The sequence below is a fragment of the Gossypium hirsutum genome, chromosome A06 (genome assembly GCF_007990345.1).
Source record: "Gossypium hirsutum isolate 1008001.06 chromosome A06, Gossypium_hirsutum_v2.1, whole genome shotgun sequence".
Taxonomy (NCBI): Eukaryota; Viridiplantae; Streptophyta; class Magnoliopsida; order Malvales; family Malvaceae; genus Gossypium; species Gossypium hirsutum.
The window spans coordinates 6781734-6842381 of NC_053429.1; the positions used below are offsets into that span (position 1 = coordinate 6781734).

General features: G+C 31.7%; 3 protein-coding genes across 3 annotated transcripts; 2 read left to right on the forward strand and 1 right to left on the reverse strand.

Moving 5' to 3' along the window:
* Positions 1 to 36261: 36261 nt before the first annotated feature.
* LOC107962489 (uncharacterized) lies at positions 36262 to 38189 on the forward strand. Its single transcript, XM_016898897.2, has 2 exons — positions 36262 to 37112; positions 37246 to 38189. Exons 1-2 carry the CDS (start codon positions 36515 to 36517, stop codon positions 37896 to 37898), a joined length of 1251 nt encoding a protein of 416 aa, XP_016754386.1. The 5' UTR covers positions 36262 to 36514; the 3' UTR covers positions 37899 to 38189.
* Positions 38190 to 43551: 5362 nt separating this feature from the next.
* On the reverse strand, positions 43552 to 45791 carry LOC107962490 (ubiquitin-fold modifier 1). The gene is made up of 4 exons (XM_016898898.2): positions 45608 to 45791; positions 45396 to 45493; positions 44269 to 44301; positions 43552 to 43817 (listed from the first exon to the last, which is right to left on the reverse strand). The coding sequence occupies exons 1-4, from the start codon at positions 45673 to 45675 to the stop codon at positions 43750 to 43752; spliced, it is 267 nt and encodes an 88-aa protein (XP_016754387.1). The 5' UTR covers positions 45676 to 45791; the 3' UTR covers positions 43552 to 43749.
* Positions 45792 to 55304: 9513 nt separating this feature from the next.
* On the forward strand, positions 55305 to 57671 carry LOC107962491 (auxin transporter-like protein 3). Its single transcript, XM_016898899.2, has 8 exons — positions 55305 to 55597; positions 55699 to 55884; positions 55997 to 56109; positions 56198 to 56381; positions 56473 to 56570; positions 56663 to 56870; positions 56950 to 57207; positions 57296 to 57671. The coding sequence occupies exons 1-8, from the start codon at positions 55442 to 55444 to the stop codon at positions 57485 to 57487; spliced, it is 1395 nt and encodes a 464-aa protein (XP_016754388.1). The 5' UTR covers positions 55305 to 55441; the 3' UTR covers positions 57488 to 57671.
* Positions 57672 to 60648: the final 2977 nt, after the last annotated feature.

Genomic DNA, 60648 nt, shown 5'->3' on the forward strand with positions numbered 1-60648 from the left:
TTGCGACAATAAGATTTCAATTTGCTTAGGAACCTAAACACGATATACAATATTTATCAAAAGTTGTAACTAAATGTATAGACGCGAATAAATAAATACTTGACAAATAAATTAGCACCTTTCTATTGGATACATCCATCGATAAAAAATCGGTCCACCAAGTATGTAATACCCTAAAAATTTTTACAGTAAGATATTATCCTTTATATATAGTAAAATAAGGAAATAAAGTGACATAAAAGGAAATTTTGAGTTATGTCAATATTAAGAAGTATATTATGATATATTAATTCAAGAAAGGACTAAATTGTAAAAGTGAGAAAAGTTTTGTTGCACAAGAGTAAATACTCAAAATTTAAGGGGTTAAAGTGTAAATATGAAAAAGTTAAAGGACCAATAGTGTAAATATTTTAAGAGTGGAATGATCTAGAAACTAAGGAAAATGGATGAATTAGGACCAAATTGAATAGGTGAAGAACTATGAGGGACTAAATTGCAATTTTACCAAAATTAAATGATGACTCAAGGATGGAATTTTAAAAGATAATAAAGGGCAAAATGGTCAATTGGAAGAGAGAGAAATCTAGAAAGTAATGATGATGTTGATGATATTTTATGATTATTTAATTAGATATATATTATTTTAATGAGATATTTTATTATTATTTTATTATTAATTATTTAGTATAAAAGGAAGGAAAGATGAAGAATTTTCATCATCTTTCCATGCATGCAGCCAACGTTAGAAGAGAAGGAAAAGAAAGAAATTTTCTTTTCTTTACAATTTGGTCCTTCCACAAAAAATTCACCATTTCCACCTAGAAATCAAAAGAATTTCCATTGCTACTAAGAGAGAGAAATGTTAAGGAGGCCATGGGGAGTTAGAATATCAAGTTGGATTCAAGAAATAGAAGCTGGAGGAGAGAGAAAATCAAGTTAAAGATTAGTATCAATAGAACAAGGTAAGTATATCAAGATTTCAATATGTTTTTAAGTTTGTTATTATTGATAAAACATGGAAATGATGTTATAGTAGAGTTTTCTTACATAAGGTCTTATGTTCTTGATATGTTAGTGAAGAGAAAATAAGAGAAAGTGATGAGAAATGGTGTAGAAAAAGAAAATAAGGATGTTATAACATGGTAATTAATATCTTGTACTAAAACAGTATTGGACAGTAGCAGTAGACTAACTTTGAAAAATCACCATAAATTGTATAAATCGAATTAGAAGATGAAAAAAATATTAAATTAAAGATAATTAAGTCTAGTTTCTCATAGAAGAAACGGTGTAAGCAATAGATTTGTAAATTTTGAGATATAATGAATTTTGTGAGACAAGGTCAGAATGAATTCGGGTTCCCCTGTTCTGACTCTGAAAAATTATAAAAAATTGAATAAAAATAATTAGGGACTTAAATTTATATGTATAGAATTCAGAATGAGTCTATTTTTAATAGAAACAAACAAGAACATCATTTGAATTTTTTATAAAGAGATAATTTATTTTTAGTGAAGAAGGGTCACAACTGTCAGACAGCAGAATAGGGGTAACTTTAAAGAATAAACTGTACTTATTGAATGAACCAAAAATTTTTAAAATTTTATGGTAAGAAGATATATGAGTCTAGTTTCAGGTAAAATTATCGGATCTTAATTTAGAGTTCTAGAGCTCCAGATATAAATAATTTAGTGACTATGACATAGATGGACAGCTTGAATATTCATAAAAGTAAATATTAAAAATTATGGATAATGTTACTTACAAGTGTGTTATCTACATTAAGGATGTGGAATGGAGAGGAGGAGGAGGAAAAATATGTATGAATATTCATCTAGCATGGCTAATTTGCATATTTTAGGCTCAGGGACTAAATTGAATAAAAATAAAACTTTATGGGCAATTTTGTAAAAATGTCAGAAATGACCAAATTGCATGAAATGGATTATTTTATTATTTAAATTACAAAATTGAATGAAATTATTAATTTAGTTCAAGATCGGGGGAAAACATGTTTTAGGGATTAAATTGAAAAGTGTTGAAATTATGGAAAATTCTGATATTTTATAGAATTCATGGACTGTTATCAATATATATATGAAAATAATAGCTGGAAATAAGGATTAAATTGCAAGAATTTTATTTTCCTGACCCTAAGGGCGAAATCGTCATTAATTAAAAGTTAAGGGCAAAATGATAATTTTACCTAGAGCATTAATTAAATGCATTAGAATATGAAATGAATGAAAATGATGATCAAATTTATTTATAAAGATCCAGACGACTCAAATATGAGACTTGATCGTGGAAAAGAAAAGATATCGGATTACTGAAATTATAAACACAAACATGCAATGAGGTAAGTTCATGTAACTTGAATTATATTCTTAAATGCTTGAAATGCATGTTTTTGATATGAATATGATTTGAATGTTCATTATATGAAATTTTATGAAACATTGACATATTTGATAAAAGAGGAAGAAATCCCGGTTGAATGAAAGGAAAATTCGATGGATCTCTGAAAAGGAATTGACGGTAAAAAGGATCTAGCCCGGACGGGTGATCCTATCCTGATATAGCCCTCCCGAAGAATACGTGTAAATGGATTTAGCCCGGACGGGTAATCCGAATTAGGGTCTGAATTTAGCCTGGACTGGTAATTCAGATCCAAGCTCATTAGAGTAATTTTCGTTGCAGGGGATTTAGCCTGGACTAGTAATCCCGACAATACTCTATGAGTTTATATTACAGGGGATTTAGCCTGGACTGGTAATCCCACTGTAAGGATGAGGTTCGCGGGAGTGTGCTCTCTGATATGAAATGTGTAAGACCATGGTTGAAAGATACCATGGCAACCAGATATGAAATGTGTAAGACCATGGTTGAAAGATACCATGGCAGCCTGATATGAAACGTGTAAGACCATGGTTGAAAGATACCATGGCAACCTGATATGAAATGTGTAAGACCATGGTTGAAAGATACCATGGCAACATGACGGGAAATAAATAAGACCATGGTTGAAAGATACCATGGCAGCGTGACATGAAATGAATAAGACCATGGTTGAAAGATACCATGGCAACATGACAAAAAAATGAGTAAGACCATAGTTGAAAGACACTATGGCATCATGTCAAAGATAAATAAGACCGTGGATGGGAGACGCTATGACATCTGTTGAACAATTGATATTCAGGTAATATGTATCAGATGACGAATGGTTATATGAAATAATTATAAAGATAGATAAATGAAATAAGTATAAGTACATGGAATATAATTTATGTTAAGTTTGATATAAACTATTACCGGAATAAATATACATAAAATATATGGAAATGATAGAGCATGAAATATTGATATAATGAAATGAATGATATATGCTTATGAAGAAACGGTAAGAGCATGATATGTTTCATGACATGTACATATATGATTAACTTTGATATGTTGATACAAGGAAATTATGTAAGTTGAGACTATTATTAAACTCAAGTGCGATATGTCGAGAAATAGATATATCAATGTTGAATTTATATCAGATATGTGCAAGTATACTAACAATGCTGCTGTTTGATGCTTATACAAGTGTCAAAACTGTTGATTGAATGGTAATATATTTATTTATATGATGCATTGAATCGGTAAGTATTTAATTTTTTTTAATGATCTGTAAATGGTAGTAATGCTCTGAAACCCTGTTCTGGCAGCGGATACGGGTTAGGGGTGTTACAAAGTATTGCTTCGTGAGGGAGATGGATTACCAAGTGCACCATAATAGTGAAGAAGAAAGGTGGAAAGATCTTCTCCAAATTGCATAAAGTCAAAGTAGCTCGATCCTGTACTTTCTTAAGTTCTTCAACATCCAAAACTTTGCCACAAATAGCTTTCATTATATTGGATAGTTCAATTATACAGGACGCCACATTTTTTGACATGCAGCACCGTAAAGCAACTGGGAGTAAATCTTGCATCAAGATGTGGTAATCATGTGATTTTAATGAATATAATATTCGATCTTTAAGACTCACACGTCGAGATATATTTGACGCATACGTATCTGGGACCTTTATATCCTTCAACACAATACAAAACACCTCTTTCTCTTCCTTTGACATTGAAAAAATAGAAGGTGGCAACTGATATTTCCCATTCGGAAGTACTTGAGGATGAAGATCACGCCGAATTCTCATGTCAACTAAATTAAGTCGACTCTGAAGATTGTCTTTTGATTTTCCATCGACATTCAAAATTGTCCCAATTATGTTCTCACAGACATTCTTTTCAATATGCATGACATCAAGATTGTGGCGTAAAATATTATGCTCCCAATAAGGCAACTCAAAAAAATACTTCTTTTTTTCCACAAGTCTGCCTCATTAGGATCATCCTCTTCATCAGATTCATCATCAAATTCATCCATCGATCTTCTCTTTAATTGCGTGTTAGGTGGTTGATTCATCTTCCCATAACTGAAGTTGATATCTTTTAACATAAACAAGATTTCAGATCCAACGGTCTGCTGAGGAGCTTCTCTGTACTTTTCAGTACCGTCAAATAGAGTCCTCTGAAATCTAAATTTATGATTTCCATCTAACTACCGACGATGGCCCATGTAAGAGAACTTCTTTCCATTGTACAACCACTTCGAACAAGTTTGCGCAGCACAACAAGGACAAGCATAACGTCCTTTAGTACTCCAACCCGATAAATTAGCATAAGCCGGGAAATCATTAATTGTCCACAATAAAGCTGCACGTAAATAAAAGTTCTCTTTTCTTAATACATCATATGTCTCAACACTCGACCATAATTGTTTTAACTCTTTAATAAGTGGCTACAAATAGATGTCAATATTATTTCCGGGACCTTTCTCTCCAGGAATAATCATTGATAAAATAAACGAAGATTGCTTCATGCAAATCCATGGAGGCAAATTGTAAGGAACAAGCACCATAGGCCAAGTACTATACGAAGTACTCATGATTTTAAATAGATTAAAGCCGTCAGCTGCTAGCCCAGGCCTCACATTTTGAGGATCACTTGCAAAGCTTGAAAATTTCATGTCAAATGATTTCCAAGCTAAAAAATTTGCAGGATGTCTTAATAATCCATCATCGTTCCGTTGATCATTATGCCACCTCATAGATTCGGACGTCTTTGACGACATGAAAAACCTTTGAAGTCTTGGTATTAGGGGAGAGTATCGCAAAACCTTGACTGGCTTCTTTCTTAACTGTGCCCCACCTTCATCCGCATTCACATCTTCTATATTCCCATTCATCCAATGAGACTTACCGCAAACATTACAACACTGTTGGTTTTTCTGATCACCCCAGTATAACATGCAGTCATTTGGGCAACTATGAATTTTATCGTACCCAAGGCCCAAATCTTTTATTAGTCTCTTCATATCTTGACAAGATTGGGGGATTTTTGCAAAAGGAAACATCTCTCTCAGAAACTCTAGCAGCATTGTAAAAGAATTTTCAGTCCACCCTCCTAAACATTTTAAGTAAAATAAACGAATACAGAAGGATAATTTCGAATATTTTGATCCCTCGTAAAGTTCTTCGTTCATTTCATTAAGTAAATTGTAGAACTTTGCCGCTTCTTCATTTGGCTCCTCATAAGGTGCACTTGTTCCCGTTTCGCCAAATACATTTCCACCAATATTACAATCATCGAATGCAATAAAGTCAGGTAGAAACGATTGCTGACCATCACTGTGCATATTAAATGCATCCCGCAACATACCTTCCATGTCATCTTGTCTAATCAGGATAAGTCGGATTAATCGTTGAAGAAGTTCCACTAGATGTACATTCTCCATGGAAAATCCATTTTTTATACCCTCGAATAAAGCCATCAACAATTAGATGTTCGTAGACAACTTCACGAGTATGCCAATTAATGTTGCCACACTTCTTACACGGGCAAAGAATCATATTCTCTTGGCTTGCATTTTGAAATGCAAAATTCAGAAAAGTTTGTACTCCATTTCGATAGGCGTTGCTTACCCTTGACAATTTCATCCAACTCCTATCCATTTCGTAGTTCTTGAATTCTAAAGTTGACAATAAATTACACAGGTAAGTTGTTTATTATGTAAGTCTTGATATGATATATTTTTATGTTTTATGTAAGTTATGTAGATTATGTAAGTTATGAAATTTGAACTTTAAACTATATGCTTTTAAGGAAATTATTAGATTACACTACATGTATTAGTTAAGTTATGTAAGTTGTTATGTACGTTATGTGAGTTATGTAAATTATGTAAGTTATGTGAGTTATGTGAGTTATGTAAGTTGTTATGTAAATTATGTAAGTTATATGAGTTATGTAAGTTATGTAATTTATTTAAGTAATGATCAATATTAATACTATTTTGATAAAAATTAGTTATAACTTTTAAAGACATTTAAAATTATTAAATATTAAAATCAAACATTATTAATATAAAAAAATAGTAATTTGAATATATTAATTTTTTAAAATTCATCATACGTGGCGTTGTTACACCTAGGGAGGATCCATTATATCTTATAGCTCGACATAAGGCAACCCGTCAGGTTTCCAGCCTATATACTTTGAATCTTTAAAATATTTAAAATAAGGTTGGAGAGAAGGTCAGCTATTGTTGTAATTTTAATGGACAAGCAAGCTACATGGTAATAAATATTCAATAATAAATGAGCTCGATAGAACTTTTTTCAAGTCTTTTTGAATTTTTTAAGATTCATCATACGTGGCGTTGTTACACCTAGGGAGGATCCATTATATCTTACAGCTCGATATAAGGTAACCCGTCAGGTTTCCAGCCTATATACTTTGAATCTTTAAAATATTTAAAATAAGGTTGGAGAGAAGGTCAGCTATTGTTGTAATTTTAATGGACAAGCAAGCTACATGGTAATAAAATTAATTCATACTTATTCATACTTAAGTTGAATCAAATAATAATTAAGTTGAACCAAATATAAAAACTTATTCATACTTCAAATGATAAATAAGCTACAAGAATCAGGTCTGGTTCAAGTTTATTTAAAGGGCTGCAATTCATACATTTGATTAATGTTATTTAGCCAAATCAAAACATGTCAATTTCATATGGCTATAAATCATGTTGAAATTTCATATACACAAGTAAATCAATTTATATATATTCGGTCATTTAATATGACTTCAATATAACAGTTAAAACATATTCATTCTTGCCATCGTAAACCAAACATAAATAGTCAAATATCATAGCCGAATATACAATAACATATATATATATATATAACAATTTGACCTTTACATTCCAAATCACCAAAATTCATGACATAAGTACATATGTATTCATTTATCTATCATCAACCAAATATAACAGCTGATCACTGCCATTTTCTAAACTAATAAATAAACAAATTACAGTCAAAATGTAATTCAATAATAAACCATACCCAAAACACATCCAACAACCATACTTAATTCACTTGAGCCGAATTATAACAACCACAAATGCATATCATACCAATTAACAATCTTACCAAGATGAGCTAATTATAAACCATACTTATCATTACTTCATACCAAATCATATATCTAAGTAAAATGATTTTTTTCAAAATCATCATGATGAAAATATTATTTATGCGAATTTTGAACTAAAACGTACCTTAATAATTTTAACAAGCTGGTCTACTCCACTCTCACCAGGAAACAGAGGCTGCAGTCAGAAAAATAGTATTTGTTAAGTAATTGAAAGTGAAAATGCATATAAATAAGCAAAAAAAGTATGCAATGAAACACGTGCTCGATAGTACCTAGAACTGATGTAAGATATGTTTGGTTCCCCTTTCACCTGACAAAGTAGTTTTTCAACAACCTGGTCTACTCCACTCTCACCAGCAAACAGAGGCTGGAGTAAAAAATTTGTATTTCTTAAGTAAGTTAAAGCAAAAATGCATAGAAATAAGTTAAGTAATTTAGCAACAAAACATGTACCTAGAACCGATGTTAATGGCTGTGGTGTATTTAGTTGCACCAAATATTAATTTAGGTGCTCGATAGTACCTACAAAAGATGTAAGATAATAAGAGTAGCACCTAATATATTTCAGTTCAAGCAAATATAATGAATAGGAAACATAGGGAGATTAAGAGGCCGGCCGGCCTATATTTCTCATGTACTACAATTAACTACATAACTAGCCATAGTGGGAACAATTAGTGATTTGGTTGAACATTAAACTATGTTAAATTAGATTCATCACATGCAAAATAAATTATGTAATAAATATATCTATAAAATATTAATGTAAAACTAATAAAATTTTAGTTAAAATAGTAAAGATAAAATGTTTAAAATCATATTATTTTAGGTTTAAAACCATTTTTAAATTTTATATAAAAATATAAATAAAATAAAATACACTCGAAATAATATTTTATTACTTTATAAAAAGGGATAGTATAACTTAATCAAACACTTAGCATTATAATTAGTATAGACAAGTAAAATTTTAAGCTACTTGAGGTTTTAGCCTCAGGTCCTTTATCACAACACTGCACGAAATGGCAGTGTTGGAAGCTGGGGCAATCAACAGCAGAAGCATAATAACACCCAGAGTTGAGATTTTGATTCTCGAACCCATCATTGTTCTCCTGTAAAAAAGAAACATTTGGCTTTAATCAATGACTGCTACTTCTGATTTACCTGCATTTATAGGAAGCTTTGAAGGGCTATACTCATCGATCCAAGAAAATGAGTGAAAATATTTTCAGCTAATTGTTTCTTACACCCAAGTAAGTAGGTGTGTGCTTGATGAAAGTTTTAAGTAAACCAAAGAAGCCTCGCCATGTCGGTTCATGCAGCCCTATACGAAATGAGCAACCAGCATTAGGATTTTAGCTTTTTCTTTTTCTTAACAAAAAGGGTTTTGTGAATTGATATAAAATTTATCAATTATTTACGATTTAATTAAGTAGAATTGATGTTTTAATAACCAAATCAATTGAAAGCTTTGTGAAATTAGCTTTTATATATTTTATGGTGAAGTGTGTGTTTGGTTAAGATTTAAGAATTCGAAGCTGGTGTAATTTGTACATTAATTCAAAGAAAGGAAGATTACTTCCATTACAAGACTACAACATATTGAAAATCTATGGCTAAAGTTTTGCCATGAATGAACAACTTAACCAAACTGCATATTAAATATATATAATACTAAAACTACCACCATACAAGTATATGTATTTATATTAATGACTCACTAACAATAAAAACAATTTATCATTATTCATAAATTTTGTGAATTAAAAAAATATAAATTCAAAGAGTTTTCTCCATGTTTAGAATCTGATAGGGCACAATTTGAAATATTTTTTAAAAACTAAACCCTAAAACTCTTTATAAATAATGTTATCTTTATCAATTTTTTTATATAACAATATTTAAAATAAAATTTATATATTTATTCTTAACTCATTTTGTGAAAAAGTTTATTGAAAATATTCTCACAGTTTTAAAATACTCAAAATTTGTTATGGTATTTATTCTTTATATGATCTAAAGACCATATATGCTTGTCCAAGCCTAACCCAAAAATTGTAAGTTTTAAGTTCTAATTAGATTTATCCATAATATTATATTTATTCCTTATATGATACAAATTACAATATCTTTAAAGTAGGGGAGAGGTCCACTTGCACCAATAAAACTAAAGTAGTTTTACATCCTTTCTTATCTTTTTGTATGATTAATATTTTAACAATCTAACAGTCATACTTCATATTCCATTCAGATAGATAATGCATGTCAAGTTTGAAGTAAATTAAAAGTTATAACTATTTATTCTAGGTAGAGAACTTCCGACTGTTTAATAAAATATCAATAAATATAGTATTTTAAATTGATATGATAGAGACATTGGACCAGTTCGAAATTTTACATGCATGACAAATATAGTTATATTGATAAATTCAACAGGTGAATCATGAAAAAAATAAATCTTACAAAATTATACAAAAGAGTGTAAAAGTGGATCCTTCCCCTGTAAAGTAATATATTATATAATATAAGAAGAGCTAGGCCAGGCTTGTGCTTTCAATGTTTGGAGCCAAGACCAATCCCCTTTCTTAAAAACCTAACTTTTTTGTCCAAACTCCTTTTTGAGTAACACTTGTATCCAAACTCTCTCAAATATTAGGCAGGCCTTGACCTTGGCCTGGTGGTGTTCCTAGGGACAGAAGTTTATAAAATAAGGATTTTAAGGTGAAGCACATTACCACCGTCCATTTAACCATATAGAAGTAATATTTAATCATTAACATTTTCATTTCATGAATAATTTGATCACACCCCACTGGTGGATCTCTCTCAAATGTGAAGGACATGATATTTTTGAGCTAACAAACAATATTTACTAAGTAAACAAAAGAAAGAAGAAAAAAATTGACTTTGCCAATAGAATGTCCTTTGAACATTTTTTAGCACAAAAATATTCTCAACAATATCTTCTAATAGTATTTTTAAAAATGATAAATTAATTTTTGGATAAATTGTACCATTACTCATTAAAATGATAGGCTAAAACCTCAATTAGCTTAAAATTTTACTTGTCTATACTAATTATAATGCTAAGTGTTTGATAGTGACCTTAATAATCCATATATATATATATAGACTCCCATCAATTAAATAATGCAGGGAGAAAAAGGATAGTGACCTTAATGGTTTGATCCTTTGCACAGTCAACACCCAATTCCCATTCTGGTTCCAACTGATACAAACTACTTTTAAACCCAAACCCATTTTGTCAAAACTTTAATCCCCAAATAAAACTTAAGCAGCAAGTAAGGCATGATTTAGCACAAATATAAACCAAGAACAAGAATCAGCAACTGGCCCTAACAATGGGATGTGCTGGCCTAACACGCAGAGCTGGAGATGTAAACACATTCCCTCCACCAATTCTTCAATATGAGGATATGAAGCTGCTTGCAATGTTGCACCCTTCTTACCTCAACAGTTTCAGTTTATAACAGAGTTGCTTAAACCTAATACATAGATAAGAGTACCTTTAGAACCACAACTCCACCAGTTGAGTGGCCAAAAAGGAGGCAAGGTACACTTGGGTTCTCTGTTTTGATCTTTTCCAAGAAAAACCCCTAAAGCAAGACAAGAGACAGTGCTTAACACCAAAAACTTGAAACCCTAATCTTAAAATGACCCAAACCAAAAACAATTCAACCCAAAACTATCGAAAATTAAAATAACCCAAAACTGAATATCCTGAACCCTAAAATGACACAGATATGAAATGACCCGGCTGGAAAACGCTAATGAATCAGAATATTTTAAAGCCTAAATGAAACCGAACCGAATTTACCTAATCTGAAATCAATCTGACCTACCAAGGTCTAGGTTCATTAGTAAATAGTTTACCACCAAAATAACTCTTGTTCATTGCAAAAAATAGCTAAATCAATAACAAAAAGAAATACTAAAACACAAATATCAGTAAAAACCCTAATTCTTACCTTGAACTATTTTCTTCAACCCCAAAGCCGACTTCTGAAACCCTTGCCTTTGTTAATCCGATTTTCTATAGATGGGAAATCAATGGCCAGTGGGAAGGGTGAGTTTTACGGATTTCAAATTGGGGAAAAAGATTGTTTTTTTTCAGATGTCGAAATGAGGAAGAAGACACGATAAGTACTTTAGGGATTTGGGACTAAGGAAAAGGGGGGAAATGAAGGGGAGAACGGGGAAAATGTTTATTGTTATTGTCTGGGTAAAAAATAAGGCAGCAAAACGACGATGTTTTGACCAAAACAATTTGACATTTGCGGCGTTTTCACCGTAGCGCCGCTAAAAGGGTATGCTATTGCGGCGTTTTACCAAAATGCCACTAATAAACCAATAAAACGATGACGTTTTAATATAAACAAAATCATCTTTAGCGGCGTTTATAAACTAGCGCCGCTAAATCCGAACCTATTGCGGCACTTTGCACAAACGCCACTAAAAATCCCATAAAACGGCGCCGTTTAGTTTTAAAACATGATTTTTTGCAGTGTTTTTCCAAAAACGCCGCTATTGCATACCTTTTGCGGCGTTTATGGAAAACGCCGCTAATTCCTTTAAAAATTAAATTATTTAATATATAAATAAAAAATAATATAAATTAAAAAAAATAAGTTATATAGCCAAAAAACTTTAATTTTATTTTAAATAATAGTATTTTAATTTTTTTCATTTAAATAAATAATTTTTTTAAATTTAACTAATATTTAAAAGAGCTACATAAAATTTGAAATCTAGAAAATTATTGAAATTTTGAAATCATTAAAATTTGAAATTATTTAAGATATATAAATTAAAAAAATCAGTCATATACCCAAAAAAACTTTAAAATTAATTATTTTAAATAATAGTATTTCAAATTTTAATTAAATTTTTTAACACTAATTATCCTAACCCTTAACCCATGTCCACTAGCCTTAACCCCTAAACCCTAATTCAACCCTAAACCATTAACCTTTAATTTCTAAAATTTAAATACTAAACCCTAAACCATGTCCCCTTAACCCCTTAACCCTCAACATTAAACCATAAACCCTAATTCTTAAACTTTAAAAATTAAACCCTAAACTATATCCCCTTAACCCCTTAACTATTAACCTTTAACCCCTAGACCCTCAACCTTTAAATCTTAACCCCTAAACCATAAACCCCAAATCCATAAACCTTTAGCCCTAGCTTGAACCATAAACCATAAACCATAATCCCTAAATCCACAACTAATAATCCATAAACCTTAAAATAATATTAACCTATAAACCATAAACCCCTAAACCCATAATATTCCCTAGACCCGCATGCATAATTCATAAACCTTAATTAAAATATTAACTCGTCATAATCAATAAACTATAAACCCTAAACCATATATACCCTAAACCATGCATAAACCTTAAACTATAATAATGATAATTAATTAAATATTTTGAAATTAATATTATCTCTTTTACGATTATATAAGAATTTATTTAATATATAAATTGACAAACAATCAGTCATATATATACCCAAAAAGCTTTAAAATTATTTTAAATAATATATACTATATAATTTTTTTTCATTTTTAACATATATTTTTATATGTTTTTATTTTCAATTTTTTCTGTGTCCTTAATTTAGGGTTTATAGTTTAGGATTTCAAATTTAAGGTTTATATTTAGTTTATGGGTTAGGGGTTAAGGGTTAGGAGTCAGTGTTAATGGGTTAGGATTTATGGTTAGGGCAGTATTTAGAGTTTTAAGGGTTTATGGTTTGAGATTTAGGGTTTAAAAGGTTGGTAATTTAAGGGTTTAGTGGGTTAGGGTTTAGAAAATGGTGTAGTTAATTTATATTTTTTATAAAGTCAGTTTCAGATATGATCAAAATTAAATCAAAATCAAAATAAAAATTCGTTATAATTTGGTCCTATCTAAAATAGATAGTTACATATCCATATCAATTTGCTACTTTTTTTATTTATTATTCAATAAATAATATGTTATATTTTTAATATATTAAATTTAATATTATCTCTTTTACAACTATATAATAGATTATTTAATATATAAATTAAAAATACTAATTATTCTAAACATTAAACCCTTAATTATAATCTCTAAAACCCTGAATCATAAAACATAAGCCATCAACCCTAAACCAACCCTTAAACCCATAATCTATAAATCTTAAAATAGTTTAGATTTATAGCGGCGTTTTTCCAAAAAGCGCCGCTAGAACTTAAATCTATTACGGCGTTTTTCTAAAAGCGCCACTAAAACTTAAATCTATAGCGGCATTTTTGAGGAAGCGCCGCTGTTGCCACTATCTTTTAGCGGCGTTTTTATAGGTCGACCTATAGCGGCGCTTTCTGAAAAACGCCGCTAATACTCAAACCTATAGCGGCGTTTTTTATAAAGTGCCGCTATTGCCACTGAAGCTCTCTTTTAGTGGCGTTTTTATAAAAACGCCGCTATAGGTCGACTTATAGTGGCGCTTTCCTAAAAACGCCGCTAATGTTCGATCTTTACCGGCGTTTTTGGTAAAACGCCGTTAATACTCGATTTATTCAATTTTTAGTGGCGTTTTATATTCAAACGCCGCTAAAAGCGCCGCTAAAACTCTATTTTCTTGTAGTGTTAGTAATAATAATAATAATAGAAAATAATAGTACATTGTTAATATACAATAACAACAATAATAATATATAAAAATAGGAAATAATAATATGGTAAAAAATAATATATTAACAAAAATAATAGTAGTAATAATAATAATTAATGATAATAAAAATACATAATAATAGTAAAACAATAATAGTAATAATAATAATAATAATAGTAGTAGTGATATTAGTAATAATAATAATAATAGAAAATAATAGTACATTGATAATATACGATAATAACATTAATAATATATAAAAATAGGAAATAATAATATGGTAAAAAAATAATACGTTAACAAAAATAATAGTAGTAATAACAATAATTAATGATAATAAAAATACAGAATAATAGTAAAACAATAATAGTAATGATAATAATAATAATAATACATTAAGTTACAATAGTAAAGTAATAATAGTGATAATAATATATTAGATAATAATAAAAAATAACAAGTAATAATACTAGATTAAATTGATTAATTTAATTAAAATATTGAACATAACAAAGAAAAGGACTAAATTGAACCTAAAATGAAAGTTTGGGGCCAAATCAGAATAAAACAAGAGTAAAAGGGCTAATTTGAACGCGCGGATAACAAGGAGGGTCCAAAAGCGCAATAATCCCTACCCTCCAAAACACAACACTTCAAGGGGGACTAAAATGAAACCGAAATAAATTTCAGGGTAAAATTAAAATTAAAAAAAACTTAATTGCAAAATCATGGAAAAAGCGAAGGGGCCAAAAGTGCAAATAACCCCTCCGCTTCAAAAACACGCAGATCCAAGGCCGGACGGGTCGGGTCGGCCCGCTCCACCCTAAAACGACGCCGTTTTGCGCCTTGGTGGGGGAGGGCCAAAACGGTACCGTTTTGGTACCGTTATAAAAGTCAAAAAACTGATTTTTTTTCATTTTCTGTGTACTTCTAAAAAAAAGCCTCCATTCTCTCTCTCACTCCCTTCCTCTCTGGCCAAAGCCAGAATTCGGTGATCGGGCCGCTGGAGCGTCGCCATCGGCCACCGCGAACCCGAAAGGTAAATTTTTTTTAATGTGTATATATATGTATTTAGTAGAAAAAAGGGGTAAATAGCCTTTAAAAAATAAAAAAATAAAATAACAAAAAAAATAAAAATAATAAACCTTTTATTCGGAACCTTTTGAACTCTCTTTTGGTTTTGCTTGCTGCGATCAAGTGTTTATGTTGGGTTTTAATCTTTTGATTGTATTTCTGCTCGGTTTCTTTATGTTTGAAAGTCCCCTTTTTTATTTTCCAAAAAAAAAGCCCTTGCAAATGGATTTGGCTTGGCTTCTTAAAGCCATTTTACATGATTTTTTTATTATTATTTGTCTTTTCTTCATTTACTCTGCAGGTGCAAGTGGCGGTGGCAGGTGGCTGACAAGCGACGGTAGCAGGTGGCTCACAAGGCTAGGGCGGCGGCTAGCTAGGGTTTTTTAGTTTTTTTTCTTTTGTTTTGTTTTTGGGTTGGGCTAGGGTTGAAATTAGGTTTGGGCTAGGCTGAAATTGGGTTTGGGTTAATGGGTTTTGGTTTTGGGTAGGTAGTTGGGTTTTTTTTTTTTGGGTAGGTTGATTTGGTTTAATTTGGGCCAAAATTAGGCCTCAACAGTTGCCCCTCTTTGCTTATTGTCGCGTAACGGGAATGGAGCAAAGACTTTAAAAGGGCCAATTTTGGCCGGTCTCGCCAAGTCTTAACTTTTGGTGCTTTTCTTCTTTGGCTAGTCTCATTGCAGTCCATTGCGTCTTGTTGCTTCGATCCACTCCGCTCCGTCTTGCTGCTTCGATCCACTTCATGCAACTTCAGAGGTATAGGACTTGTTGCTTTAATTTGCTCCACTGCAACTTTAGGGAGATAAGACTTGCTATCTTCAGTCTGCTCCACTGTAACTTCAGGGAGATAAGACTTGCTATCTTCAGTCTGTTCCACTGCAACTTCAGGGAGACAAGACTAGTGACTTCAATCTACTCCGCTGAAACTTCAAGGAGATCTACTATGGCTTCTAACCGCTCCAATGCCATTTCTGGGAGAAAAGAATTGTAATTTCCAGCCTGTTACCCTACTGCATAGGGGTTTAAGGCCCATCACCTTCGATCTGTTTCCCTACTGCTTAGGGGCTTAAGATCTGTAAATTCAGCCTGTTACCCTACTGCTTAAGGGTTTAAGGCCCCTCGCCTTCGATCTGTTTTCCTACTACTTAGGAGGTTAAGACCTATAAATTCAGCCTGTTACCCTACTGCTTAGGGGTTTAAGGTCCATCGCCTTCGATCTGTTTCCCTACTGTTTAGGGGGTTAGGATCTGTAAATTTAGCCTGTTACCCTACTGCTTAGGGGTTTCAGGCCCATCGCCTTCGATCTGTTTCCCTACTGCTTAGGAGGTTAAGATCTGTAAATTTAGTATGTTACCTTACTGCTTAAGGGTTTAAGGCTAGTGAATTCACCGAACTAGGGACATGACCTGTAGAATCAGTTCCATGTATTTATGCTTGTGCCAAAGAATTAGGATGCTATGATCGAAATGAATCAAATGTCCCTAACTAGATGTACTATGAATGATCTATAAATGCATGAGTGCAGCATGTTGTGAGAGTGGATCCCTTTTTAATGCTTGGGTTGCCATTGCTCTTTGTTTATCAAGGTTCTATCACTGAAACAATATCCTGTCTTCTTGTTCAGCCTAGATTTTGGACAGAAAATTCGAAGTGGTAGTCTCAATTTAAACTCTTCTTTCTCAAATGTTTCTAATCCTTAAGTTTGGGTTAGTTCTAAATAACAGTCATGTTTCAAGTTCCTGTACTATTTAGAAACTTTCAGAGTAACATGCAGAACTCCTTTTACGAAAGTGTCATTAGTCCATTAATCGTTATTTCAATGCAGAATGCTTAAGAAAAATTGTAACAATGACAGAACTGAAATTTGTCAAAAACAAAATTTGAAGGGAATAGATTAATCACAGACGATAAACATTGTTGGAATACAGAATGAGTAAAAAGAAAATAGGTGCCTCAGATATAGCAGCATGAGCTTCTCTATATGAACTTCTTAATGACTCCCTTTTAAGCCCAATATCTGTTTAGGGGATCTAGAGCACCCTTGTAGATGCCCCAAGATGTAACATCTCTCCTCCTTGTTAATTTAGGTATCGTAAGGCTACCGCGTGCCCCACCTTTGATCAAAATTTGAATCGCCCTTTATGGGTTTTCAATTCAAAATCTCTTTGGTCTCAAGGTGCCCTTTGCGAGTTTTCACCTTGGCCTCTCCCTTTTTTTTAGGCGAAGTATTTTTTAACCGAATCCGAATTCACAGGATTGGGTAAAGTCTTGCCATCCATTTCGGCCAATATCAATGTCCTCCAGAAAAGACTTTCTTTACCACATAAGGTCCTTCCCAATTCGGTATCCATTTTCCTCTGAAATACTTTTATATGGGCAGGATCTTTTTCAATACTAGGTCTCCCTCGTGGAATTCTCTAGGACGAACCTTTTTTTTGTAAGCTCGTTTCATTCGCTTTTGGTACATCTGACCATGACGGATAGCCCTTAGCCTCTTTTCTTCAATCAAATTCAACTGATCGTATCGGGGCTGGATCCATTCTGCTTCATCCAACTTTACTTCTGACAAAACTCTGAGGGAAGGAATCTCGACCTCGATAGGTAAAAGCGCCTCCATTCTATACACCAATGAGAAAGGCGTTGCCCCGGTGGAAGTCCTGACAGACGTTCAATAAGCATAGAGGGCGAGTGGTAACTTCTCGTACCAGTCTTTATAAGTCTCAGTCATTTTCCCCACAATCTTCTTAATGTTTTTATTAGCTGCCTCAACTGCACCGTTCATCTTTGGGCGATACGGTGACGAGTTGTGGTGTATGATCTTGAACTGACTGGAGACATCCGCTATCATGCTGTTGTTCAAATTCAATGCATTGTCAGATATGATCTTTCTGGCATTCTATATCGACAAATGATTTCTTTTTTAGGAACTTGCTAACTGCCGATTTAGTTACATTGGCATATGAAGCGGCTTCCACCCACTTGGTGAAATAGTCAATGACCACAAAGATTAATCGATGCCCATTTGAAGCTTTAGGCAAAATTGGCCCAATCACATCCATGCCCCACATCGAGAAAAGCCATGAAGAAGTCATAACATGCAAAGGTGAAGGAGGCACATGAATCTTGTCTCCATAAATTTGGCATTTATGACATCTTTTGGCGTAGTTAATACAGTCTCCTTCCATGGTGGACCAATAATAACCAAACTTCATAATTTTCCTGGCCATTGTAAAGCCATCAGCGTGTGTCTCACAGATGCCCTTATGGACTTCTTCTAAGATTTTCTTAGCCTTTATAGCATCTACACATCTTAACAGTACTTGACTCTTCCTTCTTTTGTATAGGATCTCCCCGTCTAAGATGCAGTCATTGGCCAGTCTTCTTAACGTTCTTTTGTCATTCTCAGTAGCTTGGTCGGGGTACTCACGATTCTTCACATACCGCAAAATATCATGGTACCAAGGGTGATCATTATTTTCCACTTCTTCTTCGAGGTTGTAGCAATGATCCGGAGCCTCGTAAATGCTCATTTAGATTGGTTTCACACTCACTTGCTTATTCACCTTGATCATAGATGCTAAAGTTGCTAGGGCGTCAGCCATCTGATTTTCTTTTCGCGGGAGGTAGCAGAAGACAATATTATCAAACTCTTTAATTAATTCAAGGATCAGACTTTAATAATTGATCAACTTGGGGTCTCTCGTCTCCCATTCGCCTTTAAGTTGATAAATCACTAGGGCAAAATCTTCATATACCTCTAACACCTTGATTTTTCATTCTATGGCCGCGCGAATTCCCATGATGCATGCTTTGTATTCTACCATATTGTTCGTGCAGTCAAAATTCAATTTACTAGTGAAGGGATAATGATCTCCGTTCAGGGATACTAGGACTGTCCCGATTTCGTTACCCACAACATTTGATGCTCCGTCAAAGTTTAGCTTCCAAGAACGACCTTCTTGAGGGTCTTCTTCAGTGGTTTCTACGTACATTTGATTTTCATTTGGGAAATCAAAGTTCAGAGGCTCGTAGTCTTCTAGAGCTCTACTGGCTAGAAAATCTGCTATTGCACTCCTTTTTACAGCTTTCTGATTCACGTAGACTATATCGAATTTGGAAAGTAGGATTTGCCATCGGGCCATTCTCCCATTTAAAGCAGTCGACTCCATCAAGTACTTCAGAGGATCCATTTTAGAAATTAGCCAAGTTGTGTGGTACAACATGTATTGTCTCAATCTTCAGGTTGTCCAGATTAGAGCACAACACAACTTTTCAATTGGCGAGTATCTTGTTTCACACTCAGTGAACTTCTTGCTGAGGTAATATATCGCTCTCTCTTTCCTTCCTGACTCATCGTGTTGGCCAAGCACACATCGCATAGAATTTTTAAATACTGCTAAATACAATATCAGTGGCTTATCTAGACTAGGTGGTGTCGATACTGGGGCATTTGACAAATATTGCTTGACCTTGTCAAAAGTTTTCTGGCACTCCTCGTCCCAAACACCAGGGTTGTGTTTCTTAAGGAGACGGAATATGGGGTCACATTTCTCGGTTAATTGTAAAATGAACCGAGTGATGTAATTTAATCTTCCTAGGAATCCTCGAACTTCCTTTTGAGTACGCGGTGGAGGTAATTCTTGTATTGCTTTGACTTTATCTGGGTCAATCTCAATCCCTTTTTCACTGACTACGAATTCTAGCAGTTTTTCTGACCTGGACCCGAAGGTACATTTTGCTGGATTGAGTTTCAGCTGGAATTTTCTCAACCTCAAAAATAATTTCCTCAAGACTTGCACATGCTCCTCTTCTGTCCGAGATTTGGCGATCATGTCGTCAACATAGACTTCAATTTCTTTGTGCATCATATTATGGAACAAGGTTACCATGGCTCTTGATATGTTCCTCCCGCATTTTTCAGTCTAAACGGCATCAACTTATAGCAAAATGTTCCTCATATGGTTACAAATGTGGTCTTATTCATGTTCTCAGGATGCATCTTTATCTGATTGTACCCTAAGAAACCATCCATGAAAGAGAACAGTGAAGAACCTGTCGTGTTGTCCACTAAGGTGTCGATATGGGGCAACGGGAAATTATCTTTCAGGTTGGCTTTGTTCAAATCTCTATAGTCTACGCACATCCGTATTTTTCCATCTTTCTTAGGGACGGGGACAATATTGGCTATCCATTCCGAGTACTTAACTACTTGTAAGAAATCAGCATCGAATTGCTTCTTGACCTCCTCTTTTATTTTCAACAAAACATCGGGCGTCATCCTTCAAAGCTTTTATTGAACTGGCTTGCATTCTTCTTTGATGGGGAGCCTGTGTACCACAATGTCAATACTTAGCCCAGGCATATCTTGATACGACCATGCAAAAACATCATTAAACTCTTGGAGTAACTCAATAAGGTCCCGTTTTGTCTTTGTGGTGATGCAAGCTCTGATCTTTACTTCTTTCTTTTCTAGTTCATCTCCTAAGTTCATGACTTCTACTGTCTCTTTGTGGGGTAGAATCTGTTTCACCTCTTGTTCTACCATCCTTAACAAATCAGGGGATAAGTTACAGTCTCTGTCATCATCAAAGTCCTGAGATCCGTCTAAACACATATCTCGCTCAAAAGGAGACTCTGAGTTAGTAGCAACGCCGCTCATATCATTGATACCTGGAGACCTGTTGTAGGTGCGAAGGAAGATACAAAGAATAAGAGAATCTAAGAATAATGATATGTATGGTATGATCATGAATAAAAGAATATTTACACGGAATAAGACAAAAGGATGCATTTAATTGAAATAACGATTTTGAACATAAGCCTATTTCACAAAAGGGACTTTTATTACTCCTAGGCCTAGAGCAATAAGTGTGTTTTGAACATTACTCTGTGTTAGTTCTAAAGACTACAGGAATCTCTTCAGCAGTCCAATTATTCAGAACACTTCCTGGCTCATAAGGGCGAATGTTCGACAAATTCTCTACTACAGTTCCTTCTTCATATGTGGCGTTGATGTCCAAATTTTCCATCATTCCTTCCACGATTTCCTTTCCCGATGTCCCCCGCTCAGGGTGAATGACTCCTCTAGACACAAAAGTCTTCGATATAAGGGAAAAGATCATTGGTTCCTACTCAATTTCTCCTCCGCTCAATCGCGCTCTCCTTCTCTCTTGCTTCTTCTCTAGCTCATTCTTTCTTTGTTTCGTGTCTGGCTTAAATCCTAAACCAAAACGGCCTTATTTGTCCTTCACCATTGGTGCATTAATCCTTCCCTGGAGGTACCTCCCGAGTCCTCTTCCGGGTAGGGTCCCTTTTCCAATAGTTAGCCGTAGTCCCATTCTTGTAGTCTTAGATAACCTGGGCATTGGAATCCTATTTCCTTCGGTAATGAATGTCCCATTCACAAACTCTAAAGACCGAAAAGAGCACTCGATTGCTTCATCATTTGCCTCTAGATATGGGGCGTCACTGATTATTGCTGCGATGATGTCCTCTTCAGCATTGATCGTTACTAACCGACCTTCGGTTACCAATTTTAACTTTTGGTGCAGTGATAAAGGGATTGCCCCTGCTGAGTGTATCAATGGCCTCCCCAATAGGCAATTATACAAAGGCTTAATGTTCATGACTAGGAAATTTACCTCATACATGCTCGGCCCGATTATGAGGGGTATTTCAATTCTCCCTATTACCTTCCTTTCTGTGCTATCAAATGCTCTCACTACATTTTGGCATGTCTTCATATGGGAACTATCCACTGGTAATCTATTCAGCGTAGACAGGGGTAGGACATTTAATGCAGACCCATTGTCAATCAATACCCCCCGTAATGTATACCCTTTACAGCGAGTCGTGATGTGCAAAAATTTAGTCGATCCTCTGCCTCCTGGCGGTACTTCATCATCATTGAACAATATGAAGTTATCGGCACTTATATTGTTGACTAAGCGGTCCAGTTTGTTTACAGAAATATTGTTAGCAACGTAAGTTTCATTTAGCACCTTCATCAATGCGCTGCGATGGGTTTCTAAGCTTAAGAGTAAGGCCAGTATCGATATATGAGCTGGCTGTTTGTGTAACTGTTCCACGACGCTATATTCGCTATGCTTTAGAAATTTTAAAAATTCTTTTGCTTCATTTTTTGTCACTGATTCATTAACAGTCGGTTCAGGTCCCACCAACTTCTCTTTCTTTTGCTCAATCGCCAATGATTTTCCTTTAACCTGCTCGACTTTTGTATTTGGAGTATCATAACGCCTTCCGCTGCGCGTATAAAATCCCTCGTCTTGACCTTACTCTGATGCATTAATCGGGATCTCCTTGCCCGGGATTGTCACATTGCAACTATAGTTCCATGGTACCCTTTTACTATCTTTATAAGGGAAAGCAACGGGCCTTTAGATTACGACCTTTGGCGCAGCTTGTGCCCCAGCTTCATTAATTCTCGGACGCGATATGATAACCACTGGGTGGTTGACTTTGTAAACATTCTTCGTCGACCCCTCTTCTGAGGCACACACATCTGTTCGTTCTAGGCTCCTGACATACTCGAAGAATTCTAGCTCCTTATTATCCATCAATCCTTGTACTAAAGCCCTGAATTTGTCGCATTTCTGAATCTTATAATCCTCTTTATTATGGAACTCGCAATAATTTTTTGCTTCTCGGGGTCTGACCCTTGAATTCTGTGTTATCAACCCTCTTTCCATCATTTTCTTCCATACTTCTTTCAGCGGCGTATTCACTTTTGCGATATTCATCTTAATTTCTTTCCTTAAACTCTCAATTATCGCATTTATCCTCTTATCCCCATGGTTAGGTAATGGATTCTCTGCACTAGATGTAATATCAAATTTCACAATGCCCATATTGATAAGTCTTTCAACCAATTTCTTAAAAGTGGTGCAGTTTTCTATCAGTGTCCTGTGGCTTCCGCATGATATTCGTATTGGGCATTTGTGTCATACCATTTAGGGTTCGAGGGTTGCATTGGCTTTAGATAGAAGGGAGACACGACATGTGTATCAAATAAAGTTTGGTATAACTCCTTGTACGTCATTGGAATGTGCGTAAATTAGAGTTTCTCCCTATTTTACTTTGTGTTGGGCTTTTGTCTGGGTGGGCCCTGCTGACCAGTGGTTGTCGACCTTGGTTGGCTTACGGTGATCAATTTTGAATATCTGCTCACATTATTTACCTCGTGCTCTTTTTTCTTCGGTGCTGACCTTTTGGCATTTTCTCCAGCCTCTATTTTCCCACATCTTATCGCATTTTCTATTATATCTCCAGACATTACTATGTTTGAAAAACTCTTAGTTGCGCTACCCAGCATGTGATTAATGAAAGGTGCTTTCAGGGTATTGATGAAGAGCATAGTGGTTTCCTTTTCCAACAGAGGGGTTGAACTTGTGTGGCCACCTCTTTCCATCGTTAGGCATATTGCCTAAAGCTTTCATTATGCTTTTTCTCCATATTCTGTAAAGTGATTCTATCAGGGGCTATGTCTGCCACATACCGTACTGCTTTATGAAAGCTTGTGCTAGATCTTTTCATGAACTAATCTAGGTGCGACTCAATTGGTTGTACCATCTAGAAGCGGCCCCAACCAGACTTTCTTGGAAGCAGTGAATCAAGAGTTGATCATTATTGACATGGCCTGCCATTCGTCTGCAGAACATAGTGATTTGAGCTTAGAGACAGCTAGTCCCATTGTATTTCTCAAATTCCAGAGTTTTGAACTTGGGAGGGAGTACCAAGTCCGAAACTAAACTTAATTCCTTAGCATCGATTCCACCACGATAGTCAGTGCTTTTCATTTCTTTAAATTTTTCTTCTAACCATCTACACCTTTCTTCAAGTTCTTTCGGGAGTTCTACCCTTGTCTTTTCTGTTTCCGTTACTTCATCGAGATTGAGGACAACAGGGTTGGTCAGGTTATCCCCCGGATTGGAGCCCGAGCCAGCCTAATAATTCATCGGTGCCGAAACACCGACCTAAAATGGTTGGGGCCTAATTGTGACCGATGGCCTTTTTGAGTACATATCAAGTTGTGTCTGAACGTCCGTTGGGGTAAAACCCGGAGGGTATATAAGATCTTCATTATCATATCCCGCATTGGTCATGGGGCTTTTCCCTTTTTCTAATCCGCTAGCCAATAGACGCGTTAATTGATCCATCATACTTTTTTGGGACTCCAGCATCTGGTCCCTTACATCTTGCTGGATTTTGGCCAGCTATTCTTGCATACGTGCTTGTAGTTGATCCTGCATCTCTTTTTGCATTTGTTCCAATCTCTCTAACCATTGGTCCATTAATTTTATTCTTCCTCTCATACCGTAACGATGTTCCAGGATAACTGCCATGATTTTTAGGGTTTTTGTGAGTTTTAGTGCGTATGATGTAATGCTGATGCATGAATGCAATGCATGCAATGAATACAATGAATGCAAAAAAAAAAGACGTTGATTCTAATCCGATTTCATTAGAATAACTTTTCTAGAAAACAAGTTTCTTTACATAAAATAGATTACATATAAGGCTTGGCCCTGATACTTAAGGCCTTGACCTGCCTAAGAAGCCAAGCTAGCTCTTAGCCTCGGTCCGATTCTGACTCATATTTTAAACTCAGCACATCGGCCTGTATTGCTAATGTTTGTAAGTGATCAACCACTTTTCGCACTTGAGTCAAAGCTTCACCTATGACGTAGTCCCTGTTCCTGACTTGATCTTGAGATTGATGAAGTTTCTCCTTCCACCGCTCGTTATTTACCTCAAGGAGTTCAATTTGGAGTTCACGATTTTGCAGCGCTGCTTTAAGTTCTTCTATCTTCTATTTTAATTCTTCGATTCTACTCTGACTAGCTTTCAACTCGATTACAGAGTTACGCATACGATACTGATATAAGGACCTCTCTAACTCTGACACCCGAATTTTTAATCCCTTCTCCTCGTTTTGGCTTTCTACCAAACTTCTTCTCAGAGCACATTTTCGAGCTTGAGCATCCCAAAATTTTTCTTCCCATTCGTTGGCTTTGCTTTTCTCTTCTTTAACTTCCTGTCGCCACTGTTCAGATGTTTTTCCTAGCCCAGCAGTTCTCATTGACCTACGTAGCTTCTTGTAGTCTGTCTTCAAACTATCCAAATCTTCTTCAACCTTGTTTTTTCCTTTCCTGAGTCTTTCAGCTTCTAGTTTTTGGACATCGACATCTAACCCCAACTGCATTTTTTCTTCCTCCAATTGCTCGATCCTTTTTTCTAGTTCCAGACTCTTTCTCTCGAAATCTTGCCTGATGATTTCTAGCTCAGATGGAATTACTTTCAAGTATTCTTCTATCGACTAGGGATTTCCTTGGTCTGACATAGGGATGTTGTCGTTAATCTTCTGATCCCACCATCGGTCGTACTCAGGGGTAGTCATGGGATTGGCAGCAAACTTTTTCATTCTACGAGTCTGGTTCCAGGCATTTGATATCTCGCGGACTTTCTTTTTATAATTATTCCCTGTGAATACGAACTCGCACTGAGCTAACCCGTATGTTAGTGGTGTAAACTGTCTAAATCTGTACTGTCTTAATGCAAGCAGAGGAGTATACTCGACGGCTCCCCATATTCCTAACAAGGGAACCCAATCAAAATCTCCGCATCAATATAATATTTCATCAGGAACCATCCACGGGGCTCTCCATTCAATGTCTTCTTCTCGTAAATTTTGAAGAACCGTCATCTAATTTTCTTCTGTAATATCATCTCGCCTCGGTGTAGTTACTAACTCTTTCAGTGGAGAGTAGCTTTCGGAGAAGATGCGATACGAGACCTTTTCCACGTTCCAAAAATGGTTGTGGAACCAAGACAGCAAGAGCTGTGCGCAACCAATAAATCTCCCTTCACCCGTTCTTCGACAAGCATTCAATGATCTGAAAGTTTCAGCCAAGATCGCAGGTACAGGTGTGGCCCCTTTACTAAGCCTATCAAAAATATCAGAAACCGCCTCGTCTAAATGCCCCAAAACTTTGGGAAAGATAACCAGTCCATAAATGCTCAAGGCGAAGACATTTACCCTCTTCTTTATATCGGGATGCGCTAAGATTAAATCCCTCAATTCCTCCAAAGAATGCATCTACAACCTCCTTTTTGTTTGATCCGGGCTGTAACCCACTGTTCGCTCATCCCAGTGATGTTCATCAGCCTTTTCGAGAACACTGGGATGTTGGCAGCTCTGGATTAAATTCTGTTAACCTGAATCTTTGGGCAATGGAGCAAGGCCGTGTATTCTTCTATAGTAGGTACAAAATCTATCTTCCCGAAAGTGAAGCAACTGTAAGCAGAATTCCAATATTGGGCGAGGGCTCGAAACAGGTGTTCGTCTACCTTGGCATCAAGCAGATAAGGTAAATCGCCATAATGACAATAGAATAGCTGTTTGATCTCGTCATCCCACAGACTCCAAATTTCTTTCATCTCTTGGAGATTATTCTGAGTTACGCTGATCCGAGTAAAATCTCACAACTTTGACACGTACCCCTCGGTAAGGCTATCACCTTTCTCTTGCTGTGTTGTCTCAACCCATATCCAGACAGCCGCATTGTCCTCTACTTTATCAAAAAACCTATTTTCTATGATAAGCTATCTACTTAGCAACCGAATGTGAATCAACATATTTTGTGATGAATATTCCATGCAAATACAATCAAAGTAAAACAAAGCAAGTCAGTATTTCATACACAGTTTAAAGCAAACATGGAATAATAAATATAGCCTTGCTCAGGTAACCACTAAGGTTTTGGAATGGCTCTACCTAAGGTGGGCTCTTAAGGCTCGCTATATGGGGTTCGATTCTAGAGTAAAGGTACCTGAACCAGTAGATTCCTCGATCTTCACCCATTATAGGCTCATACAGACCGAGTTCAATTCAGGGGAATACATTTCCCTATGGCTGCACGGAGATGAAAATATCATGAAGACATAGGTACGGATGTATCTCGAAAGCGATCCGCTATCCTGCACGGAGGTGAAAACCTCACGAAGGAATAGTTTTTCACTCCCACTTAAAGGGTATGACCACAATGGTCATGCAATGCAATGTGCGAGGATACATGCCTAAAAACTTGAAGAAATTAAAGAAAATAGGAATAAAATGATGAAAACCGTAAGAAAAACGGGTGAAATGCAATGAAAGGATCGTACATCAAAACCAAATTTTCGACAAAAAGACAAAAGTTAATCAACTTGTGGCTTGACTCTCTTATTTGGGTCTCCAGTGGAGTCGCCGAGCTGTCGTATCCATTTTTTTGAAAAAATAGGAATCAACTTGAATTTTGAAAACAAAAACGAATAGAGGAGTCGCCACCAATCTTTTTGATGAGGTGTGATCGGGTCACCTCGTAAAAGTGGTTGTTTTTAATAAATGGTCTGACTTATTTAAACAACAATTTTGGTCCGCGCAAATCAAGAAAACAGGTTCGGGAGTCGGTTACGCACGAGGAATGATTAGCACCCTCGATATGCCCAAAATTGGTACCTAGTTGATTAATTAGGGTCTTAGTGTTGAAGTTTTGAAAACTTGAAAGAATTTAAACTATGATCCCTCTTTGTATTAATGCTAATTTAAAAATGATCGAATAAATTAAAACAGATGTTAAAGACTCTCTCATCTCGAAGTAATAAAATGTCATGCCCAGTAAGTTAGGACACGACATCTCAAACTTTGAGAATGAGCTTGTCTTTATTTAAAATTAATGTATTCTAATTTTTTAAAAGGATATTCGGTTATTTAGGGTAAACGAGAAAATTCGAAACCCAGTAAGTTAGGGCACGTTTTCTCGAATTTCTTAATACCGAATATTGCCTTTATTTGCAAAAGCTCTTATCTCGAGGTAACAAGATGTCATATTCAGTAAGTTAGGACACAGCACCTCGCATCTTCGAGAGTAAGCATTTATTTCAAAACTCGTATTGTGATTTAAAAGAATATTTCGTTATTTAGGTTAAATGAGAAAAATCGAAACCTAGTAAGTTAGGGCACAATTGTCTCGAATTACCAAATACGTAATATTACTTTTATGAAATAATTATTTTAATGTATTGAGTAAAAAATATAACGTGATTTATAGTAAAACATAAAAGCAAATTATGGTATTAATACATATAATAACATAATAATAGGTGGTGCGACAGTGTCAAAAATAATAATATGAACAATTATAAAAGATGAGATAATAGCAAAGCTAGTAATATGTAAATATAAACAAATGCATGAGGAAAATGAAATGATCGAATACATAAGTAAATAAATAAGTAAATAAAAATAAATAAATAAAACATGGCAAAATAAAAATGACAATGTTAACGAAATCGATAATAATAATAATAATATAAATAATAATAATAGTAGTAAAATATAATAATACTAATGATAATAATAATAGTCATAATAAGAATATTAATATTAGTAATAATAATAATGATAATGGGAATAGAAAATAACAATAAAATAATATAATGATAGTAATAAAAGTAAAAGTGACGGTAATAACAATGGTAATAATAAATAATAATAATAACGATAATACAAATAATGAAAGACCTAAGGTTTGAAATTATTTACAAAGATATAAATAAATAAATGATGAAATGATAATAATAAGAGTAGTGATATATAAACAAAATAAGTGTGCTAAAATATATATACGTATATTAAATTAGTTAGTAATAATAATAATAATAATAGAAATTAATAGTACATTGTTAATATACAATAATAACAATAATAATATATAAAAATAGGAAATAATAATATGGTAAAAAAAATAATATGTTAACAAAAATAATAGTAGTAATAATAATAATTAATGATAATAAAAATACATAATAATAGTAAAACAATAATAGTAATAATAATAATAATAATAATAGTAGTAGTAGTAGTAGTGATATTAGTAATAATAATAATAGTACATTGATAATATACGATAATAACATTAATAATATATAAAAATAGGAAATAATAATATGGTAAAAAAATAATATGTTAACAAAAATAATAGTAGTAATAACAAAATAATTAATGATAATAAAAATACATAATAATAGTAAAACAATAATAGTAATAATAATAATACATTAAGTTACAATAGTAAAGTAATAATAGTGATAATAATAATATATTAGATAATAATAAAAAATAACAAGTAATAATACTAGATTAAATTGATTAACTTAATTAAAATATTGAACATAACAAAGAAAAGGACTAAATTGAACCTAAAATGAAAGTTCGGGGCCAAATCAGAATAAAACAAGAGTAAAAGGGCTAATTAGAACGTGCGGATAACAAAGAGGGTCCAAAAGCGCAATAATCCCTACCCTCCAAAACACAACACTTCAAGGGGGACTAAAATGAAACCGAAATAAATTTCAGGGTAAAATTAAAATTAAAAAAAAACTTAATTGCGAAATCATGGAAAAAGCAGAAGGGCCAAAAGCGCAAATAACCCCTCCGCTTCAAAAACACACGGATCCAAGGCCGGACGGGTTGGGTCGGCCTGTTCCACCCCAAAACGACGCCGTTTTGCGCCTTGGGGGGGAGGGCCAAAACGGTACTGTTTTGGTACCGTTATGAAAGTCAAAAAACTGATTTTTTTCATTTTCTGTATACTTCTCAAAAAAAAGCCTCCATTCTCTCTCTCACTCCCTTCCTCTCTGGCTAAAGCCAGAATCCGGTGATCGGGCCGCTGGAGCGTCGCCGTCGGCCACCGTCGCCGGCCACCGCAAAAGTAAAATTTTTTTAATGTGTATATATATGTATTTAGTAGAAAAAAGGGGTAAATAGGCTCTAAAAAATAAAATAAAATAAAATAACAAAAAAAAACGAAAATAATAAACCTTTTATTCGGAACCTTTTGAACTCTCTTTTGGTTTTGCTTGCTGCGATCAAGTGTTTATGTTGGAGTTTTAATCTTTTGATTGTATTTCTGCTCGGTTTCTTTATGTTTGAAAGTCCCCTTTTTTTATTTTCCAAAAAAAAAGCCCTTGCAAATTGATTTGGTTTGGCTTCTTAAAGCCATTTTACATGATTTATTATTACTATTTGTCTTTTCTTCATCTGCTCTGCAGGTGCAACTGGCGGTGGCAGGTGGCTGACAAGCAGCGGTAGCAGGTGGCTGACAAGGCTAGGGCGGCGGCTAGCTAGGGTTTTTTAGTTTTTTTTTCTTTTTTTTTTGTTTTTGGGTTGGGCTGGGGTTGAAATTAGGTTTGGGCTAGGCTGAAATTGGGTTTGCGTTAATGGGTTTTGGTTTTGGGTAGGTAGTTGGGTTTACTTTATTTTATTTTCTGGGGGTAGGTTGATTTGGTTTAATTTGGGCCAAAATTGGACCTCAACAAAGACAATAATTAATCAATTAGGTACCAATTTTTGGCACTACGAGGGTGCTAATCCTTCCTCGTACGTAATTGACTCCTGAACCCGTTTTCTCAAATTTTGTAGACCAAAATTGTTGTTTTAGTAAATCGAGATATTTTATTAAAATGACCAAATTTCTAGGTGATCCGATCACACCTAAACAAAAAAGGATTGGTGGCGACTCCCAATTTTCGTTTATCATTTTCAAAACCAAAGTCAACCCTGTTTTTCAAAAAATGGTTTCGACAACTCCAATGATGGTCGTGACGCATATTGATGGGAGTTGCAGACCTAAGCCTTAAGTTTTCTCAAAGAGTTGAAGCAAACATGGGAGTTAAAACGCAAAAGAGAAGCATGTGACCCTATTGAATGCTGTTCTAAAGAATACCTATAAATATCAGCCTTAAACTCATGACATAGCTCTTAACTAAGTCGCAACATACATCAATGTTTGAGAAGAAACCCAAACATTCAAGCAAAGTTGTGACGTGACATTGAAATGGAGTTGTGACGCAAACCGCTATCTAATAGAATAAGATAACTTATCAATTGAGAATCGTGACACTCATTAATCTAGGAAAATTTAAGGTATCGTCACGATGCTAGTCTTGCAAGGTCACACCTCTCTACACACACACAAAAAAAAAATGGAAACTCATTAAAGGTGAAATTGTAAAATGGATTATCCAAGTACCTTAGTATAAATGGGTATTTTTCAACTATTGAGAAAGAGAGGAAGTTGATAGAGAGTTTTATGTATAGGTTTATTTTGTTGTTGTTTTGAGCTTAGGTTTTCTTTAATTTTTTTGAGACACTTTTACTTTTATTTTGCTATATTTTATATTTCCCTTTTTAAATAATTTGTAAGATATTTTGTCGCTACCTTAAAATGTTTGCTTGCTTAAAATGAAAATTGCAATGAAAGTGCTAGATTGCAGTGATTATTACAGCTTGTCACTGTCAAAACTGTCCAAACAAAAACTCAAAGAACATTGAGATTTGTTTACGCAGTTTGATTTTCCTACGTCACACTTTACCCCTCTCCAAGTATAGAGATCTCACCTTTGAACCTAAAGACCAAAACATTCACCTCCAACTCCTCCCCTGAGAACTTGAGCAGTAAACACTTAACAATGTTTACAATTCAATCTACACTCTCTCACAAAATAGTTCATCAATGAACAAATTAGAATGCACTCAATAAATTTTCATACATAACCTACACAAACCTCAAAGCATAGATTAATTTTGACTTACTAATATAGAATCTAAATGAATATAAAATAACTCCTTCAAAACAGTTATTACAATCTCAATAATTAAAATACAATCAATTGAAGATATGCTTTCCAAAATCAACAATCTCGGTAAAATCTCCATATTTCAAGTACTTAATTCATTTATACGAATCCAATCAAATCTTCAAATGCCAAGGATTGGTTTTCATAGATGAATCAACGAATCTTTAATAACACTGCACATTATTGAGTCTAAAAATTTTCTTGATTAAATTTCCAAACCAAATTAAGCAAGTATTTAACCACCTTAGTGGCAGTTTACAGTTGGTACTGCTAAGTGCCACTTAACGACTCTCAACTCATTTTGCCTCAACATATTTTCCAACTTCAATTTTAAAGCATTTTTCCTTTAATTTCTAGTATTGTGTTTACAACTTAATACAAAAGTTGAAAGTGAAAATAAGATACTTGGATTCTAACCTTTTAGGCAATAATATAGGTTTAGCAGTTCACCATTCAGCATTTCTAAACTCTTAACTCTTTATTTTTACCGCATACACGATAATATCTGTGAACATTGTTTTTGTTGCTTGTACTTAGATTCTATGGATAGCTAAATCTTTTGGCAGTTAATAGTATGAAGCATGTAGTTTGATATTAATTGACTTGGTTAAAAATGTATGTCAAGTATTTGTTAATCAGAGGCACTCAAATCTCTTAGGAGTGATGATCATAAGTATGAACGTATTTAGGGAAGAATTGCAAGAGTTGACCCTTGTTAGAATCATCCAATTAGCACACCCCAACTTGATATCAGGAAGTCAAGTATTGTAAGAGTTTAGGGTTAGAGGTTATCATTGCACTTAACATACATTGAGAGAACACTAGGGTGTAATACTAACATTATTCTGAAACTTTCGGGATTTGTGGTTTTTCAAATCAACAATGTTATTTTCAAGATTTGAATATAGGTTTTTCATTGTGAATATAATGTGTCTTATCATTACACCAACACTTATTAATTTTAATCTTATATAAATTTTTATATTCAATAAATACATTGAGCTCTAAGTAAATAGATTTCGAATTGAACTCATCAACCGGTGAGATTGAAAGAGTTAAATCTAAGTTTCCTGTTTGAATCAAGACAAGCAAGGTATAAAGCAGCAAGACTTTTCCGACCCAAAAAACCCTTTCTCGAAAACGTTAAAGAAGAGGCAATTCTGGGATTCAAATCGTGCTTACTCTCTTGGTTTCAAATTTTCAAAAGCAGCAGTACAGCAGCCAGCATGTCAAATGTATAATTTAATTATTAAGATGTCACAAATAAATTAAAAAAATTAATAAAGTGGTGAGTTAAAAAGCTAAATTAGAGGGCAACAGAGTGGCCTAATTTTGATGCAAAAGGAATCAAAACAGCTTTTTTCAGGGCAATTATGGTGTAATTAGTGGGTGCACCTTGTTGTTGGTGATCAGCTCTCTCCCCCAAATATCCCACCTTACCTTACTTATCTAATCCATGTATTTTTATTCCTATTTTAATATGTCCATTTCTTGTATCAATTTTATTCAGAAATTATCACATCATCATTGGGACGGCTCCACCATCAACCACCAACAGCCTCTGCAACCTTATGCAATGCTCTCTCGTTCAGCTACTTGATTTGAAAGTATTGAAACTTGAAGACAATATGGTGATGACCTAATTGATTTATGATACATAAAAGAATGAAACAAAAAAATATTTTTCTCGTACAATTATGATATGAGAAAAGGGATGAAATACTCCTACAACGAAGCCTCGAATATACGAGAATAATTGTATGAAATTATAATTTTATATCATTTTTATCAATAATGACAAATCAAATTTTTTTCTCCTGATTTTTGTTATTTTTAATTGAATTTGAATATTTTATGTTAATATCATAAATTTATGTCTTAAAAATTATCTACATCGAAATTTATGTCTTAAAAATTATCTACAGTCGATGTGTGATAGTGATTTGTTGTTAGTGATATATGTAAGTTGTACTAAGTAGTAATAATAATAATAATAATAAATGGACCCAGACTATCTCATTTATTTATTCTTAGGTATTCAAATACTCATTTACTTATAATATCATATCTCCGATTCAAATCTAGATAGTTTCATTTCTTTATTCTTAGGTATCCAAACTATAATTACTCACTTTTGTAATTATAAGGAATTCTAATTTTCTAAACGTGCTTGGCTAACATAGTGTATTTGCATTGTAATTTTTTATGCCATGTTTAATGGTATAAATTGTAATTACACGGCTACTTAATTTTAAATTTTTTAAAAATATATAAATTATCAAAAAAGTGCCAATAATACTTGAAAAAAAAGCTCTAGACAAGCAGCTAAACTTAGAACCAAATCATTGTATATAAAATGTTAGTCCAAGAAATTATTCAACAATACGATTACTAATAAAATTAAATTTTATTGGTAAAATAAACCTTCAAAAACTAAAAATAAAAAATCAAGTCTTTCCGAACTTTTTTCTCCCAATTTAGCTCCCAAACTAACAAAAGTGGTCCAATGAGTCCTTTGACTGACATTAAGCATTAGTATTTAACAACAACGCTGATGCGGCCGTTAACAAACATCATGTCAATGTCAATAAGAAAAATAAAAAATTTCAAAAAAATAAAATTATTTTTAAAATAAGTGTCTAGACACATATGTCTAGATTCATTGTAGAATTATAAAAAAATATAAAAATTTATTTAATAAATTAAAATTTATAAAAATTATAAGACATTAATTAAAACCATAACATTTTATAAAAATTATAAAAAATAATTTATTAAAAACCATAAAAATTTAGAAAAAATTATAAAAAATTATAAATTAATTAAAAACAAAAAAAATAAATTATAAAATTTTATAAAAAAATAATTTCCTCATTTTGATTAAATTATCTAACCAATATAACATGCACAGATTGAAAAATGAGAAGCAAAAGAATAACAAAAAAATTGTTAATGTTAATTTTAGCATATAAGTTGTTGATATTTAAAATATAAAAAATAATATTTTTATAAAATTTATGATTTTTAATTAATTTCTAGTATTTTTATTATTTTTAAAAAATATATAATTTTGATTATTATTTTATAATTTTTATAATTTTATAATGCATTTGCAAAAATGAGTATTTATTTTAAAAATATTTTTTATTTTTTATGACATGGCATCTATTAATGGCCACCTTAGTGTTGTCGTTAAATACTAAAGGTCAGCCTATTTAGAGAGTTTTGTTAGTTTAGGATCTTAATTGAGTGCAAAAAATATAGGGGCTTAAATGATTTCTGAGAAAAAGTTTGAGGGCTTATAATACCATTAAACCTAAAATTAATAAGAAAAATAAACAATATTATAAGAAAATTTATCTAATTTCTCTAACATTCTATATTTGTTGAGTTAATTCCTCTCTAAATTTAAACATTTACTCATTGTCAATTGTCATCATTGGTCAGTCTTTTGCCAAGTATAAATAGTTAATAATAAATTATTATGTAATTTAATTAAAATTAGTATAAATAATTTATAATATATACTATGTAAATTAGTTAAACGCTTCGTAGGTTAAAATGTATGTGAAATTATTTGATTAATAAAATTTTTATATTATTTAAACGAGATTAGTAAGATGATATATAATTATAATTTAAACAAATATATATTCTAAAATTAAAATACTATTATTATACATTTTAAATCTAAACCATGTACAAGTGTATTTAAAAAGCCATAGGTTAATTAGATTTAAATGTAATTGTTTGTAATTATCTGCATAATTACTTTAGCTACCATTCCAAACACATTATAATTAAAACAAGTTCAAATATGCTATTAATTCCTGTACTTTTATATAATTTAAGATTCAGTTCATGTACTTAAAAAGTTAGAAATAAAATCCTTCAACTATTTTGATTGAAAAAACACAGTTCAATAATTAAAATCATACGTATTTTTTGGTGAAATTTGTCAATTTGATATATTGATTAAGCTATCCTCATGTGACATGTCATATGATTGAAAGAAAATAAACATGTTAAGTCGACAAATTTTAATAGAAACTACCAACGACGATAATGATTGATCTATAATTTTTAAATTGAAAGAAGTAAGAAGATTGAATTTTTAACTTTTAAAATATAAGGGCTAAATCTAAAATCCTATAGAAATACAGGGACTAGTATCATATTGTAACCTAAAAAAATAGACTCACTTTTTGTTTCTTGTTCAGATTATCCAAGTATCTATAATGGAAATCAACGGCCTATAATTGCCATCAACAATCTACAGTTATATTTATATAGAGAGAGGGAGAGAAAGAGAGGAGATTAATTTATAAATCCAAGTTGCAGAGGTTAGCCCTCCAAATAAAAAACTTACAAAACACAGCTAATGTCAGTAGGCAGCTATGAAGCGTCTCTGAAGTTCCCTCCCTTCCATGTTACTAATGGCAGTCTATCTCAGATTCTGAATACATAAAAAAGAAGCCATCATTTTGTCTTAGCTCCTTTAATCCCACACTACATCTTCTCCAAAATGGCTGGACCTACTCACCAAAGAAAACCATCCAAAGACAATTACCATAACCAAAAGAAAAAGCGCCGCCCTCAGCCTCAACCTCAGCCTCAGAAGAATGACAAACCACCCTCTAATTGGTCACTTGTCAAAGGTCTTTTCTTCGGCAAACCACAACAACAACAACAGCATCAGCAGCAACAGCAACAACAACAGCAACAGCAACAGCAACGGGAACATGTTGTGGTGGACGAAACTGGCAAGAAATGCAAGAAAATGAGGTGTTCAGGATCATTATGCAGCAACACAAAGATCATGGAAAGGCCTGTAACAGCTTCCCCTGAGCTCAATAAGAAAAGGGCATCGCTTGGATCCGTGAAAGCTCCTGTGCAGCATGAACCTAATGGAGTAGTAGTTTCTTCTTCTAATGTTGGCTCATTTCGAGGACTACCATTTACAAGATTTTCCGGCTGTTATGAGTGCCGAATGGTAGTCGATCCAGTTCTTGGTATGGCCAAAGACCCTTCCCTCAGGACTACTATCCGTTCTTGCCCTGAATGCGGTGAGATTTTCATGAAAGCTGAAAATTTGGAGCTTCATCAAGCTGTCAGGCATGCAGGTATACTTTTCTTCCTTTTGAGAAAGTTCACTTGTCTACTGCTCCTTTTTTTCCCATTCGTTTCCTTTATTGCTTTTTCTTTTTTTAAGTAACTTAAATCTCAATATTCATACAATCTGATATAAATCAACAGTATCTGAACTTGGTTCTGAAGACACAAGCAAGAACATAGTGGAAATCATATTCCAGTCAAGTTGGTTAAAGAAACAAGCACCTATATGCCAAATCGATCGCATCCTTAAAGTCCACAACACCCCAAAAACCATCTCCAAGTTCGAGGAATACCGTGATTCAATCAAATCCAAAGCCACCAAGCATCCCAAAAAGCACCCTCGTTGCATAGCGGATGGCAATGAGCTCCTTCGGTTTCATTGCACCACTTTTGCATGTTCACTAGGTCTCAACGGGTCCTCCAACTTGTGTAACTCGAGCCCCAACTGCAATGTCTGCAGCATCATTAAAAATGGTTTCAAAGTAGCCCAAGAACTCGGTAATGGTGGTGGTCCCAATGGGAAAGGAATATTGACGACAGCAACCAGTGGCAAAGCTCATGATATGGCAGCTGCGGTAGAAGAAGATAATGGAAAGCAAGAGAACAGGGCCATGCTTGTTTGTAGGGTGATTGCAGGGAGAGTGAAGAAGAACATGGAAGGCAGCTTGGAGGATTACGACTCGGTCACGGTGGCGGGTGGTGATGTTGGGGCCTACTCCAATTTGGATGAGTTGTATGTTTTTAATCCCAAGGCTATCTTGCCTTGTTTTGTTGTCATCTATAGGGGGTTTTAATGGGGTTTTGGCTATAAAACCCGATCAATCCAAAGTTTAGTTCAGTTAGGTCATAAACATGATGTAAATCAAATGGTTGATTTGCTAAGCATGGAGGATAGCTTGGAGGATTACGACTCAGTCACTGTGGCTGATGATGATGATGATGATGTTGGGGGGTCTTACCCCAATTTGGATGTGTAGTATGTGTTTAATCCTAAGGCTATCTTGCCTTGTTTTGTTGTTATTGTAGAGGATTTTAATGGGGTTTTAACTATAAAACTGAAGAATCCAAAGTTTCTTTTATGAAAATAATCAAAAGTTTTAACTCAAGTCACAAGTATGAAAATATACTTCATTTACAATAAATAATATTATTTTCAACATTTATACTTTATTATTTGCGGATATTTTTAACTCAATAGTTAAAATTGTGATTTTATCACGTGTTATATTTATTTATTTTTAAATCAGATTGAGAGTTTGCCATAAGTCCTATTTATTTAATTTTAAATTTTTAAAATTTTAACTCAATAAACAATAATGAAATTTTATAATATGTAATTTTTATTTATAAAAATTTTAAATATAACTTAAAGATACGGCACAATTTCAATTTCACCTGTGAAATTAAAAATTTCTATGGCATGTGTACCTAATATATTTGTAATTAAAATCTCAACATTAAATATTTTTAGGTAATTGCATTTTGGGTCACCATATTTAGTATTAATTATTTTTTTAGTCACAAATCTTTTATTTACAGTAAATTGTACATCATTCAATTTGTATTATTAATATTTTTATTTCTTTTTTCCGTTGACCGTAAGTAGCTACAATGATAAAATCTTAAAAAGTTTACGTTCTATAGAATAGAAAAGTAGGTTGCATGTACATGATGAGCATGAGCAAATTCAGAATTTCTTTTAAATAGTAAAAATATAATTTTATCATTTTAATATCTTATATTTTTATACTTTTTAAATATTAAATTAAATTATTATTATTTTTAAAGAGTAAAGTATAATTTTATTGTTATTAATTTAAAATTTTATAAATTACAAAAGGACCTGAATAAAAAAAAATTATTTTAAGGGGTCAACCCCTATCATTCCTTATGATGAGTCGAGTTTTCTTTATTAAAATTTAATTAACAGAATTAGCATAAATTACCTAGTTTGTTAATAATAGAAACATAATAATGCAATATGCAAGTTGATGACACTAAAATTTTGTAACTTACTTGAAAGTAAATTATCCAATGTTTGGTTTCCCTATTTAATTTGTTGATTGCAAAATAAAAACAAGAAACATGTTGAGGGGGAGAATAGTGGACATTGTAATGTGGGTCAACAATTGAATCATTAAATGATGTGGGGAGAAACTTTGTTTTTCGATTTTGAATTCAGACATCATTTTCTTAACCCAATACCATGGCATTTAATGTACATTGGAGACCCAAAAAAAAGTTCCCTAACCAAGAACAGTAATTTCTTAGGGTTTTAATTTTATTTAATGGTGCTATTTTTAAAATCTAATGGAATAACCATATTTTCATATCAATAGTGATATATAAGCTTGTTGTTTTTATGTATTATTCACTAAAATTTAATTAACAGATGAATTATAATTATTGTGTTAATATCGATATTTCGAAATTTAAAAAAATGTAAGAACTTAAAATTATCTAATCGGAGAATATATACTAAATTTATAATTTTACGCATGGTATAAGACTAGAAATTGATTTTAACTAAACATATTTTAAAATTCAAAAAGCACAATAACAAAAATTAATTAATTTGAAAAATACAATAACTAAAACTAGTTAAATTAAATTACAGACAAAATTCACATTATAACATACGTAGATTAATAACAAAATTTAACTCTTTGGGTCGAATTAAAGTTTTGATTTACATAAAAATCATAATAGAATGAAAATAAGAGGTCAAAAGTTTCTGTACAAAGGAACAACAAACACTATCTAGAAATTTCAAGAAAACAATATGAATGCTTAACTATGAAACTCGAATCATGAATTGTAAAAAAGTTATTTTTAAATAATGTTAAATGAAGAAAAGATTATTATTTTTTGAATAATCTCAATATAGGTAAAGGTGTTTAAACGGTTAATTGAATCGAACTAGTATTAATTAAACTTTTAATCATTGAACCGTTAACTAAATTGAATTTTTTTCAAAAACAAATAATTGAATCAAAATATTTTGGTTAATTCAGTCGGTTAACCGAAATTTATATGTTTTATTTTTATTTTTGTTAAAACATATCAAAAAATAAATAAATTGATAATGTTAATTTGACTGAATTAGCCAAATTAGTAATCGCCTAATACATATAATATATAATTTTATTTATTAAGTTTAGTTAATTACCTGATTTTGAACCGAATTAGCCGTTAATCGAAATTCCAGAAAACCTTTAACCAACCTTCCAACCGAGCTAAATCAATTAACAGATTGATTAACCAAATTAGATCGATTAGGCCGGTTAATTAAGTTTTAACCAAAGTTTGAACACTCCTAATTATAGGTTCTGTTCATATATGTTCTTTTTGACACAATATTTAGAATTATCTATAACTCCTCCTCAACCCATAAATAGAAAGATAATGCACTTTAACACACTCAAATTCACGTCCTTCTACATTGACAATGTCCATGCCAATCGATCAAAGGTTCAATCGGCATAATTTTTTTTTGAAAAATAAAAGAAGCTAATGTAACAAATTAGCCAACTAATCCATCAGCTTGCAGATGATTTAGAAACCCAAATCAATGAAACATAAAGTTTCTAAATTCTTGTTGGAACCCAAATAAGAAAAAACAAAAAATTTGCAACAATCGAAGAAACTAACAGAGTTATAGTAAAATATAAAATGTGAAGCAGTACCATCATATAATAACTCAACAGGTAGGACAATTTAGGCACCCATAACTTCCATTCTCCCTAATGGGGAATTTACTTTTTTTTTCTTACAATATCAATGTCTTGATTCCATTGTCACTTACTAAAAGCCAAAACCCAAACATATTTGCATGTAAATTGGAATAGTAGGTTCGTTTTCCATGGTAGTGGAACCGGCACTGGGACATCATGCCTTGGTGTCTTGTCCTCTTTCAGTTTTATTTCAAATTTGAAGAGAATCCTGACAGAATTTGGTTCTGAAAACAAAGTCTGAAACTGAAACATGAATCCTTTTTTCTTACAGTTTTGTTTAAATGGATGATTCAAGGGCAGCCATAGTGGAACAACCTAGTTTAACAAACACCTCTCCTTCCTACTCACTTTTTCTTTTCAGATAAAGCAGTAACTTAACCATTTTTTAAACTTAGCCCTTCAATTTTTGAATAAATTATATTAATAGTCACTCAATTATTAATAAATTTCTTTTTTGTCACTTAACTATTTTAAATTTTTGAATGTTTCCACTTTTACATTAGCTAGCTAGTGACTAAAAATAAAAAAAAGAAGAATAATTGGACGACTATTTTGTAACTTTTCATAGTTGGATGATCAAAAAAAAAATAATTGGGTGACCTCTATTATAGTTTACCTTATAACTTTTTCCGGTTTTGGTTTATGTTATAACTTAAAAAATTATAATTTTTTAAAAAATAATTTAGATGATGACATGACCCGATCTCAAAGTGCCAGGTCATCACAAGGACCAAAATTAAGAAGAATTATCAAGTTTAAAGACTAAATCGTGTCAAGTTTAAGAACTAAATATTGTCATATTCTTTTTTCTTTTTGTCTAAAACCTTCCAATATTCAATAATTACATTAAATCTTAATTAAATTTAGCATTGATCCCATAGGAATCCGAAAAGAAAACTATCTAAACATAAAGTCAGAGATTTTATTTAAATGATATCAAACTATCAAAACAAAATGGGCTATTTTATGGGTTTAATGTACATTAGCAGTTGTTTGTCCACATGTATATTTCTAGATATTATTGGTGTTCTTTGACTCAGGTTTGATACTCATTATCTCATGATTTTGATGTCAGTTAATAAAATATAGTTTAGTGAAACAAATAAAAAATGGAAAATAGGTTAGTATGGGTTCAGTAAGCTCTTACAATATTATATTATATTTATAAAATCTTCCAATGTTATCACAAATTAAAAAAATTGAAAACTTCTTACACTGCCCATATAAATTGTCTTTGCATCATTGATATTTGGGATACTTTTCTTTCTCGTTTCAATTTCCCAAAAAGTGAGAAATAAAATAAATAGTTGAATGCAGATATATATTATATTATATTATATACATATTTTAATAGTTGTCTCCAGAACTATCAAAGGCTTGAATTAAGAAAAAATAAAAAATTGAGCAATGGGTTAAATTGGATTAGAGGAATTCATGAGTTGAGTTGGATTTAGTTTAAGTATATGTAAAGTATTCAGATCAATTTTTTTTATTTTGGGTTTGATTCAATTCAAAAAATAATTTTATTTTTTATTCAAGTTAAACTCAATTTAAGAAAAGTAAACTCGAGTCTAATTCGGTCTACCCATATTTATTTTTTTAAATTATTTTTTATTTAAATTTTTTTTAAAAATATATAATACACTAAATGCACTAAAAATATTAAAATAAAAATTTCCTAACACATTATAAATATATTAAAAGGTATTATATTAAAAGCCACTACCATAAATATAATAAATATTTTTATTATATTAAAAATTACAAATAAATATAAAAATATTTTATTGTAGTAAATATAATTCTTTTTTTTCAATATTCCAATAATCTCTGAAATTTTTGAAAAAAAAACATGGCTTTTATTTTTTTCAAGAAAACTAAAATTTTAGAAAAAAAAATTAATTATTAGTTTATAGTTTTTTTTTACTTTTAGAAGAAATTGTAATTTTATATACAAAATAATATTTTCATATTTTGAAGTTATATAAAGTAATATTTGAATACTTTTGGTTTTTATAATTTGAATTTTTAATCTATATAAAGTATTTTTATAATTTTAGAAAAAGAACAATTAAGTTTTATATATTTTGAAATTTTAGAATTATAAAATCCTAAAAAATTCTGAATTTTTTATATAAATTAAAAAATTGAATTAATAAAGAAACCTATATTTAAAAAAATTATAATTTCTGAAATTTTAGAACTTTTGCATTTTTATAATTTAAGTAATTTCAAATAAAAACTTGGATATTTTAAGATTTTTTTGGAATTTCATTTTTGTAGAAAAGTTTCACGTGGTAGTATTATAGTGGACCAAATGCACTGACACGTTATACTTTAACACCGTTAAACCCAAGTACATTTTTGGAAGACGGAACAAGTTATAAAAGGCATATTAAACATTTAAAAACTTAAAAGTTTTGATAAAGTAAAAAGGGCAAATATGAAATTATCCCCTTTTAAAATGTCAAAAGTTTTCTTTTATTACAATCTTATAGTTTTTTCAATATAGAAATTTTTTAATATTTTAGAGATTTTCTTAGAATTCTTAGGACTTCTGAAAATTTCCTTTTATTCATTTAATGTATCGTAAAATAAAAATCGAACACTAAACACATGATTAAAGGATAATTACATTGCTCAAACATCAAGTAATAAAATAAAAATGTTACCAATAAAAAAACATCGAGATGAAATGAAACCAAACATTAAGTTGCATCAAACAAAATTCAGGGTCTTTATTTTATTATTGCTCTTATATATTTTCTTTAGGGAAAAAAGAATTTGCTATCCGTCATGTTCTACACTCAAGTAAAAGTTTAAACATACATACCAAAACAAAGGATCCATAACCAAACAAAGTCATAACCAGTCTTCTCACTCAGAGATAACAAATGAAGTTTTTGTTATTTCAAAAGGCTCCCACCCTGTCACGGGGAATCAGGCGAAGTTCCGATCCATGTTTGAGGAACACATTTCCTGCCAAATCCAATCGAGTGTTATAGGTAAACATAAATCATAAACTAAAAGTGCAAAATCTTTTCATTGTTGTAACCGCATAATAGCTATTTTATTTTCCGGCTTAGACGGAGATTCTATTTACATAAGTCATAATAGGATGAACATTCAACACAGACACCAAGCATGAGAAGAGAGGTAGAATAGACTTAACATAGCTGCAATTCACATCATTAAGTTTTTCTGAAAGTATTCAACGAAAGTGAAACTGACACAGGAATGCCTGTCTGCTTAAATGATATCCTAAACTAATCTTAAATGCCGGATTCTCAAAAATGAAAATATCGATGCTTATTTCAAGTGCAAAGTTTAAAGAAAATGGTAAAATTTCAGGAGACTTGATAAAGAAGAGCAAATAAAATGAAGCTCTAAAACCCTAAAATTAGTCAACAACAATTAAGTGTCAGCATACCTGCACTTTGCTGAGGATTGATTCCCACACCATCTGTTTTCAGAAAAAAACATAATATAATTCAATATAAAATGAAGTGGAAACTAACATATAATTTAGGATGAACATATTAAGATACCTAACATCATAGAGTTGACATGCCCAGCTGATCCCAACTATATACACATTTATATTTAAAACAACATAGTTGCAACTATGATTATTGAAAAGTAAATGATAAAAATGGAGCCAAAGCTGCTTATGGAGAGTTAACCTTGGCAAAGTTTTGATTTATCAACAATCGGTTCCAACTATCATTTATCGACAAACAGAACCAAATTTCAAGCAGAAGATAATGAATCCTTTCAAATATGATGAACTTGATTAGGCCATTTTTAATTGTTTGCTAAAGAGCATATAGTGTCTTTTCATTGTCTTGGCCTGCTTGATATTTTAGCTAATCTAACTAAATGACAACCATATGTATAGAAAAAATGGAGCACCGTAATGTGCTCCTCTGTACAAGTCTCTCATGTCATTACTAATCAATAAGACCGAACAACCCTGATTGACTTATGACCCATTTTGCTCCAGGTAGGGAGAAAAAACATTGCACATTGAAAAACAATGAATAGCCTTTAACCATAGTTGACAACTTCTCATGAAATTAACACAATGTTTGCAGCCACAAATAAGTGAATACAGATGAATTTTAAGTAGGGGAACAAGATAATATAGCTAAGAAAAAAAAATAGCCCAAATGTTAAAAAAAAAACACTTTAAATAACATAATAGAAAATAAATAAAGAGATTGCACTTGACAAAAAAGCATATAACATCTGCCAATTCTATCAAAATATTAAAAGAAAAACAATTATTTTGATCACGTATTTTTTTTCATCATAGTTGCCTAAGAAAATCAGATTGTACTAAATTGAATTCTGCCTAATTCACCAATTATTTCGATTTCCTTTAAAAAAGGGCAAATTTGCTAATCTAAGCCAGTTTACATCTTCCAATTCCCAAATCCTAATTTAACAAAAAAAAGCATGTGATTTAATTGAAACATGCAGAAAGAAATATAAAATCACCAAAATCAATACTTAAATCCAAAAAAGAAAAAGAGTAGAAGGAACGAATTGAATTACCATTGGTGATGATAGCACTGGTTTGAGGAGGGACTTTGAATTCCTCGGCTGCGAATTTCAAGACGGCTGTAAAAGGGGCTGCTTCAGGCACGCTAAACCTGCAATTACGAAAATCATATAAAAAAAATCAAGATTAATAACCAAAATTAGGGAAAATTAAATCAAGCGATCGAACCCTCCCCCCCCCCCAAAAAAAAAAAAAAAGAACTCACACTTTGAAAGGGAGCTTAGGATCAGAGGTAAGAGTGACTTTAAATGACACTTTTCCTCCGCTCGCCATTTCTCTCCTTTGCTTTCTGAAATTTTCCCAACAAAAAGAGATCTGATTATATATAATCTTTTTAATTAAATTTCTCGAAATTAATATATAGATATCGCTATAAATGAAAAACAGTGAAAAAAATCGACTTCGAATGGGCTGGGTTTTGGCCTAAAAAGGAGCTGGGTTCATTGGGCCTGGACCTTTGATTAGAAATATTCTGATTATATAATTAATTAAAATCTTAATGCAAACTTTAGTCCTTGAAGTATACCGTTTTTATCACTTTAGTCCTTAAATTTTTTTCCTACTTTAGTCTCTAACGTTATCAGAGTTCCCAGTTTAGTCCTTAAAGTTTGTTAATTAAATACTAGATTTGGAGAGGAAAAATGAATAGGAATAAAGGAACATTTAGTGCCCAGTCTCTCAACTTGTAACTTTTCCAACTATGGCCTCTGATTTTTTTGTTCACATTAGTTTCAAAATTTGATAATTTTTATCCAATTTAATCCCTAAATTTGGATTCTATTAAAGTGTAATAATGTGATACTTTGAAATTGAGCCACTAGAAACTTTTTTAATTTTTAAGAATTATATCTTTATTTTTAATTATTTTTGTATTTTTTTTAATTTTATATAAGTCTATTTAAAAATTTTAAGCGATGATGAAGCAATTTAAAATGAATATATGATATTCATTCATAAATAGTTTATTTTTATGGTCTCTATTCATTTATCCAGTTGTATAAAATAACGAATATTATGATTAGATTAATAACTTTTTTTATCATTGGTGTTTTTTATTTTATATATTATAATATAATTATTATATTATGAACATATTTTTAATGGTTTGCGAACATGTTTTATTATAAATTCATAAACATGACAAATAAATTATATGATTTTAAAAAAATTCATCAACATATAACCTACACATAAAAAATAAGTAAATGAATATGGATTGTATTTTAGTTCGATTAACATGAGCATTGTTATCAATTTAAGAGGATGTGTTTTCGAGTGCATTGAAACACATTATTTTTTATTTATGGGTTAGGGAGGAACTACAATTTCATGAATTATTAAAAACACATTATCCAAATATTTTTAAAAAAAATTAATTTTATGTTGCTTGCCCAAAGTCAATACTCAAATTTGGAGATAAAAAATTACAAATTCTAAAATTCCAACTCATTTTAACGAAAAAAATCAATTAAATTAAATTCAAATTTTTTAAGATATTTTTTTTCTCAACCCTTAAATAAGAGAATATATATGATTCAGTCTCTTATATTGATAATAATACCAATATCAGCCGAATTAAGATTCACTGACCAATGTCAACCGAATTAAGATTCAATTGACAGATATTTTCTATTTAATAATGATTGAGAAACACTTGAGTTGGGGTGTTAGGTTGAGATGGGCCGGCAATGCCCTTAGCTTTAGTACTTTGAGGGCCCAATGAAGAAGATATGATACCCAATTATGCGCTTTTGGAGATTACCATAAAATTATATATGAAAGTCATAAAAATGTATGTAGTCAGCTCGAACTTTTTGGAGAAAATAAAAAAGGGAAAAAGGAAGGCAGAGAAGAGAACATGGAAGATGGAGCCAATGGCACAATGGCTGGGCCAAGCCTTAGATTCTGGTCTGACCCTTCCCATGTTACATGGTCCTTCACCATCCCACTTACTCTATCATTCATCTCCTTCCTTCAAGTAAAGCTATTTTTGGTTCATGGAGTTTTCTTTCAGTGTATCTAGTTTCCTTGCACTTACCATTTCACTTTCATCCATTTTTTAGGTTACAAATACATGCAATATCATCATCAAATTGATCATCAGAATAATGATTAAACAAGATTCATATATCGTAAAACTTAAATTAAATTTTGATTGAGAACTTACATATGGTATTTACACATAGTTAAACTTGAATCCTGAATCTCAGAGTTTTCAAAACTTCAACCTTACTATTAAGTTAATACCTCATTGAAAACCATTGATATTCATAATGAAATTAAGATTATCTAACGAGATTTGAATAAAATATAGAACTTAAAACTTAACTTAGTTGATCGTTGAAATTATTTTAGATTTTTTTAAGTGCAGTTTATTCGTACTTAACAATTATCTTTCATAATTCAATTAAGATTATTAGAGCTATGTTTATATTAGGTGTAAAATAGTGTTTTAATAAAAAAAAATTGAAGCTTAACTCAATTGATTGAGGATATTCTCGATTTTATGATGAGGAGGATGGAAAAAAAGAAAAAAGAAAGGGATTCTTCAATGAAACATCCTTTAAGCACGTGGGACAATACATCCATTGAAAGATTTAGAAGCTTTTGGTCTACCCAAAGCTATTATCTTCCCAAGAATTTAAAGCACCACGAAAGTGCTTTTAAATGCTATATAGAACTTCGCATGACATCATTCGGTAAAAGTATTACGAAAATTTTCGTATTACAGGTTAGATTACATTTAGTTTTCTCTATTAAAAATGAGTAAATTAGTTTTTGTACGTTAGATCAAAGAATAAATTAATTTTTTTGTTAAAAATTACATCTGTACTATTAAAAACTGACGTGACTAATGAAATAACTAGATAATGACACCTGACATGCCATGTGTATCTCAGGATGACATATTTGTTCTTAATAGTAGAAATAAATGAATTTTTTAACAAAAGAACTAATTTATTCTATGATCTAATGTACAAAAACTAATTTACCCATTTTTTTAAACAAAAGAAACAAAATATAATTTAATTTTTAGTATAGGGACCTCCATAATAATTTTACCAACATCCTTCAAACTAATAAATTTACATCATATTAAATACAGATTGCATCTAGTTTAGTTCAATAAACTCATTTTTATTATTTTTAACATATTAAAAACTACGTATTTATATTTATATCACATATTTTTATAATTAAATTTAAATAGTTTTTTTTTTTAAAATCTCATCATGTTCCTTTACTTGAGATATGTAGTTTATGAAAGGATCACCACCTTTTCCTTTCTTTTTTTAATCAATCATTTGAGAGAAAAAAAAATCAAAATTTATAACAAAAGATGGAGATAATTATCCATTATCATATAATTAAAACTTGATGGAATTATCCAACCAACGACAAAAGGTCATGTAAGAAAATGTAACAATTCAACTAATTTTCCTAGGTTTTCCCATGATTAGTCAAGTTGCACCATTTCATAAGGGTTAAATTTTGTTCCAAGTGCCTCTACTTTTTATACATTCAGAATTTAGTTATTTTACTTTTCGAATCTAAAGATGTAAGGCCAATTATTAATATTGTTAAATTCGAGTTCATTACAATATCATTTTATTTAGTTACATAGTTACAAAGTGAGTACATTTTTTTTATTTCAAATTAACAAAAAAAAATAATAGGGTTAGCAATTGGACTAAATACTGAAATCTAAAAGGTAGAATCACTAAATTCTTTGAAACAAAAGTACAAAGAGTGCAGGGACATATAGCATATTTTAACCTTTTCTAGAACAACCGCCCGGTATAACAATATTTTGCTATAACAATCAAGTTTTTAGTAAAACCGATTTTTTATGTTTTATTTTAACCATCTATAACAAATTTTCACTTATAAAAGCAACAATCATATAGTTATGAAATATATTCTTTATTAAATTAGTTTTCTATAACAACATATAATCTACAATTTTAAGTAAAATTATAGATATTTCTTATAAGCAAGCATGTTAATTATAATTTATTAAATAAAAATGATCGTAATTAAAATATTATTTTAATAAAATGTTTAAATTTCACATGAAAAAAAATCTATTAATCATATTTTATTAAATGAAATAATCTTCGGTGGGTGGAATTAAATATTTAATAAACTATTAAAGATATAGTTTTAACATATGAAAAATATAGAACAACTACGTTAAAAGAAATTGAGAAGGGAGGAAAATAGAGAGAAAGCAGAAGAGGATAAAAAATTAAGAAAAAAGGAAAGTTTAAAAAACATAAAAGAAAAAATTTAAATTGCTCAAAATGAAAAAAAAATATAGGGACCGATTGTATAAATTAATCTAAAATTTTTGTTTGAAATGATGATTTAATGTGCCAAATCAGCTTATCATTACACCGTTAATGACAATTAACGACTCAATGACTAAAATATTACAATGTGATAACGTAAGTGACTAAAACGTAACATTTTAAACATAAGTGACTAAAATGTAACATGAGGTAAACATAAAAGTAGTAATGCATCATATGCTGTACGTTTTTTTAATTTTGTTGATTTGATTCTCACTTTCTTTCGTTTTTGAACATAATTTTCACTTTCTTCATTTAATGAAAATTCACAATATATTCTATGGTCGATTACAACAATTATTTCTGTAACAACATGTTGTTATAGGTGTATGATAGACATCTCTTTACAATAGACAGAATCGTAATAGACAAATAGGGCTATCATAGAGAGAGTTGATTGTGTTTATATTTTTTAATAAAAAAGGTTAAAATATGTCATAAATCCATGTACTCTTCAAAAATTTAAAATTGTCCCTATACTTTTATTTATAGGAATTTAATCCATCTACTTTTTAAATTTCAAAATCCAGTCCAACTGTTAATATTACTAAAATTATTTTGTTAAATTCAAGTTCATTACAATGTCATTCTTTAGTTGCATTACTATAAAGTGTGATTTTTTTTATTTCAAAATGTCACATCAATAAATTTAACAAAAAAAATAATAGTATTAACAATTGGACTTGAATGTTAAATTTTAAGAAATAGAGAACTAAATTATTGAATACAAAAATAAATGGACTAAAATTCAAATTTATAAAAAGTACTTAGGGCATATTTCAACCTCAAATTAGGTTATCACTCAAAAGAATTGAGATTTGTTTACTTGTTTTGTTCGCCGACGAGCAATCCACATCCTATCTGATCTAAAGGTCTTGTATCGTTTTCTTTTTCCATTCACATTCATTTTCCCAGCATCCAAACAAAGGTGAAATCATGAAATTATGATCAAATTGGAAGCTTTGAAAAAAAGAAAAATAACTGAAAGTTGATGCATCACTAATCCACTCGATCCCTAAGTCAAAGTGGGGCATTCCAAAATAAGCTTTCGAGCTTTTCGCAGCTGTTTTGGTCCCCCCTCCCCCCCGGTTATTTTTTTCCCCAGAAAGACTACCCTCTTGCTCTCACAAGGGAAAGTTGCTCCATATGCACTAAATGGCAACGAGTTGGATATGTAACTAAGATTTTAATTTTGAATTTTATAGGTAGGGAAAGGAGTTTTTGGAAGAATTTTACTTTCCATTCATTTAAGGTTGGATTTGGTTTAACTCCAAATTTAATAAGAGCTTATTCTAACAACAAAATACTAAAAAGTTTACTTATTTTATTATTTTGACCGTTATTCTTTTTCAGGGATTATTTTAACTTTCAATCTTTAAAATTTAATTAAATTGCTTGTTTTTTAGTTAAATAACTGGTTAAAGTATTAAAATTTTAACAATATTGATATGGCTACTCATGTGACCATCCACGTTATAATTCATAAAAATTTAAAAAATGTTTAAAAATTTAACAAATTTAAAAAAAAAGGTTTATAGCAACTTTTAGAAAATTTATCCATGTAAATAGTGAAGTATGCGGAAAATGTTATATTGAGTTATCATGTCAGGAGCTTAAAATTTTAACAGTTCAGATAATTTTTTTATCTAAAAGAGAATAAATTGACTAAATTTTAAAAGTTGACAGTCAAAATAATCTTAAAAAAAAAAAGATCAAAATGATAAAATTAAAAAAAACATTAGGGAGTAAATTTATGTTTACGCTTGCTTTGACTATAACTATACTTGTAGCTTGACTATAACTGTATTTGTAACTGTGTTGTGATATATATTGGATCTTGTATTTAAGCAAATATCCAAAATCCTAGACAGAGCTACAGTTGCTTTTTGAGAGATGATTATGATTAAGGCTAATAAAAGAAAAAATCAATTCAATTAGTTTTATTTAGACTATCAAAAAAATTATGATGATTTGAAAAAAAATAATTAATTTTATTTTTATGATAAAAAAATAAATATTTTAAAAGAAGTTAAAATTTCAATATAAAAAAAAATATGTTTTTTAGTAAAAAAATATAATTTAATTTGTGTTAGAAATATTTTTGGAAAATTTCTAAAATTTTATTAAATAATATCCAAATATAAAACAAAACACATTTGCCAATATGAAAATGAATAGCTTTTTTTCAGATGTGGGGCATACTATCAAAGACCTTCTCAAACATTCATGGATGGTCTGTCATATTTACATGCAATCATCGGAGAAAATACTTCCGTTATTGCATGATGATCAAGTGAGAGGGGATTCGCCTTATTTGATTTAGTTTGTCTTATTACTTATTTTATACTAAAAAAGAAAAACACATTGGTCAAAATAAGTTCAAATTTTCAAAACTTAAAATTAATAAAGAAAACTCGAGTTGAAGTAAAACATCATTTAAAAACAATTCATAAAAATCCTGATTCAATCAAATCAAACACATCCCTAATTATATCAATGTTAGAGAATATAGGATCAAAAGCTAATTTTAAGATTTTTTATTTATCAATTCAATTCTATCAATCGATTATTTTAAAAACTAACTAAAATATTAAATAATATTAAACTAATTTTTATGATTAAAATCTCACCACATAATATATCTTTTTGTCTCTCAAAGGTATTCATTAGAGCGAATCCAATAACTAATCTTTTGTGTATTGTAAATCTATTAAAACAGTAGACATATGGGTTAGGTCACTCGGCCTGACCCGAGAAGTGAGAGAATTTAGGTAAAAATATAAGTCCAAAAAATAGGCTTGAGTAAAAAAAATAGTGCATGTTTAGAAAACGGGCTTAGTCCGAATATGGAAAAAAAAAAGAAATTTGTTGCTTTTCCTTGCTGTCTTTTTTTTTACTATTTTCTTGTTATTTTTTTTCACTATTTTGCTACCATTTCATTATCATGTTAGTACTATTTTGCTGTTACTATTTGGATATTGTATTACTTTTATTTCATTATTAATTTTGTTACTATTTTAGAGGAATTTACTTGTTAAATTGTACCTATCTTAGTGTTATTTAAGTATACATATATATATATTTATTTTCAATTTGTTGAGAAAAAATTATTTTAATATTTTTAGTATTTTTGATATATTATATTTTATTTAAAAATAAAAAATTAATAGGAGTAGACTGAGCTGGGCCTGAATTTTAATATTTTTATCCAGTCTGTGTTTAAACAAAATCTTAAACCTATTTTCTAGGCCGAGCCTAAACTAACAAATGGGCCTAAAATTTTAATTGGACTAAACCCGGTCTATAAGCACCTCTTAGTAGACACTAATAACGAATTTTTAAACTATTCCACGTCCAATTTCAACAATCAAATTTTACAGTTTTTTTTTTATTTTTTTAATTTCAGTAGAAAGAATCCTTCATGATTAGAACTAATTGGAATATAAACAAATGAAAAAAGAAGAAGAAAAAAGCATGGTGGTGATTATGTTGTAATTACAAAAGGTGCTTGATTAAAGGCAGTCAAAATAATGACAAGTATCATTTTCGAGCTGTCTAATTACCTTTTGCCTAACATTTCCTTTCTATTACAATGTGAAAAGCCTGATCTTACAGCCTAACCACAATCATGTTTTAATTTGCCTTGCATTAAAGCAACGCGACAAATGATATTGTATTGAATTATCATTTTTGGTAAAAAGTTTTTTCCCCTAAATATTCCCTTCCTTTTTACATCTCTATTTTAACCAATCATTCATAAATTTACTTTTATTTTACTGTCTATATTCAAAATTTGTGCTTATCCCTTAATATTGTCTCTAAAATTCGAATCTACATCTTTCTTATAAATTGTGATGTACCATTACACCCAACACTAAAATAAACTCATGTATGAATTATATACAGTAAAATTCGAATTCGAATTTAACCAGTTTAAAATTATTTAAATACCAACTTTATACCGCTTGAGAAATAGTGTTTAATAGAAAACAACATTGATATATAGGTCCAAAATATAAGGCTTTAAAGGCTCTAAGTTATCTTTTCTTTTTCTCATGTTTGCCACAGAACTAAGCAAAATGAAAAATGCTAGGTTGCTTGTGGTCTTACATATATTTTCTGGAAATAACAGTTTATGAGATTAAAATTTTTTGAAGTACGTAATTGTTTTTGTTTTATAATATTATTTTTAGGGTTTAAATTTAAATTTTTTTCTGTAAAAATACAATATATTTTGTCACCATATTTAATATTTACAAATTAAATTAAAAATACCCTTAAAATTGAAAATAATCGCATAAATTAATATTGACATTTGGGTCTCTTCAGTGGTGTAATATTGGACTTGACCTAATATATATTTGTATATGAAAAAGTACGTACTACAATGATGTATTAAGACAAACTTAGTTCTCATGTTATTATGTACATAGCAAAGGCAATATTATAACAATTTTGATATATGCTTTTATACATGTAAAGGAAAAAAACTTTTATTAAATTCATATTTAGATCTGTTTGGATATAAATTTAATTTAAACATTAATTAAAAATATATATTTTATTATTTTTTAATAGTAAAATGAATTTTTTGTACGAACCGAAAAACGAATTTGAGCAAGGGATGAAATGACATGCTAACTCAATTATTCCCTTAATTTGAACATGTCGCCATAATCTAAATAAGGCCACCTAATTGTGACTTCTAAAAGAGATAGCATTTCAAGATCATGGTCGGATGGGATATGCCTAATACAAAGACTCCCCCCTCAAAATAATAATAATAAAAGACCTAATCAGTAATATTCTCATCTAATCAACCCCTTCAATCTTGGTTTAGATTTAATTTCACCCCCCCCCCTCCAAAAAAGAAAACACCTTTGAAAACTATATATATTGTAAAGCCAGTTGGCACACGTGTGGTACTAATCATGTTTAGCACCAAAGCTCACTCCCTGTAATCATTCACTACCATCCTTTTTAGCCTACCCCAACATCTCCCCTCCCCTAACATTCATACTCAAATCAATTACACTAATCCTTTCTCTCCCCCCCACTTTCTTATCTTTTTTTAATTTAATCCTTGAGGACTAAATATTTTTTTTTTGTATTTGATTCAATACCAATCAATATTGAATGGCTTTCTTTTATGATGAAAATAGGACACATAGTGGACCACCCGCTCGTGCAATGCATGAGAGCATGGACCGGCCATCACCTTCCTGTCAGCCCCAAAGGAAGAAATAACACTGAAATGAGCTTGTCACCCATGGGGGACATTGATGCATCAACCCACCAATGAATGCTAAAGCTATAACCAACTTAGGAAATATCATGTTATCTTTTTTTTTTCGTATTAAGAAATGTAAATCCCGATTATTTTCAACTTATATTTTTTTCATTCACAAAAAACGGTGTACTAACCTTTTAAACATGTATATACATGTACTAGTATTCAGTAACTAGCTAGGTCCCCACAGGGGTGACTCAATTATTGCTCAACAAATTCTTTTACTATATTTAAAAAAGAAAAGGAAAAAAAAGAAAAGAAAGAGTATGGCAGCTGCTTAACTAGTAGTAGATAGGGAAAAGCAGCACTTAGGTTTATCTATAAAAATAGACTTAAATCACTCCATCACTGCCCCCCCAACATTGCTATTGAAGCTTACAGTATCATACCAAAAAACATGGCTTCTGAGAAGGTTGAAACAGTAGTAGCTGGAAACTATGTAGAAATGGAAAGAGAAGAAGGGGATTCCAAGTCTGCAAAGAACAAACTATCAAATCTCTTTTGGCATGGTGGTTCAGTCTATGATGCATGGTTCAGCTGTGCTTCTAACCAGGCACACTTTCTTCACTTTGTTGCCAACTTGTTTCTTCTTACACATTTTGTCAACCACTTTGAGCTGATCTTTTTCTATGTTGCTTATGAAATTGCATATAGGTTGCTCAAGTGCTACTTACACTGCCATATTCATTCTCACAACTGGGAATGTTATCTGGGATTTTGTTCCAACTTTTTTATGGCTTAATGGGAAGCTGGACAGCATACCTTATAAGTTTACTTTATGTGGAGTATAGAACAAGGAAAGAAAGAGAAAAGGTTGATTTCAGGAATCATGTAATTCAGGTACCAAGTTTTTACCTTTTCTTTCTCATACTGAATGTTCTTTCAGAAAGCAAAAGAAAAAAAAAAGTTACACAATTTTTTGGGTTCTTTTTGCAAATTTTTTTCATGGCAGTGGTTTGAAGTTCTGGATGGATTGTTGGGGAAACATTGGAGAAACATAGGTCTATTTTTCAACTGCACTTTTCTGCTGTTTGGATCAGTGATTCAGTTAATTGCCTGTGCTAGGTAAATAAACATAAAGAATCATAATTAATGCTTACAATTTGGATGTTTTTATCCATTTGTTCTGATTTTGCATTAATGGAATATACAGCAACATCTACTATATAAATGACAACCTTGATAAGAGAACTTGGACGTACATTTTTGGAGCCTGCTGTGCAACAACTGTGTTTATTCCTTCATTCCATAACTACAGAGTTTGGTCATTTCTTGGCCTTATGATGACTTCTTACACTGCATGGTACCTGACAATTGCCTCCCTTCTCCATGGACAGGTACATGACCTAGCAGCTTTATACATATATACGATCTGTCATGTTTTATTCTCTATCCCTCAAAAATTCTCTTTGTTTTTTCATGGGAAAGATTGATGGAGTGAAGCACTCAGGTCCAAACAAGATGGTTCTCTACTTCACTGGAGCCACCAACATTCTTTACACCTTTGGTGGTCATGCTGTCACTGTGTGAGCATTTCAACCTAAAAAATCTATACATCTTTTAGTGATATAATTGGACTTGGATTATAATCATTGTTAAATATATGTTTTAACTGTAGGGAGATCATGCATGCTATGTGGAAGCCACAAAAGTTCAAAATGATATACTTGATAGCAACACTTTATGTGTTAACCCTAACTTTACCATCAGCTTCTGCTGTTTACTGGGCTTTTGGGGATTTGCTTCTTACCCATTCCAATGCCTTATCATTGCTGCCAAGGTCTGGTTTCAGAGACACTGCTGTTATTCTCATGCTCATTCATCAGGTCCGTGTTTATGAACTTCAGATTCATTCATGGTAGTGAAAAAGTATGTAAACTAACTCTTCTTTTTTTTTTCATTCAGTTTATTACATTTGGATTTGCCTGCACTCCTTTATACTTTGTGTGGGAGAAATTCATTGGGGTGCATGAAACCAAGAGTGTGTTCAAGAGAGCACTGGCTAGACTCCCTGTAGTGATCCCAATCTGGTTCTTGGCTATTATCTTCCCTTTCTTTGGCCCTATCAATTCAACTGTTGGATCTCTCCTTGTCAGCTTCACTGTTTACATTATCCCTTCATTAGCACACATGATTACTTTTGCACCTTCAGCCGCACGAGAGGTTAGCCATACTTTTTGTTCAATTATCATCATCATTACCCTCTCGATAACTATTACTGACGTTTTCTTCTTTGTTTTCTGTTTTGCAGAATGCAGTGGAGAGACCACCATCATTCCTTGGAGGGTGGGCGGGCATGTACTCCATCAACATCTTTGTTGTAGTATGGGTGTTGATTGTGGGATTTGGGTTTGGAGGATGGGCAAGCATGCTTAATTTCATACAACAGATTAATACATTTGGTTTGTTCACCAAATGCTATCAATGCCCTCATAAGGCTTGAAATATATGGATTTATTATCATCTTCTTCCCAAATGATTAACAAAGTTTTAAGATACTTTTCTTTTTAAGTGTGTAAAGAGATTGGCATTTGTAAGTTGTAACTCTCATTCCCCCCTTTCTTTCTTTTATTTTTGGGTTTGTTCTTGTAAGAGAGCTATATATTATATATTATTAATGGTTTCTATATGAAGGTGTGATGGAAATGATGGCCACCCCTAAACAAACCTAATCTCTTAAGCCTATGATATTTTTATGGGATTAACCCCCTCCATTTATGTCATCCCTGTCATGCAATGATATTTTTTATTCATAATTTATATATATCAAATCTATTCTATTCATCTCATGAATCTCCTTTCCCCACATATATCACAAAGTTTGATATATATATATATAAAGCCTTTTTATTGCCTTCCAATGGGAAATAAACAACAAATACAATAGTTTTTTTTCACTTGTCACCCCACAATCTTAAACCATGATTAGTCTATATTTGATAAATTTAGAATTTGGACTTAATGGTCCCCATGGGCCAACTATGAAATCCTAATAAAAGGGTCAGAAACTTATCTAATGGTATCATATATCTTTATCACCCACTGTTCACTGGTAGGTTTATATCAATTTTTTGCAGCAAAACTAAATCACTTCAAAAAAGCTCACATCCCATGTGAGAGCAATGCAAAAAGAGATTATAATATATAGTGTATGATAGCTTGTGGAAGTGTGCTTGCAATTACAAATACAACCAGTGGACAATGGGCATTTGTAACTATTGGGAAGCAAAAACCTTGCCTAAAGGATGATGGGGTGTGTTAGAACTTCAATTATAGAGGGCCTAATTTGACAGAATAGGGTTTGTCCTTTAGGCATTTAAAGGGTTTTTTTTATTATTATATTGTTTAAAAACAGGGTCTTATCTTCATAACTCAAAAATTGGAGGCTTGCCTAATTTGAAGTGTTCCCTTTGTACATTGTGTTTGACCACAAATGAAACGAGCACACAAGTTTCAAGGGTTCAACCATTTGGTGCTTGGAAATTAGCTGTATAAATTATTGGTGTCCTCCACATGAGGGGATTTGGGGTTTTTAAAACCCTTTTTAATTTGTAGGACCATACCCCCTTCATAATTATTGCATTGCATGTTTGGTACATATGTGCCACTGAACCATGTAACCAGCTAGCTTGGGTTTCTGGGCTAGGGGACCTTAAAGAAGTGAACCACTTAGCCAAGGTGTTAAAGGGTTAGCTAGGGTTCATGGTCCTGTGGACCCATGGGCTTGTTGGGCTCATTATGACTACCTATCTTCATTGCTAAAGTGACACATTCACTTCTTTGAAAAGGGAAAAATAAAGTTGAACAAATACATATATTAGAAAAGAAGAAAAAAGGGCGAACTTAATCTCTTAAGCCTATGCAAACTAAAAAGCAATATTCCCTTTCTAAACCTAATCTCAAGCAAACTCAATAGAGCAAAAAAAAAAAAAGAAAAGAAAAGCTAAAATAAACAACCTTCCAAAGAAAAGAGTGCAAGGGAAAGTAACATGTCATTTGGTATTAATTCACATGACTTATATTTGTTAAAACTATGCAGTAGGACCTACAAGCATAGTCCCCTATACATACGATAACAAAATTATACTTTAAAATTATAAATAACATGTCAGCATTATTGTACGTATATAGATTAAATTGCTCAATTTTGTAATAAAAAAAATTGGTATATGTTGTTGATAGATTTTTAAAAATGACGAAATTTTAAGGATTATAATGATAATTTGAATTAATTAGAGAGGAGGGAGAGGTGTTTTAAAAAGTTTGGCAAACTAAATAGTGAGGTTATGATGAAGGTTGAATTGGTTGGTAGAAGGGGGTATTCAAACATGATGAGTCCCCATCAAAACCCTAACACCATCCAAGATGAGAGTGTATTATTGTGTGGTTGCTGTCAAGGAATATATTAATTTTTCAATAATTTTTGTTGGTCCACCAATAATCAATGAATCTAACTATCCACTTGAACAATTGCTTTTGACCATTCACTCCTAATTGATGAAATGTTGGGTTTTTAAAATCTTCATTTGATTTATCAAGCAAATGATTGGGGAAAAAAGAAACACTAAATTCACTTATACCCTTTGGATATTTATTGATAAATCTGAAAAAAATATGTATTATTTTATATATATTAATATTTTTTAATCTTTTTATTACCTTTTAAAAATTTTGGATAAATCAAATTTTGTGTTAGTATTTATTTATAATTAAATTAATTAGTAAGGGATAAATCAAGATATTAATTTTTTTTATTTTGTAAAATCATGGGTGTTCTCATCCATTTTTGATAAAAAGAGTTTAATTGTTTATAAGAATAATCTAAAATAAAATCTGTAATACATTTTTAATTAATGTTTATATATATATATTGACACAGCAATGTCAAAAAATTTATTTAAAACAATTAGCTCTGCTTGAACTAGATTTTTTCATTTAACCTTCACTCGTAAAAATCTAACGAACTAAATGGATAGCCCACCCCGGCCCGCCCATGGAATAGTGTAGATTTTAGTTTAGTGTAGAGACAAGCAATTGGCAACAGAGGGACATGTCCAAGGCATTTAACACTAAAACCCCTAGTACTTGTATGCATGCAGCTTGTAACCTTATGGTAACAAAGAATCAAATCTTTCTTCATCATAAATTTTCATGCAAGGATGATCCAACAGTCAGGATAAAGTAGACGTGTGTGGTAGGGTTCAATCAGAGACATACCAATTTATGATTGAAGTGACGTGTGTCATTACATGGTTGGATTTTCATTATGACATCATCATCATCATCTTCAACTCACTTTGTGTCACCAGTATTATTCCTCTAATTGCATAGATTTTGCTTGCTTTTAAAGGATAATTTGGTGGAATTATTTAAATGGGATAACAAGTTGAGAGGCAGCACCTGTTTACGAAAAGTACATTGGCATCACAATTCAACTCAGAATATCATGGACAAACTAAGTACCCCCTTCGCCCTCTTATGGTTTTTTCTTGCAGCCACACACACACAAATGTTTACATTGAGCTGAAATGTTAGACCAGAAGCATCATGACAGGACATTTACTATAATTATTGCATGCTCTGTTTCATGCCATTTTATCAGTA

What these genes read in the sequence shown, in the direction of transcription:
- LOC107962490 (XM_016898898.2), bottom strand. Translation starts at nt 45,675, where the DNA reads ATGGCGAGCGGAGGAAAAGTGTCATTTAAAGTCACTCTTACCTCTGAT. An exon ending in CCTAAGCTCCCTTTCAAAGT is followed by an intron (nt 45,494 to 45,607) that starts GTGAGTTCTTTT and finishes TCGTAATTGCAG; the next exon opens with GTTTAGCGTGCCTGAAGCAG. An exon ending in CAATCCTCAGCAAAGTGCAG is followed by an intron (nt 43,818 to 44,268) that starts GTATGCTGACAC and finishes TGGATTTGGCAG; the next exon opens with GAAATGTGTTCCTCAAACAT.
- LOC107962491 (XM_016898899.2), top strand. Translation starts at nt 55,442, where the DNA reads ATGGCTTCTGAGAAGGTTGAAACAGTAGTAGCTGGAAACTATGTAGAA. An exon ending in TCAGGAATCATGTAATTCAG is followed by an intron (nt 55,885 to 55,996) that starts GTACCAAGTTTT and finishes TTTTCATGGCAG; the next exon opens with TGGTTTGAAGTTCTGGATGG. An exon ending in GGTGGTCATGCTGTCACTGT is followed by an intron (nt 56,571 to 56,662) that starts GTGAGCATTTCA and finishes TTTTAACTGTAG; the next exon opens with GGAGATCATGCATGCTATGT.
- LOC107962489 (XM_016898897.2), top strand. Translation starts at nt 36,515, where the DNA reads ATGGCTGGACCTACTCACCAAAGAAAACCATCCAAAGACAATTACCAT. An exon ending in TCAAGCTGTCAGGCATGCAG is followed by an intron (nt 37,113 to 37,245) that starts GTATACTTTTCT and finishes ATAAATCAACAG; the next exon opens with TATCTGAACTTGGTTCTGAA.